General features: G+C 44.6%; 1 protein-coding gene and 1 pseudogene across 1 annotated transcript; both read right to left on the bottom strand.

Annotated features, from left to right (window-relative positions):
- Window positions 1–35,263: 35,263 nt before the first annotated feature.
- Window positions 35,264–35,381, bottom strand: LOC145405438 (5S ribosomal RNA; annotated as a pseudogene).
- Window positions 35,382–39,430: 4,049 nt separating this feature from the next.
- Window positions 39,431–63,546, bottom strand: LOC145405317 (uncharacterized). Its single transcript, XM_080276737.1, has 2 exons — window positions 62,247–63,546; window positions 39,431–39,705 (listed from the first exon to the last, which is right to left on the bottom strand). The coding sequence occupies exons 1-2, from the start codon at window positions 63,544–63,546 to the stop codon at window positions 39,431–39,433; spliced, it is 1,575 nt and encodes a 524-aa protein (XP_080132863.1).
- Window positions 63,547–72,089: the final 8,543 nt, after the last annotated feature.

The raw sequence follows: 72,089 nt of genomic DNA, 5'->3' as shown, positions 1-72,089 counted from the left end.
TGCGCGTAGGCAGGTAGGGCAATGGCTACGTCGGCCAGGGGCGCAAGATCGTAGTGCAAAGAGGCGATGTCGTCGATAAGCATTACCTCACCTCCCGAGCCGGGACGTACTCCACCATCGTCCTGACCTGACCCAAACCCCAGGAGGGTCAGCACTGCCAGCAGGGAGATCGCTAACATCGTACTTAGAAAATCAGGGTAGAGTTAATGGGGAAGGTCGTGAAGAGGTTGATGGGCAGAGCGCAGTTTGGACCGATATTGATTGGTTGATGAATGAGCAGGTGGAGATGGAGATGAAGGAGACTGAGGGATAGGTGGAGACAAGGTAGACTGAAGAATGGGAGGAGGGGAAGAGGGGGCAGGAGGTTGTGTAAGTGACTCGTCCAACACGAGGCCACGGGGTGCTCGCTTTAAGTCATCGACGTGGACCCATCTGGTGTCCCTAGTGGACAGGTCCTGGAGGTGAAATTTGTTGCCTTGTTGAGTGAGGAAGCGGTGGGGCCCTGTAAATTTGTCATCCAACTTAGAGGAACGCATATGGGAATGAGCAAAGACAAGATCGCCTACATTGATAGTGATAGGAGAGGCGGACTTATGTTGGCGCTGCAGCATGTCCTCCTGAGAGGAAGCCAAAGTGGATTGGACACTGGTGGATAGTCTGGAAGTTGGCCAATTTTAGTTTAACATAATCATCCATGTTGTAGATGGGGTCTGGCTTTGAGGATAAGAGAGAGTATGGGAGGTCCTTGTCAAAATCAAAGAGGACGAAGAAGGGAGATTCAGCAATGGATGCATTGATGGAACTATTGATGGAGGATGCCACTTGGGGAATCCAGTCATCCCAGGACGAACTATGGGAGCCTAGATGTCTGAGGCACTCTAAGATTTTCCGGTTGTGGCGTTCTACAAGGCCATTGGAAGCCGGATGGTTAGGAATGACATTGCACTTACTGATATGAAAGTGGCGACAGATCTCATCGAGAAGGCTATTGTTGAACTCTGTACCGTTGTCAGTAAGAATGGTATGAGGGGTACTGAACGGGCAAATTACGTGATCTACAAGGGCACGTGCAACGCTCTTCGCGGTCTTGTCGGAGAGGGGTACGAGGACACAGTAGCGGGAAAAGTGGTCGACCGCTACGAACAAGTACTCAGCGCCAGATTCTGTGAGAGGTAGTTTTAAGAGATCGATTGAGACAGTTTCCCATGGTCGTGATGGGATTGGGTATTGTAAGAGAGGTGCTGGTAAGCCGGTTGATCCTTTGTGGCGGTGGCAGGAGAGGCAAGAGTCACAGTGGTCATTGATATCGCGGCGCATGGTTGGCCAATAGTATTTGAGACGTGCTTGGTGCAAGCATCGGTCTTTACCTGGATGGGAAGCTTGAGGAGTATTATGAATAATATGAAGACTCTTTGGTATCAGGGCAGTGGGGACAACAAGTTGGCGTACTTCGCGATTGGGCATATCTTTGCCTGTTAGCAGTGTTTTCCTGTACAAAAGATCATCATCTAGCATGAACTCATCTAGTGATACTGGCAGAGTAGGTAAGGTTGAGGCATCGCCAGATTCTAGGAAATAAATGACTTTGGACCACATGGGGTCTTGGCGTTGAAAGTTTCGAACAACTTCTGACGTTAGTGTAGTATGTTCAGTTACTTCAGGCTGCAGTGATGTTATAGCTGCTGCTACGTGACGTGAGAGTGCGTCTGCGACTACATTCAACTTGCCTGGTACATATTGAAAAGTGGGATTAAAGTCCTGGATGATGATAGACCATCGAGCTAGCCTACCTGTTAGGTTGCGATTCTTGAACAAATCACATAGTGGAAGGTGGTCTGTTTGGATATGCACTGGATAACCATAGACTATATCTCTGAAATGTTTCAAGGACCAGATTACCGCTAGCGCTTCGAGATCTGTGACACTGTAGTTGCGTTCAGCGGTTGTAAGGGTGCGACTAGCATACGCTATTACGCGCTTCCTTGACGCTTCATCGAGTTGCATCAAAACGGCACCAAGTCCAGTGCCTGAGGTGTCTGTGCAGAGAAGGAAGGGTGTGGTATAATCAGGGAACGCTAGAATAGGGGCATTTACAAGAGCTGTCTTTAGCTTTTGGAAAGCCTGTGACTGGTCGTTAGTCCAAACAAAGGGCACATTCTGCTTGAGTAAGTGGGTCAGAGGAGCGGCGATCTTCGCGTAATCCCTGATAAAGCGACGATAATAGCCACTGAGGCCCAGGAAACTTCGTACAGCGTCGGTAGTGGTAGGTTCTGGGAAGTTAATGATCGCCTTAGTTTTATCCTCATTAGTATGAATGCCTTGTGCATCTACGACATGGCCTAGGAATTTGATTTTCTTTCGCAGGAAGTCACATTTACTGAGATTGATTTTCAGGCCTGCGAGCTGGAGGCGTTCAAAGACTTGCTGGAGTTTGGTAAAATGATCAGGGATGGATTTACTCACAACAATGATATCATCTAGGTAAGCAAAAAGAGAGTGTCCCATCATACCGCTGAAGACTGAATGGATAAGTCGCATGAACACGGAAGGAGCATTTCTCAGACGAAAAGGGAGTCTCTTAAACTGAAAATGTCCAGAAGGGGTGCTAAAGGCTGTAACTGGGCGAGAGGACTCTTCCATTTGGACCTGCCAGTACCCGCTGAGGAGGTCTAAAGATGAAAAGACTACGTTATTTTCACCAAGGGATTCTAGCAAATCAGTGAGGACAGGTAGCGGGAAACGGTCTGGAACGGTGACAGAATTGACCTTACGATAGTCGACTACTGGTCTAAGGTTGCCGTCCTTCTTTGGTACTAAGAAAAGTGGGCTATTCCATGGACTGACGGAGGGTTTAATAATGTCCTGGTCTAACATGTTCTGTACCATTTGATCTGTTTGCTTTCTCTGGCTGTGAGGCAATCGATACGCTGGTATGTAAATCGGCTGAGTTCCTGGTAGTAGTTCAATCGTATGTTTGACAAGGTCTGTTCTACCCATCGGTTCACCGGGTAAGGCAACCACGTTTCTGTACGAGGTCAGAAGGTCGAGGAGTTGAGGCGTATGTTCTGGGAAATCTGTGCAAGTGAGATGTGAGAGCATATCGGGTGAATGCGTCGGCGCAGATCCCGTAGAGTTAATAGTACATACACCGATTGGCGTATCATCAGTCTGAATAGTAGGAATTGAGGAATCCTGGCACACCTTTACGGCCGCTGGGTATACTAGGAAGTCTCCAATCTTTACACCACTTTTAAGTTTTAGTGGAGCATTTGTGACATTGAGCAAGTACAGGTAGCATAAACTGTCCTCTAAGACTGTACACCACGCTGACTCATAAGTCAAGCCATTCACACAACACGTCTCAGGTAGGGTTAGTACATCCACTCCTTCTTTCGCACCAGCAACACAAACAGAGACTTTGGTGAACTCATGCGGTAACAAAATTGTGCACATATTCGTTACTGCACGTTTCGTCTCTGCGTGTTGGAGAAGATCATTCAGACTGTGTGAGGTAGGTAACTGAGACATGTCTGAGTCAGCGATAGTGTTGTCGGGAGAGGATGTAAGAGCCATGGTCGAGGGCTGAGATGATGTATCAGGAGACATTGAGGAATTTATGTCCTTGCTCGCAGTCAGTAAAGGAATGATCTCTGTATTCTCAGATGATGAGAGGGGTGGTTTGGGCTGGGTTGGACTTTTTGGTAGTGACAGGGACAGAGGTAACTGAAGGACTGATTTGATCGTAAGAACAGGACGGGGACATTCCATAGTGTAAACCGGGAATCCAGAAATGTCTATACTACCACAAGCAGGTAATAATGCAATGGAATGTTGTGCCATGGTGGAGAAACCAATAAGGGCATCTGCGGGATACTGCAAGTCATTAGTGACATGAAATTCAATGAGGATAGGGGGCAAAGATCTGTGGAGTTTGACTTCAAGGGTGACTCTTCCCTTAACCTTAAACTCTGAGCCGTTAACACCACATAGGCGAATGTCTGGTGGTTCTAGGAAACTGACGTGGCTGTGATGGCGATGAATAATTTGTAAGGAATTTTTGGAGATGTGATTTACTATAGATCCTGTGTCCAAGAAGAATGACGTTGGTATGTCATGACTGCTGCCAAGAATGACTAAACCCGAGGATGTTATGGGACCTACATGGCGGATGGGGAGATGGGTTTCTGGTTCTACGTGATATTGGTCCGATACGGGCGCGGCGCTTCCCCCGACTGTGGGCGGTTGAGGTAACGACATTCCTCAGTGGTGTGAGTCGTGCTTGATTTGTGGTATTTGCAGTGTGGACGACGTGAGCGGGAAGGCGTATGAAGATTGTCTTTTTCGTCGGGCGCTAGATTGATCACGACCTGCGGTAGGAGAGCAATGTGTGGCAGGTCTGCCGCGTGTGGTGGGACGGGAGCGAGATTGGTCTGGGGTAGTGGAGGTGTGACAGACTGAGGAGGCCAAGGGTTGGGTGGTGCCCTGACGCATGTAGTTCGAACCTGTTCTTTCATGAATGGCTTTAGTGACCTGAATAATTTTATCTCCTGGATTGAAACCGATTTCCAAGGCTAGCTCTCGCTGTTTAGGAGTAAGCCAGTGAAGGAATCTGAGGTAACCAATTAAGTCAGCAAAGTTGGTGAGTGAAAGCATTGGAACGCCATTCTTGTCTTCTAACCATTTCGTGCCTACCAGTAATTGGAGCATCTCGCTACTAGTTGCTTTCATGGCGGCGGCAGCTTCGCGGAGCTTGGCATATTGCGCTGGGACGCGCAAGTCCTCATCTAGTTGGTTTAGGAGATTAATGAATCCCATGAGAGACGCGGTATTTGAATGCTGGCAACAAAGGCTAATGAGTTCCGTACGAAAATCAGCAAAGGTACGAATGCTATTGAAATGTCCTGCACGGATCGCGGATCCGATGTCTGATTTACCGTGATGCAAGCGACCGAGGAGGTAAGCTACTTTGAGCGATTCCTCGGTAATTTGTCTATTATTTATTTCGATTTCGACTTCTCTGAGGAAATCATAGACAGACCAAGTTGGGTCCTGGCCGGTAAATTTGGGACGATTGGCATTGTCGAGATAGATAGACTGTGGAGGGTTGGCCATGGCTGGAAGTGCAGAAGTGGCGGCAGGAGAGGTGTGGGAGAGAGAGAAGGTAGTGGCAGTTAATGGCGAGCAAGACGGGGTATGAAGGGAGGCAGGAGAGGGAACGACAGGGGAAGGAGTAGAGGAAGAAGAAGGGAGTGTAGAGGCAGGAGTAGAGGAGGAGGTATCTGGATTTACGAGGGTAGGACGGGTAGTAAGTGATTCTGCGGGAAGTGAAACGGGAGTCTCAGGGACAGGGCGGTGGTACTCTTTGCCACTTCGTAAATGAGTGATTGTGTTAGAGTCGGCAGACGGGGTATGAGCAGGTGATGTTTCCGGGTCGAGAGGGCTGGTGGTAAGCGGTTGACGTGGAAAGTATGACATTTAATGCGGCAATGGAAGATGAAAGGATGAAGATGGATACGTAGGTGGAAATGTATTGTTACGGAACAGAGAAAGATAATGTACATTTTAAGTGAGAATACTAAAAATCACTACTGTCCCGTAAAGTTCCAGGTTCAAAACAAAAGAGTTAGGTAAAATTACAAGTTAAAGTTTAATGCTCAAACTAACAACAAAACATTCAGGACTCATAAGGATAATGTAATGGCAAAAACAGGTTAAATATATGGTTAACTGCAATAGCCTCTATTAACACGAAATTAGCAAGAGTAAATTTATCTAAGTCAGCCCTGATAAAATGAGATACCAGATAATACTCGGTGAATGCCAGATAAATTATTACAGATACAAACTATTATCAAAAATGACTGACATAAAACCCAACATTAATCAAAAACCTCACTAGGCCCAAGAATCAACCTTATGCTACACAGTACAAGTAAAAATGCAATAACAGTTATACTCAAATTACACACAGCTGCTAGATGTTTGGAGATTTCTTGAGCACTCACAATAATAATAACTGTACAGGGGAGGACAGAGATGTGAACAAAATGAGGAGCAGATCTAAGTGGCAATGATGCAGAGACTGAGCTCATTATATAGGGGCCAGGAGAGCTTGATACAACTTGTAAGAAGGACGCGCAAATGAAGCCATGAGGACAAAGAGCTGAAAATCCCGCTCTAAATAACAGAGAGAACGACTTACTCTACTATAACGGTAGAAGGGGGGGACTGAGGCAGAACACGCTCGTGATCAAACATGCAGCAACTGTGCGTTAAAATTACACAAAGGATGATGAAATCATAGGCTATGTAACACCTCCCCACAAAGAAAAAAGAAATTTACAAAGGAAATTTCTTATTACTCTAAAACAATCTGTCTAAAGTCTAGATAAGCAATCTGCAATAACATTTTCTTTCCCCTTGACATGTTGTATGTCTAATGAATACTCCTGAAGAAGTAGACTCCATCTTGTCAATCTCTGATTTTTATCTTTAAACTTACTAAGGAATTTCAGTGGGTTATGATCGGTATAAATGACTATCGGGTCAAAACCAGAACACAAATAAAATGAAAAATGCTGTAAACCCAAAATCAAGGCCAAAAGCTCTTTCTCAATAGTTGAGTAGTTCTTTTGAGGTGGAGTGAACTTCTTATTGTAATAAGATACAGGATGTTCAATACCCTGATCATCCTCTTGCAGCAAAACAGCCCCAGCTCCTGTATCACTTGCATCAACAGCCATCTTAAAAGGCTTAGCAAAATTTGGAGTAGCGAGCACTGGCTGACTTAATAGAATAGCTTTAAGTTTGTTGAAAGAGGATTCACAGTTATCGGTCCAGACAAATTTAACTCTCTTTTTCAGTAGGTCTGTAAGTGGTGATACAAGAATTGAAAAGTTAAGAACAAATCTCCTGTAATAACCTACCATTCCCAAAAATCTTTGTAGCTCTTTCCTACTTTTAGGTCTGGGAAGATCACTTATAACCTGAACCTTAGCTCCTGGTGGTGCAACATGTCCATCACCAATTACATACCCAAGGTACTGAACTTTAGCTTGACCATACTCACACTTTGATAAATTAGCTACAAGATTAGCATGAACTAAACGGTCAAGAAATTTACTGACATGGCATAGGTGATCTTTCCACTTGTCACTGAAGATTAATACATCATCAATATAAACAACACACCCTGCCAAACCCTCTGTTACAACATTCATGAGGTTCTGAAATGTGGCTGGTGCATTCTTCATACCATACGGCATTACAGAACATGCAAAAGCCTTTCCTAGTGTTACAAAACATGAGATCTCCCTAGCACGTTCAGTCATAGGTACTTGCCAGTATCCCTTTAACAAATCAAACTTACTTATGTACCTAGCCTTTCCGATCTTGTCTATGCAATCTTCCACACGAGGGAGAGGGTAAGTGTCTGTTTTGGTTATCTGATTAACACGTCTGTAGTCAATGCAAAGCCTCTGTGACCCACCTGGCTTAGGGACTAGAGTGGCAGGAGAACTCCACGCGCTCTGACAGGGCTCAATCATCTTGTGGTCCAACAGGTAGCCAAGCTCCTTCTGGATGAGAGGAACTTTCACTGGGTTCACACGGTAAGGAGGCAATTTAATTGGCTTTGCATCTCCAACATCGACATCATGCATCAACACAGTGGTTCTTCCTGGAGTGGCACGGAACACTTGCGGGTACTCCTGCAGTAATGCCGAAAACTCCTGCCTTTCCTTGGGAGGTAGATGAGAAAGCTTAGTCTGGAGATCATTCATGATATCAGGATTCTTCCCCAAACTATCACTCAGGCTCATACTGCATGGGAGAGCTTCACTTGCAGACTCGGGTGGAACAGCTACAGTGCAGACTGGATTATTTTCGTCCCGCCTGTGATATAACTTTAGCATGTTGATGTGACATAGTTGCTTGCTCTTTCTACGATCTGGCGTGGCGATGACATAGTTGACATCACTGAGTTTCTTCTCCACGAAATAAGGGCCACTAAACTTGGCTTGAAGAGGTTGCCCATGAACTGGTAGCAGAATCAAAACCTGATCTCCTGGCTGAAAGTGGCGTAACCTGGACTTCTTATCATACCAAGTCTTCATCTTCTCCTGAGCAGCTCCTAAATTCTCTCTTGCCAGCTGTAAAGCAGTGGACAGCCGTTCTTTGAACTTCATCACATACTCCAGCAGGTTGACGTCATCTTCCTCCGACAGCCAGCATTCCTTGAGTAACTTAAGGGGTCCTCTTACTTCATGGCCAAACAGTAATTCAAAAGGTGAGAAGCCCAGTGATTCATTTGGAGATTCTCTTGCAGCAAACACAACGAATGGAAGACCTTTATCCCAGTCTTTCTGATGTTCCAAACAGTATTTCTTGAGCATCGATTTGAGTGTTTGATGATATCTCTCCAACGCTCCTTGGGTCTGGGGATGGTAAGCTGAAGACGTGATCTGGGTGATGCCCAACTCTTTCAGAGACTGCTTGAAAACGTTTGACATGAAATTACTTCCCCGGTCTGACTGTACCTCCTTGGGCAGACCAAACTGTGAAGAACCCTAGCATTTCCTTAACCACGTTCTTTGCTGAGATGTTTCTAAGTGGAATGGCTTCAGGATAACGAGTAGCCATATCAATCATGGTCAACACATAAGAAAATCCTGAAGAAGTCTTAGGAAGAGGGCCCACAATATCCACCAACACACGGGTGAAAGGCGCCTCAAAAGGAGGAATGGGAACTAGAGGTGCAACCTTTTCGGTCTGATTACACTTCCCCACAACTTGACAGGTGTGACAAGACTTACAATACCAGGAAACATCCCTGAAGATACCTGGCCAGTAGAAGTGTTTCAAAATGCGTGCCACAGTCTTCCTCACTCCAAGGTGTCCTGCCAAACTGGTATCATGAGCCACTCGAATGATATCCTGCCTACAAACACGAGGGATGACAACTTGATGTACAACCTCCTATTCACAGTCGGCTGATGCTGTTGGGGGTCTCCACTTCCTCATAAGTACTCCTGACTTTACATAATAACAAGTAGAAGCACCGGCTGACTCTTCTTCACTGTAAGCAGAGTTAGCTAGACCTTTCAACTCAGGGTCAGCAACCTGCAACTCAACCAACTCTTGACGAGACAAATTATCAACACTACGGGGTACTGCCTCATCTGGTGAGTGGTCCAAATTAGCAAGAAAAGTGTCAGCTAGGATAACATCATCATCATCATTATCCTCTAAATCACCAGTAACTTTAGACTTAGCCCTAGTGACAGCACATGCAGGGAACACATCAGGGACATCACAATCCTGGGCCGCAGCCACTGGCTCACTAGACAACTGAGGAGCTGGACACACTTGACTTCCACCAATATCATTTCCAAGTAAGAAAGTTGCACCTGACATTGGGAGTGTCTCAACCAACCCAACAATAACGGAACCATTAACAAAACCAGACTCTAAATTCACTCTGCACAGAGGGACAGAGAAGTAATTATTCCCTACACCTTGTAAGATTACAGTTTCATCAGAGGAATTAACATTAGAGCCTAGAACACTGGTCAGCATAAGGGATCGGCAAGCACCTGTATCACGATATATTTGAACTGATTTCCTGTCATTACTGTCCAGAGGACTGACAAAACCATCAGACAGGAAATTAGCACATGAACTCTTGAGAGTGTCACCCACGTTACTGCTCAAAAGAGGAGCTCCATCATGAGAATTTAAGTTACCCATCAAAGCAGGTTCAGTTAACTCAGTTAAAGAATTCTGGGAACTCTCAAGAGTGGACACTAGACCAATTGACTGAATATTTAAAGACTCCTTTTTGTTCACATCACGCTGTCTCCTGAAACATCTCTCCGTAGTATGACCAAGCTTACTACAATAAGTACATTTACTTTTCTGAAATCTAGAGGTGAAGCTGGTATTTACTTCCTGAGAAACATCATCTTTATTCTCTTTCCTGTTACCTGTACTCTGAGTAGAGGCAACGTACTTACTCTCAGCTTTCCTTCTTTCTCTAGAATATCTTTTGTGAGTGAGAACATACTCATCAGCTAAAACTGCAGCATCAGACAAATTATCTATTCTTTTCTCATCAAGATATAGGCTTACATCTTTACTAATGCACCTTTTGAAGTCCTCCAGCAAAATCATCTGCTTAAATTTGTCAAAATCAGAATCCACATTCTTAGAATTTAACCACTGCTCTAACAGATCTTCTTTGATTTTTGCATACTCAACATGGGATTGCTTATCTTGCTTGTAAGTTGTCCTAAATTTTACTCTATAGGCTTCAGGAACAAGCTCATAGGCCTTAAGAATCAAGCTCTTAACTACATCATAATTATCAGATTGATCCTGAGGCAAAGATGCATAAGTTACTTGAGCTTTACCGGTGAGAACAGTTTGAAGGAGTACTGGCCAATACTTTTTAGGCCAATTAAAACCAGTAGTTACCCTCTCAAACAACTGAAAATACTTTGTTAAAAGGTGGGACAAGTTTAACATTTTTAGCCACATCAAAATCATCAGAGCTAGATGATCCAGTTCCACCTTGTTTCATGCGATACTCATGGTCTGCCTGAATCCTGGCAAGTTCAATTTGTGCCTGAGCCTGTACCTGTGCCTCTTGAATACGAGCATTTGCCTCATTAACACGAGCCTCCGCCTCCTTAGCCTTAGCCTCCTGCAGGGCTAGCTGTAACTTAGCTAATTCAATCTGCGTTTGCTCATTTGGAGGAGTTACATTAAACAAGCTTTCATTAATCATGTCAACAATTTGATCTTTAGAATGATGAGAGCGAACAGCAATTCCCAATTGTTGAGCAACAAGCTTAAGTTCATTCTTTGTTCTGTTTTCTACATCACACACTGTTTGCACATTTGACAAAAAATCTTTGGCTTCATCAAGTGTAGTAATAGTAGCCATCATGAATAAATCACAGTCACAAAATATCAAACAATATCCTTATGATAATATCCTGAATATCCTGATAAGAGGTCGCCAAATTTATGTTACGGAACAGAGAAAGATAATGTACATTTTAAGTGAGAATACTAAAAATCACTACTGTCCCGTAAAGTTCCAGGTTCAAAACAAAAGAGTTAGGTAAAATTACAAGTTAAAGTTTAATGCTCAAACTAACAACAAAACATTCAGGACTCATAAGGATAATGTAATGGCAAAAACAGGTTAAATATATGGTTAACTGCAATAGCCTCTATTAACACGAAAGAGTAAATTTATCTAAGTCAGCCCTGATAAAATGAGATACCAGATAATACTCAGTGAATGCCAGATAAATTATTACAGATACAAACTATTATCAAAAATGACTGACATAAAACCCAACATTAATCAAAAACCTCACTAGGCCCAAGAATCAACCTTATGCTACACAGTACAAGAAAAAATGCAATAACAGTTATACTCAAATTACACACAGCTGCTAGATGTTTGGAGATTTCTTGAGCACTCACAATAATAATAACTGTACAGGGGAGGACAGAGATGTGAACAAAATGAGGAGCAGATCTAAGTGGCAATGATGCAGAGACTGAGCTCATTATATAGGGGCCAGGAGAGCTTGATACAACTTGTAAGAAGGACGCGCAAATGAAGCCATGGGGACAAAGAGCTGAAAATCCCGCTATGAATAACAGAGGGAACGACTTACTCTACTATAACGGTAGAAGGGGGGGACTGAGGCAGAACACGCTCGTGATCAAACATGCAGCAACTGTGCGTTAAAATTACACAAAGGATGATGAAATCATAGGCTATGTAACAATATAAATAACAATGAGAGAATGGAATACACTAGGCGTGAAAATATGAATGAAGGTGCGGGGATGAATGGTTTGAATAAAATGCGAAGGATGAGATGGAGTATAAATAACGGAGGTGAAGATGAAAACGGGGTAATGGAAATGAGATGGAATATTTACAATAACCAATCTGTAGAGAAAATCGAGGATAATCTCTATAGAAAGGAAAGATATACTATAGTTACACAGTAGAAACGGGAGTGTCGAGATGTATGACGTGCAGGGTGGCTGGGCGTAGCTGGGCTGGGGCGGGGCGGGGCTGGGCGGGGCTGGGCCGCGGGGTAGAGACAGCTGGGCGGAGAGGAGAAGAGACGCCGCGATGAATCACCGGCAGGGAGTGGCGGTCTTAGGAGGCTCCGTAATGCAGACCAGATGCGGGCGACGGCGGAGGCCGGTGGTGGGTGGTGAGGCAGATGTAGAGCTGGTGAGTTGCAAATGCAGAGAATGGTGGTGGGCAGGCAGCGGGCAGACAGTGATAAGTGGCACCGTGGGGGCAGGAGCTATGATGAGTCCGGAACAGGTGCTGGGAACAGGTGCAACAGGTGCGTAGGTCGGCGACGGCGACACATGCGGTCAGGAACAAGGTGTATGGGTGCGGTGGATTGAGAGGTGAGCACTGGTGAGAAAAATGGTACACTCGAAAAGCACAGCCAAGGTATGACACCACTAGAGGCACGGAGGAGGGGCGAGGCTGGCAGATGCGAGACGTCGTGTATCTTGTTGTATCACTAAAAATCCAAGGAGGCGGGCAGAATGTGATGGTTCGAAACACCGCTGCTACCAAATGTAACTTGCAATACTTTGGTGATAGAAACTCCGTGTACAAACAGCTAGATAAGGAGTTTATTACAAGCTCACAGTAAAACAGTCTACCCGACCAGGCTGCCTGATATCAACTGATGCAATAACGCCGTCTTCAGGCGTGGGAAAGCATGCTGACCTAGCAAATTTAGTGGGGGCATGTATGCATTGGGGGGGGACATATATACATCGGGGGTAGACATATTGTGGAGGGGGTACAGGCCTACATATAGACAGTTGCCAAATAGATTAAAAGATAACATTTTTCCTCTTTACCTGTCTGTCTACCATCCTATCTAACTGTCTAGCTGTTATGCAGCGTATTCTGAGGCCCGACTTCTCGGGTTCAGGTACAGTGCGACCTTGGGTTCTTTGTTCTCGACTGAGTCAGTCACAGGCAAGGAAGGAAAATCCAAACACAACTGGTCAAAGGCACACTTATATATTAACAATAGACAATTACATACACACCCATGATCAAAACCATGGGACATTTAATAACCAGATAATCTCAGAAGACTAACCCTTACAATAAATATTTCCACCTAGTTCAGCGAGTTTGACCTTTACACAGTATTCTACCTTTCCTTACATATGATGATTTCCACACAGTGTCGTACATATGGCTCATACAATACACCAGGTGCACTTGGTCTCAGATATATAACGGAGACAACCAAGTATATCTCAATATACCTAAACGCGTGACATCGACGACAGTATATACTCAAGTCCTTTATATTATATATATATATATATTCGTGTAACACAAACGGCTCCCTATGCTAGTTATATGCATCCGCGTGACACAAACGATACCCTAGCTATCCTTATGCTACGTGTCCGTTACATAGGACGAGAGAATATAGCATCCACGATCTATCCGCACGTGGGGCAGAGGGGAGGAAAGGGGGAGGAAATGATGATACAGACTTCCTTACGAGACAGGAGGTTGGGAGTATACTTCATATGTCACTTTCTATTCACTTCATATGGTCAAAGCAGAAAGGGGGAGGAAGGGGTGCGGCATTGATGCTGTCTGTCCGTATGTAGCACTGGGGGAGGGTAGTCACACTTGAGGGTGGCCCGTGGCCTAGCACCACATACTCTGCATGTGAGCGTATTGGTGGGGAGTTCGCTATTCCACGTGGGGAGGCAACACGGGGGTGGAGACACTGGGGTGAGGGGGGCGGGTCCACTGGGGTAGAGGCTTCCCAGACACTAGGGGACAAACAACCTCAGGGTCTTTTACTCACGGAACAGCAGGAGGGGAGTGCTAGGGCCACGGACGGCAGGAGGCCCTGCACCGGGCGCCTGTCGGGCATGCAACGACCAAGTACTTGCCGCCCACCTAAACACCGTTGCTCCTGACGTCATCCACCTCTTCCTCACACGGCCCCTTCAGACCGAGGCCTGGGTCGAGTGGGAGTAGAAGGGGAGAGGAGGAAGGCGGAGAAAGGAGGAGTGAAGGAGAAGACGGATGTGAGGCAGGCAAATATGGAGCAGGGGACAATAGGACAATGAATCGCCAGCATCAGAAGTTCCTGAAGGCAGTGTTTAAAACACTCCGACGTAAGCATGGTGCTGAGGTTTTGGCACGTGCCCAGCAGGAGTGGGAAAGAGCACAGGGAGCTAGGAGACAGCGAGGGCTGGAGAGAATTGCAGAGGAAAGGGAAGATGAAACACAGGAATAAATGAATAAGGGAGTGATGGGAGAAGGAGGGTGACTATGTAAGGGGCAAAAAACACCCAGGACGTAGATTAATAATAGCTCTTGAGGGGCCGGGATGCAGAGGCTAATGTACTCGGAGTGCCCTGGGGTCTCGGGGGTGGCTGTCATCTGTGAAATCTCCACCCATAATGGTGTGCCAGTGAATGAGAGCAGAGGGTGTATACTGGGATGGAGTATGGTGTATTAGTGACTCAATATCCGTATGGAGGTGTATATAAGCACGCTCATGAGAGAGATGGGGCTAGAGAGGGTTTGGCATTCAGATAGAATTGTCTTGTGTCCAGCTGGGACAGACGGGAAGAACAGCCACGACCATGGGCTTTGCGGTACTGGTGAGTAGAAGCATTTGAAGAATAGTCTTGTGGGAGAGTAACACAAGGTGAATAAGTGCCGTTAAAGTAAAGTACCGGCAGTCACTACTCGGAAAAACCAGCAATATTATTTGACGCGTATGTTCCAGGTCGTGGCGAATATTAATTAAGTGGTAGAATTAACTTAGAGTAAGACTTATAACATTTAAGTGAACCTTTATCACTCATGGATGGTTGTCTAGTCTTTTGGATAAGTAGACTGAAGTCATATATGGGTATCAAGTTAAGTACTTAGTTGCTGTCAAGTCGTAAGTAAGCGATTGAGACTTCCCTTGTGTCGAGATGAGACTCAGGAGATTAATGTTATAAGCTGTGTAACTTGTTTCCAAAGTAGTGCAAATACTGTGTATCAGATTGTTAAAAATTAAAGTAAAAATTGTTTTTGTGTTTTGTAACCTTAGTGTGGAACTGTTAATTTTTGGAAGTCCGGGAGGGAGTCTGGGGCAGAAAGGGGTATTTAATATCTTGTTGTCCTAACCTACGAGGTTGTAGGCCCCCTCTGGGCTTGTCTCCACACTCTGCTGCTACTGTCACACGCTACCAACTACTCATTAGTGGCAGCCGTTCACCGTACTTGGCGAGACTGAGTGCGAAGCATACCAAGGTTTATGTAGAGAGTGTAAGATACGACAATGGTGGCAGCTTAATGGGATATTGAAGGCTTAATTAAACCTTTAATTTTAAGCGGTTCCACACCTAGGTTCTCAAACTCGTTGTATGGAATTCAGTAGCGACTCTAGTTCAGATGACGAGAATATCCTTTTTGGCTTAACTGATACAGCAATTGAAATGGCTGAAGCAAATATGACTGAGGGCATCACTGTCCTTTCTGACCGACTTTCAGAGGTGATCTCGGAAAATCAAAAAGATCCTGTATTTAGAGTCAAGGGACTTAGTCACTTCATTGCCAGTAAACACACTAAATTAGCTGAGTACCCAGGCTGACCTTTGAACCAATTGTTAGTACATGGATTAGAGAAATCGAAAACAAAACAACAGGACCCAGATGGACCCTGCAGGGCAGGTTTGAAGTGGCAAGGGAGTTTTCACTGGGTGGCCCTCACTGTAGGGGTGAAAGATTCATTAATGAATCACATGGTAATTGGGATCGTTTTAAAACTGCTCTCCTAAACCTGTACTCCCCCGAACAAGCTCTCCAACCTGCTCATTTGGCACTGAAACATGCTCGTCGAAATCAGGGCGAGCACCTCACTGACTACTGGTCGCGGTTAGTAGAGCTAGCGGAGCAAATCACAAGCATTAGGCCTAGCTTCGGAGAGTACACCATGTACACTGCCATTAATACATTCATGGAAATGTTCCCAAGTCAGTACAGGGTTACGATTGAGGCTGGCGAGTATGACAACCCCGATAAACTCGTAAAATAAAGCAATCACGTGGGCGGAGCAGTGCAACTCTCCACTGGCCGAGGATAATGTGACAAAGGAAAAGAGACGTGACGTGATCGCTCATGTGACATTAGGTCCCTCCGAAAGTAAGAGCTTCATTAAGATGGAAAAAGAGAGTACTGTAAAGTCCTCCACTGGACAAGGAAACTGTGGTAGATGTGGTGAGACAGGTCATCGAGCACGCCGTTGCCTCGCCCCGAGACCAGTCTCGCGAGACCAGTATAACGCTATGTCAGTGAAAGACAGACAGAAGTTCAGGTGTTACCGCTGCGGATGAACGGGGCAAGTGAAAAATATTTATAGGTTCTGGTAAACAAATCGGGGCCCTCTTTCTGGGCACCAACATGTGAAAAATATTTAATATATACAAGTCGGTATCCCTGTCGGGCACCGCTATGTATGAAATTTCTGGTAAACAACTCGTAGGTCGTTACTCTTCCATAAAATTGTCTTTAAGTAAATCAAACAAGTCTCATAGAGTTAGGTGAAATGCAACTCAACTTCAACTCACCTACAATAACTATTTCTCTCCTATCTCATAGCTAATCCCCCCTTGAATTGGCCAATTCGTAAAGGTTACTTAGCTATTGAAGAGGGAGTGATCGTTAACCGATGACGATGGGCTGGTTAGTGTAATTGCTTGAGCAAGCAAGCGTCCTTAAGGTGTGTATGTACAACCGTGCTAGCTTGAGTACCGGTATGACTAGGAACAGAGTGCGGTGTGTGGCAGGATCTACCTCCCTCATAGAATGGTAGGTTGCCAACTATTAATTAATTACAGTACTAAATACAGTTAGATTACATCATGATATGTACAGGACGAATCTAACAAATTAATCTTAGTTTTAATTAAACTAAAGTTAAACCAAATATTCCCTTAAACTGTGTAAATATCTTAATTCCACATCTGCTTAACACGAAGATCCTTTTTCATCCTCGCCACGTCATCTAACACTCAGATGCAGTTTAGGTCAGTGGAAAATTCCATATAATTACATGTATTTACAATGTATAGTTGTCCAACAAGGTTAAATGCAGTAGCATTTAATTTATCAATAACAAGAATTATTAAAAAGAACGTAATTTCTGGGTTATAAAAACCACTTGAACAATTAACAACGGTCCCAAGGTTTCCTCTGCCTTTAACCAGGGATAACTATGATAAAAGTAGAGAGCGCAACTGCTCTGGGGGAAAATATTTCCTACAGGGCACTTTGCCATATATTACTTTGCTAAAGTGGATAACCCTGGTCAAGGACCGTGGTGTGATCACTGTAAGAGTGTGACTCATCGCACCGAATAGTGCATGGCAAATGCTAGTGAAAAAAAAAAAAAAAGACTAATTGCAGTGATGTACGGAACGGACCTGGTGATAGTTAAGGGAGCGTTTGGTGAAATGAGGGATTGTCCCATGCTCTTGGATACCGGAGCATGTCGATCGCTCATTAACCAAGGAACCTATGAGAATTTGAGTGAGACTAAGCCTGAGCTCAGACCATATCAAGGATGGAGGTTAGTATCCGCAAGTGGTGATGAGCTTGAGGTGGTAGGAGTGATTAACCTGCCTATAGGGCTGGCTGGCCGCACCTACGAGAGTGAATTAATAGTGGTAAGGAACTTACAATGTACTATTCAGTGTTTCTAGGTTCCGATTTTATTTTCGCTAGGAATATATATATTACACCAGATCCGTTGTGTATAGAGATCGATGGGGAGAAGGTAGAATTACAGCCAGGAGAGGAGAATCTTCGCATAGATGACACTTCCTCCTTGACTGTAGTCGAAACCGGCTTATCTGACGACCAGGAGTATATCTCTGGACGTTGTATGATGAGTGAGACAATCGTGATCGATCCGTTCACGAGTGGTATGATCCCGTTAGAGACTGAAATTTCAGGGTGGTCCTTTGGGTTATTCTCACCTAGTCCTGGTAGTACTTTTGCCGCTATGCTGTGGCCAGGGATTGTACAGATAGTCCCGAGCGAGGCGGGAGGAAAATCCAGGGTTTATATTTCCTACAATAACGCCACCCCCGACCGGGTCAGTATATCTGGCAGGTACAGGATGGGGACAATAGAACCGTTTGAGGAGATAATGTGGGACGAGAATCAGGAGGAGCAAGGGCAAATAACTAGTGTGACACGGAGAAGAAAGATTAATTAAACTTTTTCTATAAGTAGATGAGTTGTGTCCACCAGATAGCAAAGAGAACGATGCTCTTAAACGTCTAGTGCGAAAGCATCCTCAGGTGTTTGCCTTGCCTGATGAGCCACTGAATACTACACCTTATTTCCTCCATCATATCTGTGCTACAGGACCGACTGTAAACCGCCGTCCTTATAAAATACCGGTTAAGTATCATGAAACTCTCAGGTAACAGTTGAATGAATTAAGGGAGCAAAACATAATACGTCCCTCTAGATCACCAAATTGTTCACCCTTGGTCCCGGTGGCCAAGAAGGATGGTGGACTGAGAATTTGTCTCGATTTTCGCCACTTGAATAAGCAGATAATATCAGACCCCTTTCCATTGCCAAACATTGCACAAATTCTTTTCCAGTTAGGAGAAAATACTGTATTCAGTAGCTTGGATCTGAGGCAGGGATACCATCAGATCCCTCTGGATGAGGCGTCACGACCGCTGACCGCATTTTCCTCACCAGACGGTCATTGGGAATATAATAGTCTACCGTTTGGCTTAAAAGATGCCCTTGCTGCATTCCAAAGGATCGTTAACGAAGTCCTGAAAGGACTGACAGGGAGTATCAGTCATACTTACCTGGATAACATAACTGTCTATGGTAAGGATTTTGATTCACATTTACAGAACCTAGGTGAGGTCCTTGCCAGACTTAAGGGAGCTCAACTTACTCTTAAGTTGGAGAAGTGCAGTTTTTTTTAAAGATGAAGTGTCTTACCTATAGGACACATAATTTCTGCAGAAGGATTGCGGCCACAGCCGGATAAAGTCCGAGCCATAAGGGAAATTGCCGTTCCTAAGACACTGAGGAACTCCAATCTTTCTTAGGGCTAATTAATTACTACCGTAGATTCATGAGTGATTATGCTAAGATTGCTCTGCCTCTCACAAAGTTGACTCGTGGAAAGAAGGAAGTAAAAAACAGTAAACAAAAAATCGAGTGGAACGATGAGGCGGATCAAGCTTTTAATAGTCTGAAAAGTAATCTTACTGATGACGTTGTACTGAAGTTTCCCTCTTTGGATAAGCCATTCTATCTGACAACTGATGCGAGCGGTACTGCTATAGGTGGGGCATTACAACAGAAAGATGAGGATGGACACCTTAGACTGCTGACATATTTTAGTAGAGCACTAAATAAAGCTGAGCTTAATTACGCCACTATCGAGTAAGAAGCCTTAAGTATTGTGTACGGACTGCAGATAAATCTGCCTCTTGTCTTGGGATACAAAGTGATTGTGCAGACGGATCACCGACCCCTCACGTGGCTTTTTAATGTGAAGGAGTCTTCCGGCAGGATAGCTAGATGGCAGATACAGGTTGCCAAATACGACTTAGAGGTGTCCTACCTGCCAGGACACCAGAACCGAGTGGCTGATGCCTTGTCACATTTTCGCAGAGAGCAAGACGAAGATGCAGAACTTATAACTGTTACGAGGGGCGTGACCGATACCGACACTGTTAGCTGGAATCTTGACGAACTGCGGAAGCAGCAAGATGCGCATCTGGTTTGGGTATCATTGAAGCGGTATCTTCGCGGAGATGCCCTTCAGGCCCCCAAACTGGCTGCCCCAGTAGAACAGTTCTCTCTCCTCCAGGATGGTCTGTTGTATAGGACCAAGTCTCGTGCGTACGAGGACAATGATGTATTACAGGTGGTTGTACCTGAAGAAAGTGTGCCAGCAGCATTACACTTAGCCCATCATTTGCCACTGTCAGGACATGGTGGTGCCAAGGTAACTATCGCACGTGCCAAAAGATTTGCATATTGGCCAACTATGGTCAAGGATATCACTAACTTGTGTCGGCACTGCACACAGAGCATTACCTCTAAGAGGTCGAGGGATGCCCTGGCTCCATTTATGAGGTACCCAGGTGTGCCAGCGCCATGGTAGCGGGTCCATATGGATATTATAGGACCGTTAAATATGTCTGAGGCTGGCCATAAATATGTTCTTACGGTAATGGATACACTAACTGGATTTCTTGTTGCTGACCCACTGAAAACAAAGACGGCGGAAGAGTTAGCTCATGTGTTTGTGGAGCGAGTTGTTTGCGTTCACGGAACTCCCCAACAATTGGTCACAGACCATGGAACGGAATTCGTGAATGCTACCTTACGCGGCATTGCGGAAATATTGAAGTTGAAGCACGTCACTACGACCCTGTATCACCCTTCTACGACTGGACTAGTAGAACGAGTGAACGGAACTGTCATTCAAATCTTGCGTACGATGATCGAAAGTAATGCAAACCATTGGCACCGGATGATACATGTGGCATGCATGGCTTACAATTCAGGATATAACAGGTTGATCAGGGACTCGCCCTATTTCCTGTTGTACCTGAGGGACCCACAGGTGCCCTATGAGACAATACATGAGACTCAACCTCATTACAATGTAGATGATGCGAAATACATGTTAGCAGCCATGGCCACTAAGGTATTTCAAAGATGTCAATTGTACTTTGACCGAGCTAGTACCGAGAATGAGAATTATAGGGCTAAAAAAGCTGTAGTGAAACCAATCAAGGTAGGAGACAGAGTGTATGTATGCACGATTCCTAAACGGGGAGTTGCTAGGAAGTTACAGCCTCTCTACGCGGGACCGTACAGTCACAGAGAGTGTTAGCGATGTTGTAATTAAAGTACGACGTGTGAAGGATGGAGCCGTCTCCACCCTTCATGTTGATCGTGTGCGAATAGTCCCCGAATCTTGCCTCACCACTAAGCATAATAAGAACGTGCGTCAGGCATACCCAGTACATGAGAATGATGATGCTGATGGCGATGGTGAGGACGGCTCAGATGATTTAACAACCATTCCGTTTTCTAGCCGCGGTGCAAGACAATCATCCAACATGCCAATAAATCAAAGTTCCATGGGTGGTGCCAACCCAGTTCAGCAGAGTGGGAACGAAAGTGATAATGAAAGTAGAAACGAAAGTGAATGTGAGGGTAGAAGTGAAGATGAGAGCGAGGATAGAGGTGAGATAGAAAACGGAGCGAGCAGTCACGAGGCGAGTTGAGACGGGGAGTCCCCGAGTAAAGTGGTCAGCCCGGCGCCAGATCGTTTCTCCCCAGCTAGCAGCCTCAGCCCTGCGTCGGCCCCCAGATACAGCCTGAAATCACACACAACAGTAAAAGACTTACCTCTAGTTATGGACAGGCCAATAGAACACACTGACAGGAAAGCAAGTAGAGAATAAGTTATACTAGTCATGTTATTCTATTTTTGTTCCAGTTTATGCTGCTTGCAGTCGTAGTGTCAGGAAAGACTAGGCACCTTGACCCCCACGTTGAAAAACCTGCTCCAACAGGCCTCATCTACTCTCCAGTCTCCAAACTTATTTCAACAGGAAATCACTATGTTGTCCCTGTCTTGTTAATACAGGATGAGTTATACCGACCTCTTACTGAGGCACAGGATCTGGTTGACTCTGTCCAGTGGAAGATAGATCACATGGACAACTCATCCACCCTTGTGTCGTCATTAAGAGAGACTGATTTCATTTCAACGTGAATTCAATATTAGATTTAATGACTTAAAGACTTCTGTTAATTACTTGTTATCGGATAAACCACTGTCAGGTCATAGAACTAGAGGCGCAATTGATCTTGTTGGCAATGTTGCTAATGCTTTATTTGGAACTGCTACCAAGAATCAGGTGGACAAAATCCACACTAGACTGGGTCAGCTTGAACAGATGTCCGAGAATAAGAGTCGAGTGTTAAATGTTCACTCCCAAACACTAAATACGACTATAAGAGACATGTCACACATTCATGCTGCAATTACTAAATTGCAGCGGGCAGCTAATGTTTCACATGTGGTAATTAGGCTCTTCTCCATAAAAACCTTGGAGTTAGAAGGCAAAGCTCGCATATTTGAAGCTTTTCTTAATCTTCAGTTAGCTTTGTCGGATATCATTGCCGATCATGTGAGGATTAAGTTAGGCCTTCAGAATATGATGCAAGCTCGTCTGAGTGCGGACATCGTGCCAAATACATTATTGCTGGAAGTTTTAAATAATATTTCTTTAATGAGACCAGGACTGCTTTTCCCTGCTCGTCCTGAATACCATGCGTTATATAGGGATCTCGTTAAGGTAGTGCCTCGCAAGACTCCCGCTTCAGTGCGCTTCTACTTACCAAGTCCGGTTCAGGGTGACCCGGCAGACACTTTTGATGTCTTTCGGATCACTTCTCTGCCTTCTAAAGTCCCTGATACAGATTTTTATGTACAAACTGTCCCCTCTGCCAAATTCATTGCGCTGAGTGAAAATCGCTTACATTATATGCTTATGGACGATTTCACTCAGTGCCGCACTCATCAGCAATTGCCGGTGTGCGAGCCGCAGAGTCCAGTGTTGAGATCAAGCACTAGCACATGTGAGAGAGCTACATTCCTCAACAAGGACTTTGTGCCTCAACTTTGCAGGAAAAGGGTCATTAAAAACTTTGTTCCTGTGTTTAAGAATAATGATAAGTGGTGTTTTTCTACAAATACTACAAAAACTTTGTTCCTGTGTTTGTTAAGAATAATGATAAGTGGTGTTTTTTAAAATACCCGCCGCCGCCAGACCACTCACCCCACCACCCCCCACCCCACCACCAAGCCACCACCACACCACCACCCCAGGAAGACACCACGGCGTGGTTAGTGACCCAGGACAAGAGGGTCACCAGGACACCTCTGTCCAGAGCCCCTCTTCCCCGCAACTGTCACAACACCAGGTGAGCGGGAAGAGACAACGACCCTGCAGGCGGGCCAGCCTGCAGCAGGTTTGGGGTGGGACTGATCCAGAGTCAGTCCCAGGCAACACCGTGGTACGGCCACTGTATGTACTGGGGAAGGAGCAGTCACTGTATGCCCTTCAATTGTTTCCCCCTGTGACACCGCCATCACGGCCACCGTACGTGAAGGGGGAGGGAGTGGCCACCGTACGCCCCTCAGTCACAGCCACCTCTGGGGACGGCCTCGGGGCGTTAGTTATTGAACGCGCCCCGACTGGCAGAGAGAGGAATAGTGGAACCGCGATCACGGCCACCGTACGTGACGGGGAGGGAGTGGCCACCGTACTCCCCTCATACACTATTACCTCCTACTACAGGACTAACGCCTCAGTTACTTCCCGAAGGGCAGGCAGGCCCATGGCTACGGCCTTAGTGTGTCCAAGGGTAAGTAGACCCTCGGCTACAGCCTCAGCACGTACCAGAGAGGGCACTGGCCCTGTGCACTCCTCTCCTGCCTTTTCCTACTGTGGGAGTAACACCACATTCATGGCCACCGTACGTTACGAGGAAGGAGCGGCCACCATACGCCCTTCAGTTACTTCCCAGCAGGTGGGCAGGCACACGGCTACGGCCTTAGTGCGTGAAAGGGTAAGTAAATCCTCGGCTACGGCCTCAGCACACACCGGAGAGGGCACTGCCCCTGTGCACCACTCTCCTGCCTTTTCCTCCTTCGGGAGCAGCCACTGCGTTCACGGCCACCGTACATGACGGGGAAGGAGCAGCCACTGTATGCCCTTCAGCTGCAAGCCCTAGGAGTCACAAAACCGCGTTCACGACCACCGTACGTGCAGGGAGGGAGTGGCCACCGTACGCCCCTCATTCGTGACTCCGAAGGCTCTCCCGGAGCAGTAGGTCCCTTGCGCGGCCGACCCCTTTCCTCTCGGCTGTGTGGGATGCCCTTTGTCTCCCCACAGGAGCAATTCCCCGGAGGTGCTGGCGGAGTGGTTGCTGGCCCAGTCCAAGCCCTACCACTTACCTCTGGGAGGTCCCTGTCCCTGACGGACACCCGACAGAGGCGACGCCGCAGTTCACCCCTGACGGCGCTTCTTCCTGTAGGCGGCCAGAGTCCCCAGACTCCCGGGTCTGGCCAGCAGTCCCCAGGCCCAGGCAACCCAGGGTCTCTCCTCGGAGCCAGAGGAGCCAGGCCCGCCTCCTGCAGCTGTTCAGCCCCAGTTCCGAGGGCCACCCAACAGGTCAAAGCCCCCAGACTGGAGGGCCTCCCTGCACACCATCGGCGCAGCCCCAGTGCGAGGGCCGCCTCTCAGGTTGAGGCCCCCAGATCGGAGGGCCTCCCTGCACCCCAACGACGACTACCACCTGGGCAGTGATGCCCCTACGGACAGTGCGCTGCCCCCTTCAGGAAGGCTCCCCGTGGGGCCCACCTCTCATGCCCAGGAAGTGCAGCGGTTGATACCCAAAGAAAATACGGCTATGTAGTAACATTAATAATGCTAACATAGTGAACAATCTACACAGTAGTGTACAGTGAGAAAGAACAGAATAAGGCCCGAATGATATATAAGTGACCATAGACATATTCAGTGCACAGTGACACGATACCTGCAGAACAGAAAAGACCATAATCAGGAGGGCATAAAGAAAACGTGGGTTAGAGCAGGTGCGTGTGGGGTTCATCAGAAACTTGACCCAGTGCTACTGTGCCTAAGTAACTCCCGCAAGTGACGCGACCCACATTCTACCCACTTATGGTAATACAGTATTCATTCCCCCCACTCCTGGTCACGTCCTCCCCTAGTGAAACGAACTTAGTAAATAAAACGCCATCTCTGCCAAAGCATATTATTCGGGTACTGTAATATTAGTACTAAATATTCCTGTACAAGTGAAGAGTGACTTACTGTGTGTGTAATCTTACCCATTGTATTAAAGGCTAATCCTGTGTTTCCTGTCTTTACACATATCCAATATCTCTTTTTGTATATTGTCACGGTGTCAGAGTTAATAGATGTGTTAAAGTGTACTGCCTGGTTTTTACGTCCTGTTCCTTTGTGGGAGCTTTACTTCCGGTCCGGAAAGAGGACCCCGCTCAGTAGCTGGTGTTCTTAGGACAAGAGGTCGGACTAAAAAGACCCAGCATAACACTGGTGGCCATCGGTGGTTCTGGATCCAAATAAAGCACGGAGTAACAATAAAAGGAAACTTGCACAACGGCAGCCAAACCTCACATCCAATTGCCAAAATTCAACCCGGAGCAATAAGACATTGATGTATATTTGGATATGGTCAAACCCCTCCTAGATATCGGGTTCGACTCTGACAGAGAAAAGATAACCGTCACTCTACCTAACCTGGGCAAAATAATCGCCACTGTTGCACCAAAAGTCGTCCCAGAATTAACATGGGATCAATTCGCCCACATTGTGAAACAGGCAGTGACGCCATCTCTGGGCACAGTTGTAGCCTTATCGCAACTGGATGCCCTCACATATGACGGAAGTCTCGATGACACATTCATCCAGGCTAGGCGGCTCATCACCGCTGCATACCCGGGCACAGACGCAAAAACCCTGGAACAACTTATATTCCACAAACTCCTCAGGATCCTCCCTGGTTTCATTAAAGAACACTATAATACATGAACCAACGGGAGACCTGAGTAAAGAAATCAATTTAGTAAGGCGCCTTCTAGCTGTCCACTCCTCCCCCCAATGCATCGGCCAAATCAAGCAATTCCCCACGGATCTCATCGCCATAAATCCGTGGGAATTTTCTCCTTGCTGCCCCAAGTGCCCAATTCACGACATCCGTGAGCAGCTAAAAGCTGCCCGGCGCAGCAAAACAACACAAGAGCGCCTACAAGCCTCCCCACCATACGCCTATTGCCCCAAGCCTCAAAGAATGAATATAAGACGAGGAAGGCACAGAAGGCACCCCCCCACTGCCCCCGCATCCCACCGTAATGACGCGGGCCACCTCACATCTCCCCGTCTACGACAGGGGGAAAAGTCATGTTTCCTTCTCCTCCCTTCTCACTATCTCTTCTATTTTGCCTTCTCCTATTCCTAACCTTCCCACCTTACACACCACTTTCTCCACCACTATCGCCCCCCCACTTCCTATTCCTCCCCAACACAAAGCCTGCCTCCCCAATCACAGGCCTCCTAGAACCCTTACCTCATCTTCCCCTAACCTACTTCCCAAAACCACCTCCTCCTATCTACTTCCTTCCACCGACCACCCCGCACCACCCACCACCATCACTTCCCCACCACTCATCTTCCCCGCCAACACGGCCAACTCATTCGCCTTCCCTATCACACCCTCCTCCTCCTCACTCTCACCCGCCTCTCTTTCCTTGCTCACCTCCCCCACCCCACCCTCAACCTCACCATACTCATGAACCCCCTCCCCCACTTCACCTTCACCTGACCCTCCACCACCTTCCTCCGATTCTGATCCTTCACCAACCTCACCTCCGCCTACATCTCCTATGGCTACCCCACCTCCTGCAACCCACCACTCCCAATCACCGCCCACTACACCCACCACCAACACCGCACCACACCACCCATCACCAACTCCCACCTTCACCGCTGCGGAAACAACCACCACCACCATACCACCACAACTCCCACCACACCCCACCCGCACCCCACCACGCACCGCCCCACGTAACACATCACCCACCAACTCCCCACGTGCACCAACCCCACCTGCCACCCACTCCACCCATTCATTCACTCCTGGCCACCTATTACCCACCGACCATGCCCACTACACAAGCCACCCCACACCACCACCAACAACTGCCCACAACCATGACGGGAAGCCCATGCCACCACGTGCCCAACCACCATCACCACCTATGCCCACCCTCACCACCACGACCACCAGATCAAGATGACTCTCCTGCCCACCATCTAGATACACCCCCACACCTTCATCTCCTGCCCATCCTGCTCCCCATTCCCCAACACATGCCACCCACACCCCAAACACCACCCCCATCACCCTCCCCCTCCATCAAGCAACATGGAAACTCCCCAATTCACCACCAGAGATGAAGATTGAGAGGGTACTATGGCAACCTCACAACCGCCTCCATGTCAGGATCAGGGCAACATACCAGCTTCTCCATCTCCTACGCCAAATCAACCACCCATCCTATCTCCGGCTCACTCTCAACCACCACCAAGAGCCAAACCCCACCACCCTCCACTGGACCAACCTCCTACGACACCTCAACCTGGCCCACCAGACATCCACCACCACAACATACCACCTCCAGTCACGGGGACGTGACTTTTTTGACACGGAGGATGGTAAAATACCCACCGCCGCCAGACCACTCACCCTGCCACCCCCCACCCCACCATCAAGCCACCACCACACCTCCACCCCACCACCACCCCAGGAAGACCCCATGGTGGGGTTAGTGACCCAGGACAAGAGGGTCACCAGGACACCCCTGTCCAGAGCCCGTCTTCCCCGCAACTGTCACAACACCAGGTGAGCGAGAAGAGACAACGACCCTGCAGGCGGGCCAGCCTGCAGCAGGTTCGGCGTGGGACTGATCTAGAGTCAGTCCCAGGCAACACCGTGGTACGGCCACTGTACGTACCGGGGAAGGAGCGGTCACTGTACGCCCTTCAGGTGTTTCCCCGTGACACTGCCATCACGGCCACCGTACGTGAAGGGGGAGGGAGTGGCCACCGTACGCCCCTCAGTCACAGCCACCTCTGGGGACGGCCTCGGGGCGTTAGTTATTGAACGCGCCCCAACTGGCAGAGAGAGGAATAGTGGAATTGCGATCAAGGCCACCGTATGTGACGGGGAGGGAGTGGCCACCGTACGCCCCTCATCCACTATTACCTCCTACTACGGGAGTAACGCCTCAGTTACTTCCCGAAGGGCAGGCAGGCCCACAGCAACGGCCTTAGTGCGTGCAAGGGTAAGTAGACCCTCAGCTACGGCCTCACCACGTACCGGAGAGGGCACTGGCCCTGTGCACTCCTCTCCTACTTTTTCCTCATGTGGGAGTAACACCACGTTCACAGACACCGTACGAGACGGGGAAGGAGCAGCCACCGTATGCCCTTCAGTTACTTCCCAGCAGGTGGGCAGGCACACTGTTACGGCCTTAGTGCGTGAAAGGGTAAGTAGACCCTCAGCTATGGCCTTAGTGTGTGAAACGGTAAGTAGACCCTCGGCTACGGCCTCAGCATGCACCGGAAAAAAAAATGGAGTTCCCCCGAGCTAAGCCCTGGATTGGACTATATAGCCCCGCTAGGGTTACAGGAGCGAGCTACCACTCCCGGCACGGCAGCCCGGGCGAGGCTTGAACTCGCAATCCCTCGATTACGAGTCCGGCGCGCTACCACTGTGCTACCGCGCCCCCCTCAGCATGCACCGGAGAGGGCATTGCCCCTGTGCACCCCTCTCCTGCCTTTTCCTCCTTCAGGAGCAGCACTCGCGTTCATGGCCACCGTACGTGATGGGGAAGAAGCGGCCACTGTACGTGACGGGGAGGGAGTGGCCACCGTACGCCCCTCATTCGTGACTCCAAAGGCTCTCCCGGAGCAGGAGGTCCCTTGCGCAGCCGACCCCTTTCCTCTCGGCTGCGTGGGACGCCCTTTGTCTCCCCACAGGAGCAATTCCCCGGAGGTGCTGGCGGAGTGGTGGCGTGGCCCAGTCCAAGCCCTACCACTTACCCCTGGGAGGCCTCTGTCCCTGACGGACACCTGACGGAGGCGACGCTTCTTCCTGTAGGTGGCCACAATCCCCGGACTCCCAGGTCTGGCCAGCAGTCCTCAGGCCCAGACAACCCAGGCTCTTTCTCTCCTTGGAGCCAAAGGCACCAGGCCTGCCTCCTGCAGCTGTTCGGCCCCAGTCCCGAGGACCACCCCACAGGTCGAGTCCCCCAGACCGGAGGGCCTCCCTGCACCCCATCGGCACAGCCCCAGTGCGAGGGCTGCCTCTCAGGTGGAGGCCCCCAGATTGGAGGGCCTCCCTGCACCCCAACGACGACTACCACGCAGGCAGTGACGCCCCTACGGACAGTGCGCTGCCCCCTTCAGGAGGGCTCCCCGTGGGGCCCACCTCTCATGCCCAGGAAGCGCAGCGGTTGATACCCAAAGAAAATACGGCTATGTAGTGACATTAATAATGCTAACATAGTGAACAATCTACACAGTAGTGTACAGTGAGAAAGAACAGAATAAGGCCCGAATGATATATAAGTGACCATAGACATATTCAGTGCACAGTGACACGATACCTGCAGAACAGAAAAGACCATAATCAGGAGGGCATAAAGAAAACGTGGGTTAGAGCAGGTGCGTGTGGGGTTCATCAGAAACTTGTGACCCAGTGCTACTGTGCCTAAGTAACTCCCGCGAATGACGCGACCCACATTCTACCCACGTATGGTAATATTCATTCCCCCCACTCCTGGTCACATCCTCCCCTAGTGAAACGAACTCAGTAAATAAAACGCCATCTCTGCCAAAGCATATACTCAAAAACGCCATCTCTGCCAAAGCATATTATTCGGGTACTGTAATATTAGTACTAAATATTCCTGTACAAGTGAAGAGTGACTTACTGTGTGTGTAATCTTACCCATTGTATTAAAGGCTAATCCTGTGTTTCCTGTCTTTACACATATCCAATATCTCTTTGTGTATATTGTCACGGTGTCAGAGTTAAGGTAATAGATGTGTTAAGGTGTACTGCCTGGTTTTTATGTCCTGTTCCTTTGTGGATGCTTTACTTCCGGTCCGGAAAGAGGACCCCACTCACTAGCTGGTGTTCTTAGGACGAGAGGTCAGACTTAAAACACCCAGCATAACATTTTTCTACAAATAAGCCTATGCAATTTAATCTTAACTGTGCTATTAATGAGATAAGCAAGACATTCAGATTGTTAAAGGTATAGGACATTTGGTCCTGGGTGACAGTTGCAGTGCTCACAGTGAAACACATTTCCAGCTTATGCCACCCTCACCAAGGATATTAAACTGTCTCTAAGCCCCCACACATTACATTTCAATATGTCTCTCTCTAGTGTTGAACTAGATGCCATACGAGCAATCCCTGAGATTTTTCCCCAGAATAACTCCTTCACATCTGTGTACCTAGACGAGTTGTTACGCTTCCTATCTGAACTCCTGCTCAAACCCCTACTGAAACCAACCCAGCCAGTATTTATGTTTATGCTCTGTCAGGTGTTATTGCTATGTTCCTTGCTTCCTATCTAGGGTATAAGTGTTGGATTAACAGAAGCTGTTGTCGCTGCATTGGACCGTCATTCGAGCATTCCAGATCTTGGATCGACCTCTCTTCTAGCCACCCGGGGATGCTTACCCCCAGAACTCCCCTGATGTCCCAGTGGAGTATATGGCGAGAACAAGGGGGGAGGGGGGGAGCGCTTGAAACGACCAAGTACTTGCCGCCCACCTAAATACCGCTGCTCCTGACGTCATCTCCAACTCTTACTCACACGGCCCCTTCAGACCGAGGCCTGGGTTGAGTGGGAGTAGAAGGGGAGAGGAGGAAGGCGGAGAAAGGAGTGAAGGAGAAGTCGGATGTGGGGCAGGCAAATATGGAGCAGGGGACGATAGGACAATGGATCGCCAGCGTCGGAAGTTCCTGAAGGCAGCATTTAAAACACTCCGACGTAAGCATGGTGCTGAGGTTTTGACACGTGCCCAGCAGGAGTGGGAAAAAGCACAGGGAGCTAGGAGACAGCGAGGGCTGGAAAGAATTGCAGAGGAAAGGGAAGATGAAACACAGGAATAAATGAAATGAATAAGGGAGTGATGGGAGAAGGAGGGTGACTATGTAAGGGGCAAAAAACACCCAGGACGTAGATTAATAATAGCTCTTGAGGGGCCGGGGTGCAGAGGCTAATGTACTCGGAGTGCCCTGGGGTCCCGGGGGTGGCTGTCATCTGTGAAATCTCCACCCATAATGGTGTGCCAGTGAATGAGAGCAGAGGGTGTATACTGGGATGGAGTATGGTGTATTAGTGACTCAATATCCGTATGGAGGTGTATATAAGCATGCTCATGAGAGAGATGGGGCTAGAGAGGGTTTGACAGTCAGGCAGAATTGTCTTGTGTCCAGCTGGGACAGACGGGGAGAACAGCCACGACCATGGGCTTCGCAGTACTGGTGAGTAGAAGTATTTGAAGAATAGTCTTGTGGGAGAGTAAAGTACCGGCAGTCACTACTCAGAAAAATCAGCAGTATTATTTGACGCGTATGTTCCAGGTTGTGGCGAATATTAATTAAGTGGTAGAATTAACTTAGAGTAAGACTTATAACATTTAAGTGAACCTTTATCACTCACGGATGGTTGTCTAGTCTTTTGGATAAGTAGACTGAAGTCATATATGGCTATCAAGTTACGTACTTAGTTGCTGTCAAGTCGTAATTAAGCGATTGGAACTTCCCTTGTGTCGAGATGAGACTCGGGAGATTAATGTTATAAGCTGTGTAACTTGTTTCCAAAGTAGTGTAAATACTGTGTATCAGATTATTAAAAATTGTTTCTGTGTTTTGTAACCTTAGTGTGGAACTGTTAATTTTTGGAAGTCCGGGAGGGAGTCTGGGGCAGAAAGGGGTATTTAATATCTTGTTGTCCTAACCTACGAGGTTGTAGGCCCCCTCTGGGCTTGTCTCAGCACTCTCCGCTGCTACTGTCACATGCTACCAACTACTCATTAGTGGCAGCCGTTCACCGTACTTGGCGAGACTGAGTGCGAAGCATACCAAGGGTTATGTAGAGTGTAGGATACGACACACCGCAGGTGGGAATCGGGCGTTGGGGTGGGCCGTCCGGGATGTATTCCAGGGGTAGGTCGCCTGTGAGGTCACCACGAGTCCAGTAGGAGTTGGTGGGTGGCGTGGTGGGCAGATCTCTTTCTGTAGTGGCCCTGTGTGATGTGGGGCTCTCTGGACTAGGGCCAAAGAGGTCCAGGAGGCGCGCCACATGGCCTTGGCCCTTAGTCATTGTTGGGGTTCTGAGAGAGGACCTGGGGAGGCCCAGGGCTGGGTCGGGCATGGAGAGGGCGGCGCCCAGGGTGGGCTGCTGCTTCGTTCTGCAGAGGCGGCCGTCAGGGAGAGTCTGCAGCCGCCATCACTGAGGGAGCCTCAGTGACTGCAACAGGCACCGGGGGAGACCTGCTGACTTTGGGGGCTGCGGTCTTGCCATCGGGAGGAGGCCGGCAGGGGTTAGCTGCGGCCTCTCGTCCTAAAGGAGTCTGACAACACCTGGGGCTGCAGGAACAGGACACCAGGCCTCGGGGATGTCACGTCCCTTCTGGTCTCTGGTGGGGTCCCTGGAAAGGAGAAGAAACCGCCCTCCTGTGTAGAGGGGAGGGGACAGGGGCACCTAACTCTGCCACTGGAGTGGTGGACGGGGCAAGAGGTACCTTCCTCTACAGAAGCCTGGGGATGGGCAGAGGGAGAGCAGCCGAGGGCTGACTCTCCTACTCGGCAGGGCGGGGAGGTCCCGCCAGAACTCTGGTCCAGGCTAGACAGGGGAGGTCCTGGGGACTTTCCCTCCGTCAGGCACTGCCTGGGCTCCTAAAGGGGACAGGAGGGCCAGAGGAGTCGGGGGAGGCTCCTCTGAGCACTACAGACCCTGGTGGCAGGGAGAAGGCGCCCAGTGGATATGCCTGGCTACTCCCACAGCTCAGACAGAGGCTGCTCTCTGGCCTAGTTCCTGACGATGGGGAGAAGGCGTCCAATGGATACGCCCAGCTATTGCCACAGTGCCGACAGAGACTGCTCTCCAACCATCATTTCAAGGGCAAGAAGGCGCCCGATGGATATACCCGGCTATTGGCACAACGCCGACGGAGATTGCTCTCCGGCTCTTGTTTTGGAGGCAGGGAGAAGACGCCCAATGAATACGCCCAGCTATTGCCACAGTGCCAACGAGGACTGCTCTCCTGCCTTTGGGTCTGGGGCTCCTGCCCTGGAGACAGCTTTGGTGGATGGCGATGGCATGTCCGCTGCCCATCCTGGGGGATAGCAGCCCTTGAGGCTCCTCCTGAATCCTCTGCCAAAAAGGAGACTGGTCCAGGGGACTTGGTGTCCGAGGGTCTGCTTGGGAGCTTGTCTTTGCAAGTCACACCCTGATTCTCGTGAGTGTTCCCTCCGCTAAAGTGTAGTGTACTTTTACTGGACACTGCCCGGTGGTCTGGCTGCGGGGATGAGGGTCGGAGGGTCATGGGAGAGATATGCTGTTTCTGTCCAGAAGGCTCAGCAGGTGAAAAGAACCTCTCCGTCATCTCCTTGTGGGGTGGGGGTCACCTCTCTGTACCCTCCTCCTAGGGTGGTAGTGTCTGGCTTGCTCCGTTGAGCCAATATTTCACTAGCAAGTATTATCCATCCAACTGATGTAGTGATAGTTATTAGACAGATACATATATAGTTGCAAAAATTGATCAAAATTTGAGTAAAAGGCATCAAAATTTATTTCTTCATCTGTCAAAGAACCCATCTATCTTTCTAGTTGGTACCATCCACTCATCCAATGAAGCAACATACTTATTAGATAGCTACATACTGGTATAAATAGTTGCAAAAAAATATTAAAAGATGATTAAAAGGCATCAATATTTATTTAAATGCAATGGAGGAATTGAAGAACGGAAAGACAGAAGGAAGTAGTTCATACAAGGAGGGTGGAAAGGTTTCAAGATGATGGGAAAAAGGCAGAATATAAGAGAGAAGTGGAGAAGCGACTGGGTAAATATGATTTGGTGCAGACGGAGGATGTGGAAGGTGTGTGCAAGATACTCACTGAAGAAATCTGGGCAGCATGTGAGGTGGTGTGTGGGATGAAGAGAACACAAAAGGGGGTGCAAGGAACAGCATGGTGAAATGAAGAGGTGAGACAGGCTGTGGCACAAAAGAAGAAAGCATATAGTGAGTGGATGAGAAATGGGCGTGGAAGAAGTTAACAGTCAGAAGAGAGTTATATGTAGAGAGGAAGAAAGAAGTGAAAAGATTAGTAAGCGAGAATAAGAAGAGTGTGGATGAAGAATTTGGAAGGAATTTGAGTGTAAAGTGGAAAGAATGTAAGAAAATGTTCTAGTAAGAGGTAAAGAGAGTTAGACAGGGTGGCAAAAGAAGTTAGTCGGGTAGTGAAAGATAAAAATGGCAGATTACTGGTGGAGAAGGGAGAAAAAGTGAGCAGATGGTGAGATCACATTAACCCGTCACGTCCTGAGCTATTTCGCACCTCTGACACCCCCCAATCCCGAGGTATTTTCGATTTTTGTTTTTTTGTTTTTTGTTTTTTGGCTAAAACCTCCGCTTTTGGTGAGAAACATCGAAATTTCATAGAGAAATCGCTCACCTGAGGTTTAAAATACTTGATCCAGGTAGCAGTACCTCCTTACTTGACTGGGTTTTCTAACAGGCTGGCAACAAAGAAAACGAGTTCTATGGGAGGGTAACTATTTCACACCACTCATAAACGGTATTTATTTATTTATTTGGTACAAATTTATATGTAGTACAAGAGTATATTGGTTTTCAAACAGTAATATAGGCATTATAAGCATTGTTTCATTCACTAACTCATCACCATACCTGACCTTCTTTTGCCACATTACCTGATCATCATTTCTGACTGTTTCTTCCTCTAATGCTATGTAAACTTTGTCCTCCACATTGTCATCGATTGGCGAATCACTCTGGCCCTGAATGTCTTTATTGGCCAGGTCACTGGTAACTGGTGAATTGCCAAGACAATGGCGTGCGGGGGGAGGGGGGGAGGTTATGTGGTGTAAGGCATTGTCCCTGCTTGGCATCTTGTAGAGGAATAGAGGGTGTCCCGTGTATACGTACAAAAAAAATCACGCGCGAAAACTGAAAATTGTGCAAATTAGGGACCTTGCAATTGCACGACGTACCAGTACGTCATCGGGACTGGCAAATGCAAAATGTTGCAATGTACCCATACGTCGTCGGGACATCTCGGGTTAAGGAATCGTTGAACATAGAGAATGAAAGTTTCATTCATTGCCAGACGCCATGTACCCCACACGGGGTGGCCAAGGGCTTAGAGTTAATTGTTTTTCAGGGAGGGGCACTAATCCTCCACCAACCCCACTTGACACGTAGGGATGCCAACAGCATCTGGTGTTCCCAGGCGGTCACCCATCCAAGTACTAACCAGACCCAACGTTGCTTAACTTTGCTGATCGGACGGGAAGCGGTGTACTCAACGTGGTTGCGAGTATACAGTAAGTGGCTGGGGAGTGGCTGGGAGATGGAGGGATGTGAGAAGAGAGGAAGAAATCAGTAGGATGGAAGTTGTTAAAGCAATGAAGAAAGTCAAAATGGGGAAAGCCCCAGGAAATGATGGAGTGTGAGTGAAATTCTGAAACATGGGGAGAGATAGTAGTAGAATGGATGTGGAAGATGTGCAGACTGGCCTGGGAGGAAGGTAGAGTCCCAGAGGATTGGAAGTCAGGTATAATTATTCCCTTGTGCAATGGAAAAGGGGAAAAAGAAGTGTGTGGTAATCACAGGGGCATTTGTCTTCATAGTGTAAAAGGAAAAGTATATGGTATGATAGTTACTGCCAGAGTTAGGGATATAACAGAGGAATTAGTTGGAGAAGTGCAGGGAGGTTTTAGGAAGGGAAGAGGTTGTGTAGATCAGATATTCATTCTTTGATCTTTAGTGGAAAAGTTTCTAGAGAAGGGAAAGAAATTGTATCCAGCCTTCATGGATTTGGAGAAAGCATATGACAGGGTGGATAGACAAAGAATGTGGAAAGTATTAAAAATATATGGAGTAAATGGAAAGTTGCTGAATGTCATGAAGAGTATGCATGAAGGTGCTAAGGCAGCAGTGCGTGTGAATAGTAAATTGAGTGAATTTTTCTATTTTAAGGATTGAAAAAGGGATGTGTCATGTCTGCATGCTTGTTCAATCTTTATATGGATGGGGTTATAAAAAAGATCCAAAGTAGGGCAGTGGATGTGGGAGCGGCCCTAGTGAGAGAGGGCAGTGTGTGGAGGCTCCGTGTATTGTTGTTTGCTGATGATAATGTGTTGTTAAGTGAAGACGAAGGGGAGCTACAAGGCTTGGTGGATCAGACTGGGGGAATGTGTAAGAAATCTAAAGGTGAATGCAGGGAAGAGTAAAGTTATGGTCTTCAAGAGAAATGAAGTCAGTGAATGTACAGTGAGGTTGGATACGGAGGAAATGGAAAATGTGAATGCATTTGAGTACTTGGTGGTGTGATGAGTACTTACTTGTTTACTTGTAGGTGTTGCAAGGAGATTCCTCAGAGCAATGGTGTTCCAACACTCACTCCGAACCCGGTGTCCATGCGTTGCAGATCCACTTGGTCTGGTAATGAATTTGTAGTCGCTCTGCAGAATGATGTGTAACCAGGTACTGGCGGCTCATCAGGTACCGTCCTCAGGAATTCGTCCAGTTGGGCTTTGAAGTGCTTTACATAGCAGTTAGTTAGGTCCCGAATTCTTCGTGGCAGGCAGTTGAAGATTCTGGGACCATTGTAGGGCAGACTGGATGAGAGGAGAGTCTTGATCCTCGCTGGTGCTTGTGATGGTGGGATTTTTCTTACACACCTTCGACCTGCCCTCTGGTTTAAATGTGGTTCCACCTCACTGATGTTGGAAGGGTTAGGTACCAATTTTTCAAGGACCTTTCATGTGTAGATGATGATGTATCTTTCTCTCCGTCGCTGCTGAGAATATAGCCCCAGTTTTTTAAGTCTGTCCCAGTAGGAGAGTTCTTTCATGCCCTTTATTTGCCTGGTGTATGCTCTCTGTATGGACTCAAGGGCCTGAATGTCCATAATCCTGTGGGGGGACCATAGCTGACAGCAGTAGTCCAGGATAGGTTGGACAAGTGCCCTCCACAGAGTCAGCATGCACTCCTTCTCCCGGGAATAGAAGGTTCTAAGAGCCCACCCAGCGATTCTTCTGGCCTTCTTGATGGTTTGCTCTGTGTGGTGCTTGAAAGTGGCATCATCACTTAGGTATACCCCAAGGCATTTTGCATGGCAGCTTGTGTCAATTGCCTCATTTTCACTTGTGAGCAAAGAGGTGTTGTCGAGGATCTCTTGGTTGGTACCACTTCTGAGCAGTTGGTACTTGCCATCGTTGAATGTCATGTTGTTTTTCCCCACCCAACGGTAGACTTTGTCGAGGTCCTCTTGGAGAAGATCTACGTCTTCTCTAGCTCTGATGTTCTTGCATATGTTGGTGTCGTCAGCAAAAGAGGCAAGTGTGGAGTGCGCAACTTCTTTGTCAATGTCCCCTATCATTATTAGGAACAGTAGGGGACCCAGAACAGAACGTTGTGGGACACCACTCACAACTCTGTGTTCTGCTGATATGCCTCCATTTGCTACAAGAGTCTGGAATCTTCCTGTGAGGAAGTTGTGAATCCACACTCCTATTTTTCCAGTTATGCCTAGGTCTCGTAGTTTGTGCAGAAGGATACCATGGTCGACCTTGTCAAATGCTTTAGCGAAATTGAGGAAGGCAGTGTCAACATTGTCACCCTCTGCTAAGTGGTGGAGGAGTTTGTCGTGGTGGGCGAGGAGTTGTGACAAGCAGGATCTTCCTTTACAGAAACCATGGTGGCCAGCATTGAAGAGAGATCTTCTGTTGAGGAAGGCATAAATTTTATTTCTCATAACCTTTTCAAAGATTTTTACTGTATGCGAGGTTAGGGCAACTGGTCTATAATTTTTTGCTAATCCCTTGGTTCTGCCTTCAATGAGTTATCATGACTTTCCTTGCTTCTGCAGGTACTATGCCTGTGTCTAGGGAATGGTGCCACAGTAGATACACCTGATTAGAAGATTGGTTGGTATGCCATCAGGGCCAGGTGCTGAGTTTGGTTTGAGCTCTTCAATTGCCATGGTGATGTCCTGTTCTGCGAATTCAATGTTGTGTAATATGCTGATGTCTTCAGGCGTCTGTGGTGGGCTGTAGAAAAAGGTCCTTGGATCTAATATCTTCTTTGTTTCTTCTGGTTCGCTGAACACTGACTGGTATTGTTCGGCTAAAAGTCCACATATTTCTTTGGGATCTTCTTTCATTTCTCCAGCTGTTACCAAGGGTCTGACTGGGCTGCACGACTTCAGGAACCGCTTGGTGTAATTGAAAAAGTAGCTGGGGTTCTGTTTGATGTTCATGCTTGCTTTGTTTTCTTCTCTAATTCGTTGCTCTTCATGGGAGTTTTGGAGACTTGTTTCTATTTCCATCAACTGGGTCATTATTACTTGTTTTTTCCTCTTGCTTTTGGTTTTTTGTATTTGCTTGTTTAATTTAATCCTCTTCCTCATGAGTATTCTTCTGTCCCTGGGTATGGTCGTTCTTCTAAGTCCCTGCTTCGTCTTTTGTGGAATATGATTTTTGCAGATGTGGAATATTGTTGTAATTATGGTTTCCATCATACTGTCTGGATCTTGGTTTTGTAATGTTTGCTTCCATTTCACTGTGGCCAAAGAGGATTTCAGTCCCTCCCAATCAGCTTTGTTGTTATTAAAGTTGAGGGTTCTAAATCTTTCTTCATTAGTGTCATGTATCTGAGTCTCCCTGGCTGTTTTCTTTCTATTCAGTGTGATTGTAATGAGGTTGTGATGTGAAGTATTTGTTTTCTCGGCTCTGTACCCATGTATTAGTTCTTGGTTGTTTGTTAAAAGGAGGTCCAGGATGTTGTTTCCTCTGGTTGGTATAGTAATTTCTTGACTTAAGAAGAGTTGTTCTATGAGGTGTTGCAGTGCTCTAGCCTGATCTTGGTCCTCATGACTTCCTCCCCCAATAGTTCCTGCTGGCCATTTGATAATGGGAAGATTAAAGTCTCCCATGATAATAAGGTCATTTAAGGGGGGAGGTAGGTCTTCGATGGTGGAATTCAACTTTGTTAGGACCTCACTAAAGCTTTGTTTGCTGCAGAGTGGGGGACGGTATATGTTCACCACAATCATTGCTAGTTTTTTGATGTGTAGTATTATTAGTTCTGCTTCACCATTTGAGTAAGAGAGTAAGATATGGGTGTTCGTTGCTAGGTCGTTTCTAACATATATTGTGATACCCTCGTGCGACCTATTTTTTCTGTCTGCTCTAAACACTGTGTAATTTTGTAGTTGTATTTCAGCGTTACTGATGTCCTCACTGAGGTGGGATTCTGTGAGAGCGAGGAAGGCAAAGTCTTCCAGGTATGATAGGTCAGCTAGGAAAGGGACTTTGTTTATGTTTGATTTTGGGTACAGGCCTCGGATATTTCCCATAAGTAAGCATTCTAGTGGCCCTTCACTGCACTGAGCCAGGGGAACATTTGAGGTGACATTGGGGTTTGCAGTTGTGGCAGATTTATTTGTTTCTCTATCTGATTTTGAATCAGGTGTCCCTGAGCATCTAACACTTTGCCTAGGTTGGCTATTGTATGTTTGATCTCCATAATCATTTCTAAAAAATTGCTGTGGCTGGTCTCTGTGGTAGTTTGCTCCAGGCACTGCTGTGATCTGGGTGCAAGGTGTTGTGGTCTATGGGGGGCCTGTTGGGGCAGCGAGTCATCTTGGGGTAAGGATGGAAGTTTGGAGAATGAAGTGCTGAAAGAGTACAACAAGGAAGAAAGGTTGCTGGTTCTTTGACAGCGGTGATAAGGAACAGGGAAGTGATCATGGAAGTAAAAAATGTCACTGGATTATAGTATTGTGATACCAACTCTAACATATGAAAGTAAAGCTTGGACCTTGTTGGAAGGACGCAAGTCAAGAATGAGAGCAGTGGAAATGAGTTATTTGAGAGGAGCATGTGGAGTTTCATGGAGAGACAGTCTGACAAATGAGGAAGGGAAGGGGCAGTGTAGTTCTTACCTAATTGTTCTTACCTAATTGTATCTTTACAGGAATGAGTCAAGCTCGTACTGTCCCATGTCTTAAACCATATTTATCGTACATATCCTTAAATTTGTGAATTGTTTTGGCACACACTATTTCATTCGGTAGTGCATTCCATTGATCAATTGCTCTGTTTGGGAAACTGAATTTCCTTACGTCTTTATCACCTCTCTTCTTATGCAGTTTTTTGCAGTGTCCTCTTGCTGATGCTTCTCCATATGTTAAGTAATCATTTATGTCTATTTTCTCCTTTCCTGATATGCATTTATATAGCATTATCATGTCACCTCTTTTCCTTCTCTCCTGTAGTGTTGGTAGATTCAGTTTATTTAGTCTTTCTTCGTAGCTTAGGTCCCTTAAGCTTGGTATCCATCTTGTAGCGGCCCTTTGAACTTTTTCAATCTTGTCTATGTGCTTTTTGAGATGAGGACTCCAGACTACTGATGCATATTCCAGGGTTGGTCTAATTAATGATATTATTATCCTTCTTAGCATGTCTTCATTTATGTATGTGAATGCTATTCTCATATTTGCAAGCAGTGTATACATGTTCCGTACCTTCTCGCTGATGTGGTCAGCCGGAGATAGTCTGTTATTGATAATCACACCTAGGTCTTTCTCTCTTTCTGATGTGTATAGGGTTTTATTTCCTAACTTATAATCCCAATCAGGTCTTTTTCCACTTTTACCAAACTTGATTACATGACACTTGTCCACATTGAATTCCATTTGCCATGTACTACTCCATTCATGAAGTTTATTTAATTCTTCTTGTAGGTCTTTACAAGAATCTGTGTTAGTAATTCTCCTTTGTATATTTGCATCATTTGCAAACATATTCAGATAGCTTTCATTTCCAGTGTTACTGTTTATATCATTTATATACACTAAAAACATGATTGGTGCCAGCACTGAACCCTGTGGTACTCCACTAGTCACTTCTTTCCATGATGAGTAGTTTCCTCTTAGTACTGTCCTCATTTCTCTTTTTATGATGTGGATGTGGATGTGATAGAAAGCTTTAGGAGAAAATTTACACTGAAGTGGTTTGGCCATGTGGAGAGGATGGAGAGCAAGAGAGTAATGAAGAAAGTGTATGTCAGTGAGGTGGAGGGGGAGGCTAAGGATGAGATGTAGGGATGGAGTGGAGAGGTATATGAGAAAAGGGAGTGTGAGTTGGGGGGAGGGCAGTGGAATGGCAAGGATAGAACAACATGGAGGCGGTTTGGTTGGGGCCACCCCTCACGGGATTAAGGTGTCTGGCAATACCGTAGATATTGTAGAATAGACAGATAGTGTTGTCCCATATGACTGTCTGAAGATTGTGACTGTAAATGTGTACATATGTAAATATGCCATGAAAACAGGAAATTATAGAGGCATAAAATTTTTGGACCAGATAATGAAGGTAATGGAGAGAATTCAAGAAGGTATAATTAGAGCAAGTGTGAATACTGATGAGATCCAGTTTGGGTTTATGCTAGGCAAAGGGACCACCGATGCCATATTCATTGTTCGACAGCTTCAGGAAAAGTATATAGGAAAGAAAAGGGAACTGTACTTTGTTTTTGTTGATTTGGAGAAGGCTTTTGACAGAGTCCCTAGAGAGGTGGTGAAGTGGGCAATGAGAAAGCTTGGGGTTGAGGAGTGGCTGGTTAGGATCGTTAATGGCCATGTAAGTGGGTGCTCTCACCCAGGTGAGTGAATGGAAATTTAAGCGATGGGCTTTCCATGAAAGTTGGTGTGTATCAGGGGTCAGCTTGAAGCCCTTACTGTTTATCACGGTGCTTGAAGCCCTCTCATGTGACTTCAGACTGGACTCCCGTTGGAGATGTTGTGTACCGATGATTTGGTGTTGATTGCTGAGAATGAAAGGGAGGCAAAAGAATGATATAAGAAGTGGAGAGATGGTATGGTGCAGAAGGGCTTAAGAGTAAATGCAGATAAAACAATAGTGATGGTATCTAGGGCTAGGGGTGGTACTGTCAAAAAGGGAGAGCGGCCAAGTGCGATTTGTTACAAGGGCGTGGGAAGCACTTCCATCTTGAGCGGTGTTTGTGATAAGCAGGTGCATAAGAGATGTAGTAGTATCAAAGGCAGACTGCGAGAGCTGATTTTGTGTGTGCGGCGTGTCGAGGAGCGCACGTGGAGATTGTCAAGTGTGAAAGGACTGCTGGCGAGTCTCTCGTGTGTAAGAGTTTTGTTATTTGGGAGACATGTTATGTGCTGGAGGTGAAGTTGGTGCTAGGTCTGTAGCAGTGGTGGGCACAGCTAACAGAAAAGTTAGTTCAATAACCGCTAAGCCGCTAACTCAAAAGATAACTTTGATAATGCTAAAACGATAAACTGCTAAAAAATTCAGTGGAAGCTAATAAAAACCACTAACTTTTATTTTATGAATTTTAGCTTCGGTTTGTTTTTTGGCTGTATAACCATTAAAGAGCTGAACTTTTAATATGCAGTTTAAACAGAGCTTTCCAAAAAGGTATAGCATGCAAGGATCAGATGATGATCAAGATATACATAAATAATTAAATGAACAAATGAAATTAAATGTTAATTTAGATTCAACATGCAGTATACAGTAAAAGTCCTATTATTTGGCAGCTGATTATTTGGTAGGCCCGACATTTCGGCAGTTTTAAGAAATAGTCCCATTTACCAAAATCTTTGATTGTTTGGCAGATGTCCGGAATCATCTCGGCAGTCCAGGAAGTGTTATCTGTGACTTGTAGGCCTGTTTCATTACACTTCTGTATGTTCATCAATTTCTATATTTTTTCAGATTCAGGTATAGTACTGTAGTGATTACAACATTGTACAGTATCATACAGTACAGTAAACACCCCCTCCAAATTAGCGAGGGTTACGTTCCAAGCCCCCTCACTACTTCTTGAAATTCATTCATTCTTGATGCCTTCCTGAAAGTGACATTTACCGGTAATTGCACAGCCCATGAACCACTGATACTGTAATGCATTACCCATAAATAAATGGTGCTTGTTAAATCAGTTTCCCCATTGTTTTTAGCTGTACGGCTGTGACAGCTCTAGTATTTTTATTCCTCAGCATAATGGTGGAAGGGACTGTCCTGTTTAAACCTAACCTAACCGAGTTTAACTACCTAATAATTTAACCAAACCTAACCTAACCTAAAGTCAGAAAAATACTTAAAAATAAACTGGAGGAATATGAATTGCTAAGGTCTCTCTGATGTAAGTTAAATGTACATTTAGCGCTCATTCTTTTGTTCGTTTTTGTGTTTAATGTGAAAGAGAGAGTATTGATGCAAACAGTAATGTATCCCATTAACCCCTAAATAACCTTCGACACTGAACAACCCTTTACAGGACTGATGTCAGTGATGTCAAGTTAGTGTGAGCTATAAAGAAAACTGAACAATTATTGGGAGGGAACGAAGGTCACTGGTATGTTTACACGACTCTACGCTACGATTCCAAGCAGCCAGGCGGTCGGTTAATCTCAGATGTTTTCGCCCATTTGGTAAATGCACCGTAACTTTATCAATTTTTCCCTGACTCATAGCGAATCATAGCATGGGTTTAGGAAGCTAAATAACACATTGCTAGGTGAGCCAGACGATTATCTTCACATCTTTAAGAAAAACAAATTGATTTCAGAAGAATGCACGAAACTTACTCTACATACTCAGAGAGGGATTAAATTTCTTCCATTTTCTTAAAGATGTGAAGATAATCGTCTGGCGCACCTAACAATGTGTTATTTAGCTTCTTAAACCCATGCCATGATTCACGGGAGGTTACAAAGTTTCGGTGCATTTACCAAATGGGCGAAAACATCTGAGATTAACCGACCCTCTGACTGCTTGGAATGGTATCGTAGAATCGTGTAAACATACCAGTGACCTTCGTTCCCTTCCAATAATTGTTCACAGTTTTTTCATAGCTCACTAATTCGACATCACTGACATCGGTACTGTAAAGGGTTGTTCAATGCCGGAGGTTTTTAAGGGGTTAATGGAATACATTACTGTTTCCATCAATACTCTCCCTTTCACATGTAAGCAAAAAAAAAACAAAAAACAAATGAATGAACACTAAATGTACGTTTAACTTTCATCAGAAAGACCTTACCAATTCATATTCATTCACTTTATTTTATGCAATTTTCCGACTATTTTATTTTGTTTGGAAAAAGTACTGTATACAGCACTCACTCCAAACATATTTGTAATAATATAAGTAGTGATGAGTTCACCAATACAAGTTGTGTACTGAGGTGGTAGGTAATATTCCGCATCATTTCGGTCATCCAGGAAGTGTTAGCTGATGTGTATGCCTACTGTGTCATTACACTTGTATATGTTCACTAATTTATATATATATATATATATATATATATATATATATATATATATATATATTTCAGATTCAGGTATAGTACTGTATTGATTGCAGTCTTGTACAGTATACAGTACTCTCTCCAAACACAGTTGTAATACCATAAGTGGTGATGACAGTGTTCACCAATATATTTAAGGTACTGAGTGGGTAGGTTTTTGATTATTCGGCAAATCCAACATCTTGGCATCATCCCGGTCCCATAGATGCCGAATAATGGGACTTTTACTGTATTTACAGAACAAAAACTAGCTATTAACAAATCAAAAATATTAAAACGGAGAAATGGAGTTCCCCCGAGCTAAGCCCTGTATTGGACTATATAGCCCCGCTAGGGTTACAGGAGCGAGCTACCACTCCCAGCACGGCAGCCAGGGCGAGGCTCAAACTCACAATCCCCCGATTACGAGTCCAGCGCGCTACCACTGTGCTACTGCGCCCCCCCTCAAAAATATTAAGAAATGAAAATATACATGAAAAATAACTTTAATAATCTAACTAATGCCTTTAAGGATTTGAATTTCATAAAAGCAGACTTTACTGATCTACCAAAAGACCTCCTGACATGTCGTAAAAATACCCTCGCTAATACCATTATTACACCAGTCCTGTATAAGACAGCCTTAGCATGTATTCAATATGGACGGTGTGTGTTAGCACCGAAGTGGTGACATGTGGAGGTGTATGGTATGTAGAAGGACTACTGGGCCTTGGGAGCAGGCTGCAAAACCTATGCCCACAGTTGGACACATAAAAAAAAAAAAGAGTCTAGCTTGGCCTCCTCCTCCTTCTCCATTGCCTCGATGTGATGCTGGTTGCCCTTTGTAAACATCAGCCTTTCAAATGCTGATCAGCTACTGCTGCATCGACCAATCTCATCTTGTGTTACACATAGCCACCCAATAGGGTGCCAACCTGACTGTTGCAGACATGCTCACAACAGACAGGAACAAACATATGACTTTAGGGTTAGCAGATTTAAAGTTAGTGGAACTAAATATAGCAGAAGCTAGTTGGTCTGCTAACAGTTTTCAAAGTTAATGGAAACGCTAATCTGCTAATGAAAAAGTCAGCTTTGCTAATTAGCAGTTAGCGGATTTGCGGGACCGGGATTGAAATCAGGGGCGCACCCAGGGGAAGGGGGGCCTTAGGTCTCTGGGTCCTTTAAAAATTTATATATATTTATTTTGATAACAGCAAAACATGAAAAATTGGCAAGTACAAGCAAAGAGTAACACATGAGCCAGCAGCTCTCTGACTCTAAACCTGCATATGACCTCCCAGTAATTATCGTATTACCTGACCTCACCTCACTACGGGCTCCCCCTCCTTAGAAAATTCCTGGGTGCGCCCCTCATTGAGATGGTTTGGGCATGTGGAGGGAATGGGATGCAGAAAGTGTGAACTGTTAATGTTTGAGGGCAGGGTTGTGACAGGCAGACCGAAAAGACCTGGGATGTCTTAGAATGTGACCTTAGAGATAAGGGACTGAATAGGGAGGCTGTCAGAGATTAAGCAGCATGGACAGCCACCATTAGATGACCAAGACTGACACATGCAAGCATGCTGGAGCTTTTCTAAATGAAACAAAATGATCTACAGCCAGACATCGTGATCCTGTAAGGGGTGGCCGTTTGCCTTTCAGTTGTTTTACAGGAAGGAGCATTAACCCTTCACCATCCACTTGTTAACATGTAGGGAACACATATGGGTTGGTCATACAGTTACCACCCAGCATTGTAAATGCTCTCTGGCTTGCAGGAAACCATTAGGTTTGTCACTCAGTGTAAAGCCACCTGAAAAGGAAAGAAAAATAATAAAACGTCACAGGAATGATGGGAGACATAGGAAGAGAGAAGGGCAGACACAGAAAAAGAATGATAAAGGTGAAGGAAGAAGTAAGCAGCACCACATCAAGTGAATGGATAATGGTCATCTACACCTACCACCAAGAAATATGAAGAATGGAAAAAATAAAATTAAAAATATCAAAAAACACAGCAAATAGAAGAAAAGAAGTTAGAATAGAAGAAATATCTGGAAGCACAGCAAGATGAACAAAGGAAATACAGTAATCCCTCTAATATCCGAACGCCCAATATCCGAACATCCCCACTAACCGGACATAATCCTCCTGGGATCCAATATTCCCAAAATGGGCCAAAAACTGCAAAAAATTCGAAAAAAATCTGACTTTTTTCCCTCCCATAATTTGAAATTCCCGCCTGGCGCCAAACAGCTGTTACACCATGGTCCCTTCACCCCTTCCTTCCTCCCCCTCCCCCCTCCCCTGTCAGGTTGCCATTTGGTATTTTTCATTACCAAGTGTGGGCCAATTTGGTAATGAAAAATTCGTTTGGTAATGCATTAGAATAATGCATTACCAAATGGATTTTTCACATGTATGAGGATACACAGGATGGAGATGGTGGATTGTTTGCTCTCTCTGATTAATCTGCTACCCTATATAGTGTGAAAATAATCAACATGGTGTTAGTTATAAGGAGAGTGATTACATGTATTTCCACTTGTATATATAATTAGTGAAGAATATATGCTAGCTTTACGAATTTGGTAATGAAAAGTTATATTTGACAATGAAAGTTGAGGAGATTGGTAATGTGGCTGTTGCGATCTGGCAACTCTGTTACCCCACCAACATCAACAGTCACAGCTTAACTCCGATGGAGAGCAGATACTCATAACAGTGCAAGCCACAGGTGCTTGTTTTTTGTGAATAAACAGTGAATAAACTGCAATACCTTGCCACTAGAACACACAGGAATTTACAGTGTTGTGCAGTGTTAAGAAATTAGAATTTAGAGTGCAGAGGATTAACTGTGGACTGCAAACTGGCGGTTCAAACCAGTCCAAGACCAAGGGACTTGTAAGTACCCAGAATGTTTAATATTGTATAAACTCACCTCTAAAACCTCATTTTATGGTTCTTTTGCAATTATTTCAGTCTTTTATGTCCCTTATTGGTGTGATTTGGGTGTTAAATAGGTGCTATGCATGTCCAGAGGGAGTTGTGTAGGTGTTTTTCAGAGTTAGGGTCCGTAAGTACTAGTCCATAAGCTGGGGCCCAATATCCGGACAGGACCACTATCCGGACCTGCCTATGGCTCTATTGATCCGGATATTGGAGGGGTTACTGTATCTAGAACAAAAGAAATGGTCAAGAACAAAAGAAATATCAAGAAGCTCAAGCACAACACTATGCAAAACTAGAAGAACTGGTAAGTGGGCAGCAGGACCTTCACCAGATATGTCAGGAGATGAGAGGGCAGACAGGACCTTCACCAGCTGTGTGAGGAGATGAGTGGGCAGACAGGACCTTCACCAGCTGTGTGAGGAGATAGTGGGCAGACAGGACCTTCACCAACTGTGTGAGGAATGGGCAGACGGGACCTTCACCAGCTGTGTGAGGAGATGAGTGGGCAGACAGCACCTTCACCAGCTGTGTAAGGAGATCAGTGGGCAAACAGCACCTTCACCAGCTGTGTAAGGAAATGAGTGGGCAGACAGGAGCTTCACCAGTTGTGTGAGATGAGGAAACTGAAGCAACAAGAGGTGGCAAACAATAAGGTAGAGAGAATAAGTGACCAGCTAAGAGAGGTGAGGGAAGAGGTGTCCTGTATAGTGGAGGATAAAATCAGGAACTGCGTAACAGGGTTGAAGTGCTTTGTTCTTCATAATGTGCTCCTAACACTGAAAGTATATCTTTCTTTTGTTCTTCTTATTGAGCTCTTGATACTGCAAGTATATCTTTCTTTTGTTCTTCTTGCTGTGTTCCTAACACTGCAAGTATATCTTTCTTTAGTTCTTCTTGCTGTGCTCCTGACACTGCAAGTATATCTTTCTTTTGTTCTTCTTGCTGTGCTCCTGACACTGCAAGTATATCTTTCTTTTGTTCTTCTTGCTGTACTCCTGACACTGCAAGAATGTTTGCCAGAGATACGTCCGTCGTTCTGGCAACTTGTCCATGCGTCTGTCGCTAAAAATATATCCCACTCCTGACACCAATTTGCTGCATTGCAGAGTTTGTTGATATGTTGAGAACAATGAGTACAAAAGCCAGGACATTAATCAAAGGCCACTAAACATTTCTGATTTTTATTTCTTCCAGGCACTGCTGAGGTACACTTGTACAGCACAGTGGCTTTTCTCTCTCTCTCATGCTACCTTCATTATTACTCCCTAATAATCAATGTCCATTCATTTACTGACTACTCTGTCTTTTGCTGATTAACACTCATTGTCTGACTGACTACTTTCCACTCGGTACTGCTCTCTGTTGGCTGCCACACACAAACTAAACTAGGAGGTGCAAATCGCAATGGTCCCTTTTTATACCCCCCTCCCCCCAGCTGACTCCATCTCCAAAACAACACAGGATATTCTAGAGCCTGGGAGGGAACTCACATTGTACCACATAATAATCCACTTAAATCCACAATACACAATAACAATAATAACAAGAAGAAATTCCTAAGGTAAGACATGTCCATGTTTCTAAAATGTTCCTCACATCTCCAGACAAAACTTTAGCCTAATCGTATGGCATAACACTTAATTTCTGGAATGTTCCTCACAACTCCAGACATAAAATATTAATCTAATCCTATGGCATTACACTTAATTTCTAGAATGTTCCTCATAACTCCACATATAAACCACTCAGGTACTCCCAAGGTACAACACAATTTTGAGGATGTTCCTTATCTCCAGATTTAAACCATTACCTTAATCCTATGGCTTAACACTTAATTTAGAGAATGTTCCTCACAACTCCACATATAAACCACTCAGCTAATCCCAAGACTCAACACATAATTTCTAGAATGTTCCTCATCTCCAGATATAAACCATCATCCTAATCCTACAGCATAATGCTTGAAATCTAGAGGGTTCCTCACATCTGGATATATAAACTACTAAGCTAATCCCACTGACACAACAGGGGGATAAATGGATGAGTCTCCTGTGCTGCATTACGATGGCATCACAATTATATAAATGCCAAAACCAGTAGGTTAGAATTATTCACATTAGGTTAGGGAAAATTGTTAGGATAGGATAAATGTTGTACAGTTCAGCTGAGGTTAGGTTAGGTAGCATTAGGCAAAATTAGGTTAGGTCTGGTCAAGGATAGGCTAAAAACAGGTTAGGTTTGGTAGCATTAGGCAAAACTAGGTTAGATATGATCAGGGTTAGGTTAGGTAACATTAGGCAAAATTAGGTTAGGCATGGTCAGGGAGGTGTTAAAATAAGTTTGGTCTGGATAAATTAGGTTAGGTTACAAAAACTTAGGTTAGTTAGGGTATGGGCAGGCTAAAATTAACGAGGCTATGTTACAATCACTGGCCTGAGTTTGGGCAAATCACCACTGATGAGGGAAAATATGTAAAAAAATCATATTCTAAGATGGTGTCCATCTGTATCGTGCACAAGATGGTGTCTGTCGAAACTTAAAATTGCACTCAGAAAAAAAAAAAAAAAATCAACATAATACAAAGAAAAGGGGGAGGCAAAATAAGGTGATTTTGTGTCTATTTGATGATTACCTCTCTGAGCTTCCACACAGACATACGTACTATACATGGGATTTACCTTATATCTGTCATAAAACTGTACATGGCAAAAATATTAATCTATCTATCTATTCCCAGACACCTCAATCCCGTTTGGGGTGGCCACAAACAAATCGCCTCCACGTCGCCCTGTCCCACGCCATTTTACTGCCCTACTCCCAACTCACACACCCCTCTCATATACCTCTACACCCCATCCCTCCATCTCATCCTCGGCCTCCCCCTCCCTCTTCCCCCCTCCACCTCACTCACATACACTCTCTTCGTCAGTCTTTCATCCTCCATCCTCTCCACATGGCCAAACCACCTCAGTTTAATTCATCATCATCATCATTAGCCATGGCAAGTAAAGCCATGCAGTGCTATGGAAAACCGTCACAGGTAAAATCAGCCTGAAACCAGCTACTGTTCTTTTATCACAAACTAGAGGAGCAAATTCTGGATTCAAATCCAAACTAGATTAGGATATGTCCCATGATCTATATATAAGTACAAGCAGAAGAGGCCTTAATTAGAGTCAAAAGCCCCATGATCTATCAATGAGTACAAACAGAAGAGGCCTTAACCCCTTAACCGCAGGGCGTCACTTTCGTGACGCTTGGGAGCAAGGGATCATACCGCGGGGCGTCACTTTTGTGATTCTGTGTTATTTTGAATTCGCCCAGGCTTTCAAGTGGTGGCTTGTATCATCTATCAGTACTGCCAATGTCCAACACTAGTCAGCACTCCTAATCTCACTTGTACTCCCATCCATTGTTGACAATTTAGCCATTTCTCCCCATTCTTGACTCCCCTCCCAACCTCCCCTCCATTACCCTCTCCTCTCGCCTGCCCAGCCGTGCTACACTATAATCTTCCCCAGAATTTTCCACTGATTTCATCCATTGAAATAAGCCCTATGCCCTATTCTTATACCAAATAATATATACAAAAAAGAAATAAGGTAAGTGATAATGCCATACACCTGTAATTGGCTAATTATCACCTGACAACACCTCACGTGCACTCGTTCGCTAATTTTCGCTCTTTATTTCCCTTTGAAATATGCTGTATAATCTATTCTCGTAATAAAAATATATATAAGAAAGGAAGGGAGAAGCCTAAGTGATATTTACAATCACCTGGAACTACCTAATTTATTATGTATTGTCTAGATTTCCTGCCAATCATTTCATAGCGTTTATATTAGCAGCCGTCACCAGGCTGACATTGGCAGCATTGCACTCCCCCGAGGCAGGCCACCACACTGTATTCAGTTTACTGTTGTCTTTCAAGGCGAAAGCACATCGGATTCGCGCCTGTCCAATTCTGCTGCTTTTTAGCCCCATGCGAAGGGCCCTGTGACCTCTACCCCCTACTAAACCTCATGTGGAAAGGGGTAAAGGGCTAAGTGACTGCTGTGGAATGTGAGCTGGCTAATTTGTCAATGAAAATGATAGACAGTGACTACGATCTTTCTGGTGAGTAAAACAGTGCAAGTGGAAATGTAAATAATGTGTAAACAGCAACTGAAAGCAATGAAAGTAAATTTAAGTGAACAGTGGAAAATAGTTTTATAAGTCACTGCAAGTGACAGTGCATAACACAGTGTAAATAAAATAGAAATGTAAATAATGTAAATAAAATAGAGAATGTAAATAGAAATGTAAATGAGTAGTAATATAAGAATACGAGCATATATACTAGGAGTAATGAAAGTGAAAATTTCACTCTAGCATGTATGAATACTATGAGTTATGAAAGTGAAAGTGACAGATTCATTCTCAATGCTAGTATAAAGGACGAGAAAGTGAATGCTACGTATTTTACTGAAAGAGAAATTGAATGCATACACTGACAATAAACTACTGTTACTGAAGGAAACTTATGGATAAAGACTGTAGATATATATAAGTGTTATATAGTAATAGAAATATAAAGTGTGAGTGTTTTATGAATAATAAATGACAGAACACAAGTGGCGAACGATTGCAGGTGGGAAGGTCATACAATCTCGTAATTTTCATTGCTTTCACAGTGTTTTATTTTGGAATATGGATTCTAAACTATTTGAGAATCACAGAATAGTGTTTCTAGTGATAATATCAGGCTGTGGTAATCACATTACTGGTTGTCGGGAAGTGTAAAGTGGAGACCGTTACCCAACTTCAGAGGTCTCCACAAGTCCTACGGTACTCAACAAAGGCTCAACAAACATCCCAGGAGAAAGCTGAAGGTATGTGCCAGAAGCATATGTAATTTTAATATTCTAGGACTAATAAGTGATTTTTGGCAAATATTTTTAGAGAGTCTGTCGGAGCACGAATATGCCCGTGGGACACGCAAGTCAAAGCAAAACAAGCCTGCGGTTTAAGGGTTAATTAGAGTCAAATGCCCCATGATCTATCAATGAGTACAAACAGACGAGGCCTTAATGTCAAATGCTCCATGATCAATCTGTAAGTACAAACAGAAGATGCCTTAATTAGAGTCAAATGCCCCATGATCTATCTATGAGTACAAACAGAAGATGCATTAATAAGTCCAATGCCCCATGATCTATCTTTGAATACAAACAGAAGAGGCCTTAATTAGAGTCAAATATGCTAATTTGCTAATGTTCTAGTCATTACACAAATTGTATTGCTCATTTCTTTGCTGAATCTGCACATAATATACCATTATTATTATGAATGAAATACACAAATAATTTGAAAAGCATGAAGGGAGTACACACTGGATACTGGTTTCAGCTACTGCTTACATCCCAGCCTGCTGGCCACTCATGGACACAGACTTCCCCACTTTGGCACCCTACTTGTTAATAATACAAGAAACAAGACAACAGATCAAGCTGTTCAGTTTTACTGAGTCATATCCACAGCCTCATGGTTTCTGGGTCACCCAGATTAAGAACTCTGACGATTTTATATCAAATGCTCTCACTTTTCTTTCTGGTATGCTACTTACACATCCACAAATATTTTCTAGTCATATTCCACTTCTTTAATCACAAACATAGGCAGATTTGCAACATCCTGGTTGGCATTCATAACTTCTTTTTTTCTTTTTTCCACACTCATGCCTGCATCAGTAAAACTTAAGAGAGAAAACGGCCATCATTCGTCTAGCACTCACCGGGAATTTTTTTTTTTTCCTTGCTTGGACAGAACTACTCATGTGTCCATCTTCTGGAATTTCATTCTCTTGCTATTGCTCCTGTAATTGTTATTAACTGAATATATCTCCATGTGACCATGGCTTAATCACAGGGTGGATAGCACCATCATATGGCTTAACCACAGGGTGGATAGCACCATCATGTGGCTTAACCACAGTCTGGATAGCACCATCATGTGGCTTGACCGCAGGCTAAATAGCACCATCATGTGGCTTAACCCTTACCCGCAGGGATGGCTGGACCATGCCATGCCCCTCCCGCGGGGATAGCAGTGCTCTAAATATACGATGAATTAGCTACTTCCAGGACAATGGAAGTATCATTTATCCTTTTCCCTTTTATATATATATATACAGTGCTCAACAAAAATATTGCGCGCCCTGCACCCCTCCTACGAAATAAACCTTTCAACTATGGAAAAAACATGTAAATAATGCATTATAATTACTTTTAATACTTGGTAGGGTTTCCTTTGTGCTTCTTCACGGACCTGAGATGTCGTGGAAGTGAAAGGGCAAGGTTCCTCAGGTGCTGGGATGATATACTTGCTCAGGACTCATGAATGGCTGCTTCCAGGTTAGGCAGAGATCTCACATCCTTCTCTTGGATATTCTTCTTTGCGAGGTACCAGAGGTTTTCTATCGGGTTGATGTCTGGGCTATTGCCTGGCCAGTCTTCCATGAAGGAGACCTCGCAGTCACGAAGCCAGTTGGTGACAGATTTGGCTTTATGAGCAGGTGCACCGTCCTGCTGAAACACTCATGCACCTGTAAGCTTGAAGGACTCAGGTAAATGATCACAAAGCAGCTCCAGGTAAACGTCCTGATTCACTCTGCAGTTCCTGGGAAGCACAACAAGCTTCCCCAAACCCTTACCAGAGAAAAAAACCCATATCATTAGTGAATCAGGGTGTTTAACTGTGCTCTCCACATAACGGAGGTCAAGCAGGTCACTACCTCTGCGCCAGTACATGTGCGCTCCTCAATTACAGGTAATGGTAAACGTTGCCTCATCAGACCACAACACTGACAACCATTGGTCCTCACCCCAGTTAAGGTACTTGTTAGCAAACGCAACCCTACGAAGTCGCTGGTTACGTGTAAGAAGAGACCTTCTCACAGGCCTGTGGCTTGTGTAACCAAGTTCATAAACTCTTCGAGTAACCGTGCGCACTGAAACCTCGCCAAACACTTCCGGGTTGCTCTCCTTAATTCTCTTTGCAGTCAAATGAGGATTAGACTCCACTGCACGTTTTAGCGCATTAACAGACCTAGGGGAAGTTTTCCTGGGCCTACCAGACCGTGGTGTCTTTGTAGGAACGTCACCCACTATTTTCCACTCGGTAACGGGCACACCACCTCCGCACTGTCGACCGAGCCACACCAACCAAATCACTAATTTCCTTCGTGGGGTGGTCTGCCTCCTTTAGAGCAATGATCTGTGATATTATTTCACTCGACAATTCACGGGTAGGGGCCATAGTAGAGTAGCACAAGTAAAAAAACTGCAGGTCACTAGGTAAAAAATGGCGTAACAAGAGGGAGGAGCGGCAGGGTTCCCCACTCTCATGCAGCCCGCAGGCAACTGAGGCGCCAACCAACCTGTGCGCAGTAAGGCCTCAGGCTGCCATGACGTCATGTTAGCGGCCAAAACTTCTGGCTAAATTTTTTCTCCCAAAAAGGGTGATTCTTTTTTCATGAAAAGTATTGCGCACCTTGACATACGTGCGCAACACTTTTATTGGGCACTGTATATCTATCTATCTATCTATCATCTATCTATCTATATATATATATTATATATATATATATATCTATATATAGATATACATATATATGTATATATATATATATATATATATATATATATATATATATTATAAAAATATATATATATATATATATATATATATATATATATATATATATATGTATATAAATACATACATATATATATATATATATATATATATATATAAATACATACATATATATATATATATATATATATATATATATAGTAATCACTCTAATATCCGGACGCCCAATAACCGAACATCCCCACTACCCGGACCTTATCGTCCTGGGATCCAACATTCCCAAAATGGTCCGAAAACCCCAAAAAATTAGAAAAAAAAAAAAAATCGATTTTTTGCCGTCCGTAATTTGAACTTGCCGCGCGCGCCGCGGGAGAGCATTGTTTTGGTTCGTCATTCCTCCGACATCCGATAGAGCGCCGCTGCATCCTCCCCACTTCCCGCCTGTCTCTCACCGTGACTGGACCTACGCTCTTCGTAATGGCTGCCCACGTGCTCGCTTTTGTGGTGGTGCCGTACTTGCTGCAAGGCCTCCTGCTGCTCTCGGCCCTCCTCTTAGTGTGTGTGATGATGGCCCTGCCACCTGAGAAAAGGAAGAGAGTGGTGTTGACTCTGGAAAAGAAGAGGGAGATATTGGAGAAAGTTGATGCGGGTTGGTCTTCTTCACGCATTCTCCGCGAGTTTAACCTGGCCCGGTCGACTTTGTTCGATATCAAACATTCCCGAGACAAACTCATGCAGTACACAGCTGACTTCTCGTCGAGAAGCAAACGCAACGTGGAAAGGAAGGTTATGTTTACCCCCAAGTTTGCAGAAATCAACCGATCCACGTTGATTTGGTACCGACAGCAACGTGCAGTTGGTTTGATGGTACGTGGAACGGAGCTGAAGGCTGCTGCTGAGAAGTTTGCAAGGTTTCACGACGCCCTAGACTTCAAGGCATCCGAGGGTTGGCTCTTCGCGTTCAAGTTGCGACATGGCCTTACTAACCGTAAAGCACATGGCGAAGCATTGGACGCTAACGAGGATGGAGTTGACGAGTTTCGGCACAAGGTGAAAGGCTTGATCGACAGGAAGGGCCTCACTCTTGGTCAAGTCTATAACGCAGACGAAACTGGCCTATTCTATCGCTCGCTGCCAACGAACACTCTAGCCAATGAGACGGAGAAGCGTGTACCTGGTCGCAAGCTTTCTAAGGAACGGATATTTGCTTTGTGTTGTGCCAGTGTTAACAGCATGCACCGGCTTAAGCCCGTTGTTGGCCATGCAAAGCAGCCTCGGTGCCTTCGTGGGGTGATGGATGTCCTTCCTGTCGTATGGTACCATTCTTTGAAAGCATGGTTCACAGCTGTGATTTTCAAAGACTGGTTTCACCATCACTTCGTCAAGGAGGTCATCCAGCACCAGACGAAGACACTGGGAATCCCTCGCGACCAGGTAAAGGCTCTCCTTCTGCTCGACAATGCACCTGCCCACCCGTGCGACAAGGACTTGGTTGCTGAGAATGGCCGTATTAGGTGCATGTTTCTGCCACCTAATACGACTGCTCTCATTCAACCCGTGGACCAAGGAGTGATCGTGGCAACAAAGCGCCTGTACCGTCGGAAGTTCCTGGACGAGGTGATGGTTATTCTCGAGGACGAGGACGAGCGCAGGGAAGGACGTGACACTCGAGGCAAGCGGACTTTGGAAAACCTTCGCTGCTACAACATCAAGTCTGCGCTGTACAACTGGGCTAGTGCATGGAAGTAAGTCCCTGTGAAAACTCTTGAAAATGGTTGGTCTCGTCTGCTTCTCGGAACAGATGTGGAGTACAATTTTCTGGGCTTTGACGTGGATGACTTCCATGCACGGCTACATACGCACGGCGACGTTGTTGATGTGGACGATGTACGTGAGTGGTTGGACGACGACGAGGGCGATCCTGGGTATCAGACGTTGTCTGATATCGAGATCGCATCTTTGGTTGCTGGTGTCAGTCCCAAACTTGAAGATTCCGACGACGAAGGCGACGATGATCCGGACTCCTCTCAGCAGGACACTACTCCAGCCATCCCCAAGCTGAGCGCACTCCGGGAACATCTAAAGTTCGTCCTAGACTACCTGGAACACCCGGACTGCGACAGGGAGATGAGGCCCTTGGGACTCGTGGAGGAAGTGCGTGCTTTCCGGCAGCGCATCATCAATCGCCAGAATCGTCGGTCCTTGCGTCAGTCAACGATTGACAGTTTTTTCAGGCCCGTGACCCCCGCTGTGCCAAGCCCTGGCTCCACTCCGTTGCCTCCCCAAGACAGGCCCTCATGCTCTGAGCCACAGCCCAGCACATCAGCTACAGTGGAGTCACCGCTCGATGTGAGTTTGCGGCTTTCCTCAGAGTCTTCTGTAGTCGGTACGCCATCACCACGACCCAGCGATGCACCCCTTGGTCGCCTGCCAGTGATACTCTCGGACTCTGACAGTGAATAAACAGCAAGAACTTCTCCACAAGACCACACGGGAATTTTGAGTGTTGTGCAGTGAAAAAAACGGTGTGTTGTGTTAAGGTTTTCGAAATGAGAGAAAAGACTCAGTGGAAACAAAATTTAACGTAACTAATCTTCTTTGTTTTGGCTTTGGAAAATAAAAAAAAATTGGGAAAAGTTAATGTGCAACACGAAATTAAAATGGAACATTATTTGGACTAAAGTGAACACTGTGAAGAGAACGGACTTCTGTGTGTTACTGACTAAGTTCAGTGCAAGACTTCAGGAAGAGTGTACTGCAAGTGCTTCAGGAAATCGTTCTTACTGTCAGAGTCCGAGAGGAGGCGGTTATTCATCGAGGTGGCCAGGGACTTGCTGTAAGTAGCCAGAATGTTTCATATTGTACTTTTTTCCATACTATACTTACCAGAATGTTTCATACTGTACTTTTTTCCATACTATACTTACCTCATGCATGTGCAGTAGGAATGTGTTTTTCAGAGTTAGGCTAGGTTAGGGTCCATAAGTACCAGAATGTTTATTAATGTATGAACATACTTCTAAATCCTCATTTTATGTTTCTTTTGCATTTATTTCAGTCATTTATGTGCCTTATTGGCGTGATTTGGGTCTTAAATAGGTGCTATGCATGTCCAGAGGGAGTTGTATAGGTGTTTCTCTGAGTTAGGGTCCATAAGTACAAGTCCATAAGCTGGGGCCCAATATCCGGACGAAACCAATAACTGAACCTACCGGTGGCTCTATTGATCCGGATATTGGAGGGATTACTTATATATATATATATATATATATATATATATATATATATATATATATATATATATATATATATATATATATATATATATATATATATATATATGTATATATATATATATATATATATATATCTATATAATTCTATTGGAGCCCAGTGTCCAGAGTAATGGACAGAACTGGGATTTTTCAAGTCTTTGTAAAATAGGGAACCCCCGGGTAGGGACCTATGAGCTTCGCAACTATGGGCCAATAGGCAGAAGGCGGTACGCTTAGTGCCCTTCCAGTGGAATGTCTCGCCCAGCACCCCGGGGATCCAATGGGATATATATATATATATATATATATATATATATATATATATATATACTTTAGTATGAGATTAGGTCATAAGGGACATTTCAATGTGTAATGAACATGGAAAATTAGCGACCAGTGCACGTGTGTTACCAGGTGATAAATTAGCTACTTCATGGGGTTTTCAATAATACTCCCCCAGTATCCCTGCTTGTCGTAAAAGGCGACTAAAAGGGTTGGCGGAGGGTTAGTGCCACTGCCCGGAAAACAACTAACTAAAAATAGAAACTATAAGCCTCGGACAAGGACTGACCAAACAATGTCGACCAAGGACCGGACAAAGGACATGGTTATTGGAACGTGGAATGTAAGGGGAGCGAATGATGAGGTGAAAGACAGAGAGATTGTCCAGGTGCTTGAGGGTGCGAAAGTGGATGTATGTGGAATAACTGAAACAAAATGGAGAGGAGAAACTGTGAGAGAATGGGAGTATGGATGGGGTATATGTGCAGGAGTAGGTGAGAATGAGAGGGCAAAGGAAGGAGTATGTATAGTTGTGAGTAAAAGATGGAAGAAAAGCATAAGACAGTATGGATCAGTTGGGTCAAGGATTGTGTGGGTAAAGTTGAAAGTTGGAATACAAATGTGGGCGATTGTGTGTGTGTATGCGCCAACGCAAGATCATGCTAGAAGAGTGAGAGAAGAGTTCTGGACAAATGTAGAAGTGTGCATAGAAAAGTTTGGAAGGAATGAGAGAGTGTTTTTGATCAGTGATATGAATGGTAAAGTTGGGAATGTGAAGGTGGATGGAACAGTTGGTGAGTGGGGTGTGCCTGCTGAGATAGATGAGAATGAGAGTGTGATAGTGGACATTTGTGGTGGGAGGGGGTTGGTGACAGCCAATACCCTCTTCAGGCATAAAATGATCCACAGGTATACATGGCGAGTGATGAGAAGGGTGGGTGGTGAACTGAATGAAAGGAAGGCAATGATTGATTATGTGTGTGTGGATGAAAGGATGCGAAGATGTGTAATGGATGCAAGAGTTTATAGAGGTTGGGGGAGTGTACTTTCTGACCACTACTTGGTGGTGGCCAGAATTAGAATTCAAGTAAGAAGGAGGAATAGAAGAAGGGAAAGACAAGAGGATGGAGTAGTTGCACGGAGAGTGGAAAGGTTACAAGAGGATGAGAAAAAGGCAGAGTATAAGAGAAAAGTGGAGGAACGATTGGGCAAATATGAATTGGAGCAGATGGGAGACGTGGAAGGTGTGTGTAGGATATTTACAGAAGAAATATGTGCAGCGTGTGATGTGGTGTGTGGAAGGAAGAGAAGACGGAGGGGGGTGCAAGGAACAGCGTGGTGGACTGAAGAGGTGAGACAGGCTGTGGCACAAAAGAAGAAAGCATACAATGAATGGATGAGAAATAGGGACGTGGAAGAAGTTGAGAGGCTGAAGAGAGATTTATATGTAGAAAGAAAGCGAGAGGTGAAAAGATTAGTAAGAGACAGTAAAAAGAGAGTGGATGAGGAATTTGAAAGGAATTTGAGTGTAAAGTGGAGGGACTGTAAGAAAATGTTCTGGAAAGAGGTGAAAAGAGTAAGACAGGGTGGAAGTGAAGTTAGCAGGGGAGTGAAAGATAAAAATGGTAGATTACTAGTGGACAAGAGAGAAAAAGTGAGCAGATGGAGAGAACACTTTAAGGAATTGTTGAACGAAGAGGATGGAAGTAATGCGAGTATAAGTGGCTGGGGAATGGCTGGGAGAAGGAGGGAGGTGAGAAGACAGGAAGAAATCAGTAGGATAGAAGTCGTGGAAGCAATGAAGAAAGTTAAATCGGGGAAAGCCCCAGGAATTGATGGAGTGTGTGGTGAAATGCTGAAGCATGGAGGAGACATAGTAGTAGAATCGATGTGGAAGATGTGCAGATTGGCCTGGGAGGAAGGTAGAGTCCCGGAGGATTGGAAGTCAGGTATAATTATTCCCTTGTACAAAGGAAAAGGGGAAAAAGAAGTGTGTGGTAATCATAGGGGCATTTGTCTTCTTTAGTATAATAGGAAAAGTGTATGGTAGGATACTTATTGACAGAGTTAGAGAAAGAACAGAGAAAGAAGTTGGAGAAGAACAGGGAGGCTTTAGGAAGGGAAAAGGTTGTGTAGATCAGATATTCATTCTTAGATCTTTAGCGGAAAAGTTTCTAGAGAAGGGAAAGAAGTTGTATGCGGCTTTCATGGATTTGGAGAAAGCACATGACAGGGTGGATAGACAAGGATTGTGGAAAGTGTTAAGAATATATGGAGTAGATGGGAAGTTGTTGAATGCTGTGAAGAGTATGTACGATGGTGCGAAGGCTGCAGTGCGTGTGGATGGTGAACTAAGTGAATTTTTCTCTTTGAAAGTTGGGTTGAAACAGGGATGTGTCACGATCCATGGTTGTTCAATCTGTACATGGATGGGGTAATAAAAGAGGTACAAGGTAGGGTAGTGGATGCTGGAATGGCCCTGGTGAGAGAGGATAGTGTTTGGAAACTCCCTGTACTGTTGTTTGCAGATGATACTGTGTTGTTGAGTGAAGACGAAGGGGAGCTGCAAGGCTTTGTGGATGAGTTTGGGAGAGTAAGAAACGGAATCTAAAGGTGAATGTAGGGAAAAGTAAAGTGATGGTCTTTGAGAGAGGTGAAGTCAGTGAATGTACAGCGAGGTTGGATGGTGAGGAATTGGAAAATGTGAGTACGTTTAAGTACTTGGGTAGTGTGATGAGTAAGGATGGAGGTTTGGAGGGTGAAGTGCTTGAAAGGGTACAGCAGGGAAGAAAGGTTGCTGGTTCTTTGAAGGCAGTGATAAGAAACAGGGAAGCGAGGATGGAAGTGAAAAAGTTACTACATGACAGTATTGTCATGGAAATGAAGCTTGGACGTTGTTGGAAGGACACAAGTCAAGAGTGAGAGCAGTGGAAATGAGTTATTTAAGAGGAGCCTGTCGAGTCACAGGGAGAGACACGCTGACGAATGAGGATATAAAAGAGCGTTGTGGTGTGGATTTGGATGTGATAGGAAGCGTTATGAGGAACACACTGAGGTGGCTTGGCCATGTGGAGAGGATGGAGGGTGAAAGACTGACGAAGAGAGTGTATGTGAGTGAGGTGGAGGGGGGAAGTGGGAGGGCGAGGCTGAGGATGAGATGGAGGGATGGGGTGGAGAGGTATATGAGAAAGGGGGGTGTGAGTTGGGAGCAGGGCAGTGAAATGGCGGGGGACAGGGCGACTTGGAGGCGATTTGTTTGTGGCCACCCCAAACGGGATTGAGGCGTCTGGCAATAGATAGATAGATAGATATAATTGTCTTCACACGCAAATGAACTGATACTGGAGAGGACTTATAATAAAACCGTTTACCTCACTCATCACACTTGAATTTCTTCACTCCTGAATGAATTAAACAGTGTTGGATGACATCAACTGAGTTAACCATTTACCACATTAAGCAGACTAGAAACTCTCCCCTCCACAATGGTTTAAAGGGTGTCTGGTGAGATGACTTTTCAGAACAAACTGCTTACAATATTCATCACACCTGATATTCTACACTCCTGAATGAATTAATAGGTGTCTGGTGAGTTTACTCTTATGTGCAAAAAGTTTACCACATTCACCACACTTGAAATTCTTCACTCCTGAATGAATTAACAGATGTTGGGTCAGACCTTTCTTCATTGCAAATAGTTTACCACATTTATCACACTTGAAATTCTTCACTCCTGAATGAATTAATAGGTGTTGGGTGAGACTTTCCTTCTGTGCAAATTGTTTACCACATTCATCACACATGAAATTCTTCATTTCTGAATGAATTAATAGGTGTCTGGTGAGAGTAGCCATTTGTGCAAATAGTTTACCACATTCATCACACTTGAAATTCTTCACTCCTGAATGAGTTAATTGGTGCTGAATGAGATTATGCTTGTGTGCAAACAGTTTACCACATTCATCACACTTGAAATTCTTCACTCCTGAATGAGTTAATAGGTGTCTGGTAAGATTTGCCTTCGATGTAAATTGTTTACCACATTCATCACACTTGAAATTCTTCACTCCTGAATGAGTTAATAGGTGTGTGATGAGATATGCCTTCCCTGTAAATCGTTTACCACATTCATCACACTTGAAATTCTTCACTCCTGAATGAATTAATAGGTGCTGAATGAGGTGATGCTTGTGTGCAAACAGTTTACCACATTCATCACACTTGAAATGCTTCACTCCTGAATGAATTAATAGGTGTTTGGTGAGATTAGCCATCTGTGCAAATAGTTTACCACATTCATCACACTTGAAATTCTTCACTCCTGAATGAATTAACAGGTGCTGAATGAGATTATGCTTCTTTGCAAATATTTTACCACATTCATCACACTTGAAATGCTTCACTCCTGAATGAATTAATAGGTGTTGGGTGAGACATTCCCTCTGTGTAAATAGTCTATCACATTCATCACACTTGAAATTCTTCACTCCTGAATGAATTAATAGGTGTCTGGTGAGATCTGCCTTCAATGTAAATTGTTTACCACATTCATCACACTTGAAATTCTTCACTTCTGAATGAATTAATAGGTGCTGAGTGAGACCAACTTTCTGTGCAAATCGTTTACCACATTCATCACACTTGAAATTCTTTACTCCCGAATGAACAACTGCATGTCGGATAAGACTTTCCTTAAAAGGAAATGTTTTACCACACTCTAAACATTTGAACTGCTTAACTTCAGCTGAAGACATTGTGTCCAGGACAATCTCATTATCACTGAGGAACATTTTGTCACCCTCCTCACACTCTAACTTTACATCTGTTTCTTCCTTTACCACTTCCATTAATTTGTCATCCACCTCACATTCTAAATAAACATCTAGTTCTTCCTTTACCACTTCCACTATCTTTACATCTACTTCTTCCTTTGCTACCTCCATCATTTTGTCACCCATCTCACATTCTGACAATACATCTGGTTCTTCCTTTATGATCTCCATTATTTTGTTACCCACCTCACCCTCTGACTGCACATCTGGTTCTTCCTTTACCACCTCCATTATTTTATCACTCACCTCACACTCTAACTTTATATTTGGTTCTTCCTTTACCACCTCCATTATATCATTCCTTCCACCTCTCTCAACTTCCACCTTCCACTATACTTCAGTTACTCTACCTTAGTGTTAACCTTACTGTCTACCACCAATAGGATGACTTACCTTTATTGTGCCAATACTCAGTCATAAGATGCTTCCATTACAACTGAACAGTAACTGTCAAAAATTCATCACTATTACTGGATAATAATTGTACTTACATAAAAAGGATAACATTTCAACACAGACTATTATTCCTATAACCCTTTGGCCATGACCTATCATTTCTCGGTCATTCCCCTGGATGTGGCCCAAGTCCCTACAAAATGAATGTGCTAATTATAACTTTGTTGTTACTTTTCCAATAGGAAATGACTGTGAAGTTTCCATTTTTTGTGTGTGATAATGGTAAAATAAAAATTGTGATTTTGAAATTATGACGAAATTATTTACTTCAAGCAAGGTTTTTCACTTGCATCTCTACACTAGACACATGTACACTTACCGTGCACATGTACTTACCGTATTTGTACGTGAATGTTGTAATTTTCTGAGAAAAAAATGAGAAAATAATTAAGTTGTGCTACTCCCTAATTTTGCTATAACGACGACATTATTTACTTCAAGCAAGGTTTCTCACTTGTATATATACACTAGACACATGTACAATGTTTGTTGTCACACACAAAAAATCAAAACTTACTGTATTTATACAAAAACAACAGACGTGTGGAGAGAAATGTGTATTTTTCGGCTGTGGACCGTAGTCGTCTAATTTATCTTGAAGAATAATTAGTAGGGTGACCACAGTCGCCTAACATGGCCAAAGGATAAAATACTGCTAACACACACAAAAGCTGCTGAATTGTAACTTTAAACGTACAGGTCATCACTGCCGAGTCTTGCTGTCAATTCTGAATGAAATTACCACCGTCTTCCTTATTTCAACAGCTGTTACCTACTGTCTCTGTACCAGCAGATACTGCAACGGATATCACACCACGTAAATCATCCAAGATCAGCTCCTGTGTGAGAAAAAAAATCTTCCACAGGACACTACATGGACAATAATCCATAAGCAGTTGGCTGAGGTATCTCTTGTTGGATATGTTAGCTAGCACAACATAACATGTGCCCTCAGTCCTGTATTATACTTATTACCCATTACTCAGGCAGCATCCTGATGACGACATCAGGGTGCTTTACTGCTCTGACTCCCGCTGCCAACCTGAAACAACAGCTGCCATTAGACCAGCATCTCCATGAAGTTAATATCACTGCCCAGTGAACCCTAATTTTGCATGGAGCCCATTTACACTACAACAAGAAAAAAAAAGAAGTTCAGATTCATTTATATGGTTATTCAATTTGCACAGCAATAAAATACATATGGAAATATATGAGGGGCTGCACGGCAAAACCTGCCAACGTGCCACCCTTGGCAAAACCCAGATTATGTGGTATGTATCTATTTTAATCCTTCCTCTATCATGTAGGCTTGGATGAAAGTCAATTACAGCACTGTATGTATGGTCAAAATCCCTTTGAAAAGAAACTGTCGGATCAGTCTTATTGACACAGGCTCTGCAAGCCGAGCTGAAGTTGGCAAGTCAGTACATATCAACATCTCGTACGGCCTGTCGCTCGGGGTGGGGGGGGGGAAAGTAAGGGGTGAAGAAGACATTCTTTTCTGCATGTTGCTGGCCAGCTGGGCCGTCGCTCGGGGTGGGGGAGGAAAGTAAGGGGTGAAGAAAACATTCTTTTCTGCATGTTGCTGGCCAGCTGGGCAGAGCATCATCCAACATGAACATGAGAGGAGGTAAAAAATGCATTCTGATTGGCTGTCCGTGTTGGTGTGTGGAGAAAAGGTGGCAAATTATAGAAAATGGGACCCTCATTAATGTTCCCCACTCCTCAGCTGCTGCTGCACTAGCCAATAAGAATGCGGGGTGAAGTTTACAGTGTTTTCTGACTGGGAGACAGACAGACAGGCAGAGGGACACAGAGAAACTTATGATTACTCAGAGTTTCCTTTTAACCCCTTCGTGCAATATGATGCAATGTGAGTCATACTCCTTGTAATCTGAAGAGTAAACCGATGACACAACATGACGCAACTTCCCTATTTTTCCTGTGGAGGGATTTGCGTCAAATTTGGTTCAGTCAAAGCTGAGGGTAGCCACATCTAGGGGAAATATATGGCAACATCCAGAAGCTTACCAGAGAGCCAAGCAGCCTATATTTAGCTCAGTATTCTCCCAGCAGTCAGGCTCGAAGTGTGTGTGAGTGCGCGGCCGGGCATTTAAACCCACATTTCCTACTACTGCACTGTCCACATCTTACGTGTGTATAGTGATATTGTGCTATATATAGTGCAGTGTGCCTGCGAAGGTGTATAAGCATTTTTTATATATTTTCAGAGGAAGCCAGATTTGAACATTCCTAACCGATTTTTACTGTTCCCCTCCTATTTTACACTAAACCTACAATGTCTAGCAAGGGCTTATCAGAGAAAGAGTACATGACAACTGACACCACTGCCATCACTCCTATGACAACTGACACCACTGTCATCACTCCTATGACAACTGACACCACTGTCATCACTCCTATGACCACTGACACCACTGCCATCACTCCTATGACAACTGACACCACTGCCATCACTCCTATGACAACTGACACCACTGCCATCACTCCTATGACAACTGACACCACTGCCATCACTCCTATGAAAACTGACACCACTGCCATCACTCCTATGACAACTGACACCACTGCCATCACTCCTATGACAACTGACACCACTGCCATCACTCCTATGACAAATGACACCATTGCCATCACTCCTATGACAACTGACACCACTGTCATCACTCCACACACACACACAAACACACACACACACACACACACACAGGTCGCCAACAGAGACGGACCTCTTCCAGGATCGTGGGAAAATAATCGTGAATCTGCGATGAAACAAAGCTCAGCCTATTTGTGAGTGTGTTAATGAGTGCATGTGTGGTGGTCCCCTCGGACAGTAGTAAAATAAAAACGCGGTTTCGGTCATAAAAGGGACAAGATAGAGTGAAAACAGAAAGTCTCCATATGGTTGAATCATGGTGGAAACGGACGGTGCATTGTTGACAATCAGTGAGAAAGAGTTCGAGAGCTTCTGTGAAGAGGATGTGGGAAATGGAAGTATTAACCTTTTCCCGCACGGTAAGTTTCAGTAAGTTTTCTGGTGCAGGAATTTTCACTATGAAGCTGCCCGGCCGGGGAGCGCGCGCGGGGCAAATTTGAGCAAATTTGAGCGAATGAAACACATTCTTGCCTTATTTTCGCCACCCAAAAATCCATGTATTCCCATGGAACCTATCTCCAGGTATGCATGGATGTTTGTTCTATCTGATAAACATGACCAAAACACAGGAAAACACCAGCAAAAAAAAGTTATTAGCCCTGGAAGCATGGTCGAGTAAACTTTTTTCACTTCCCAACATCGCCGTTTGAAGGTTTTCCATCATACAGGAAAATGATCTAATAAGTTTTTATAGAGAATTTCATCAGCTTTCTAACGAAACCAATCCGGTTGAGATACGATGTATACTTTTCGAGAAAATGACCAAAAACTGAGAGCCATTTTTGGAAAAATTTCACTGACCTCTGAGAGCAAAGTTTTCCCAGGCACCTTATGTTTTTATTACATAGTAATATGCCCCAATTATCCAGCTTTCCCACTTTGACGGGAAAACCCCATACGCCTCATAGTTCTCGAGTAAATCGAAAAAAAGTACTAGGCACTCCGTGCGTGATTGACTTTCGTGATGCGCGCAAGGCGTACGCAATGTTCCCATCTACGTAACAACGAATTCTTATCAGAAATATTACATATTTATGTATTGTACATATGTAGAATTTCCTGCTCTTCATCATGGTTCAAACGTGAAATCGATACGTCCAATAGTTTCCGAGTAATTGGCAGAGAAACAGAGAGTATTACTACGAGCATTTTTCAATGGTAACAGCCGGGAAGAGACACTCATTTCCACCGCCTTTTCTCGCACAAAACGTAACATAATGCTTACATTTTGGTATTGATCATACGTAGAATTTAGTGGTATAGATCATGGTTGTTACAGAAAATCGATGTCTAATAGTTTTCGAGTAATTGGCCGACAAAGTGAGGTTAGTACTCCGAGCGCTTGTCACTGATAACAAACGCGAGGAAAAAGAAAAAAACCCTCACCTTTTACCCCCCAAAACGCTACCAAAGGCTTACATTCGGGTATTGATTATACGTAGAATTTAGTGGTATTGATGATGGTTGTAACAGAAAATCGATGTCTAATAGTTTTCGAGTAATTGGCTGACAAAGTGAGGTTATTACTCAGAGCGAATGTCACTGATAACAAATGCGAGGAAAAACATTTCCCTCGCCTTTTACCCCCCAAAACGCTACCAAAGGCTTACATTCTGGTATTGATTACACGTAGAATTTAGTGGTATTGATGATGGTTGTAACAGAAAATCGATAAGTCTAATAGTTTTGGAGTAATTGGCCGACAAAGTGAGGTTATTACTCCGAGCGAATGTCACTGATAACAAACGCGAGGGAAAAAAACATTTCCTTCGCCTTTTATCCCCCAAAATGCTACCAAAGGCTTACATTCTGGTATTGATTACACGTAGAATTTAGTGGTATTGATGATGGTTGTAACAGAAAATCGATAAGTCTAATAGTTTTCGAGTAACTAGCCGACAAAATGATGTTATTACTCCAAGCGCTTGTCACACAACAACCGCTAGGAACACAAACATTTCTCTCGCCTTTTACCCCCCAAAACGCTACCAAAGGCTTACATTCTGGTATTGATCTTACGTAGAATTTAGTGGTATTGATGATGGTTGTAACAGGAAATCGATAAGTCTAATAGTTTTCGAGTAATTGGCCGACAAAGTGAGGTTACTCTTCCGATTGCTACCAACTTTTACACACTGTTTTTTCCTTGCACACCTGCCTGAAGACTATGCTACTAACTTTTTTTTCCCCCTATCTATACAGACTGTTACATCTTCCATGGATGTTTTTCTATTGTTATAACCTACTATACATAAACATAACTCTTCTATAGTTACTGCTGTGGAGATTTACTTTCTTTCATATGTGTAATCTGTAGGAGAAAATGGTTATTTGTCTGAAAGTGTGAGAGGTAATGGTAATAGATTATTACATATATCAACAAAATTTGCAAAACTCACTTCCTCCAGGGGTGTTGATCCAGTTAGACCAGGAATTTGAAGATGAGGAGTTATGTAGTGTGTGTGTGTGAGTCAGCTTCTCCCTGAGAGTATGAGGCAACGCTATTTTTAGCACACACCACACTCGTTCACGGAAACTCGCAGCTTGTTTGACGTATATTTCATACAATTCCATACGCATTTACACTATCAGAATCACAATAATTCCAGCCCTAAAACACCGGTAATTCTCCCCTCCCAACTTCAGGTTTGCCCCTTCACAACACCCTGTTTCATGCCACACGTAACGCTTGCTGGCTCCATAATTTCACCAAGCCATCCACAGTATGATTCACACAATATATATTTATGCCTTGGCTTCATTTATATACGTATTTCCACTCACGCCATACGGCCTACGGGGAGGCAGAGTGGCGAAACCCTGCTACACTGACCATGCGTCTGGCTCCAAGGCCCAACGATTGCTAACGGCCAGAATTGCTTTTCAATACATATATATATGTTCCATCGACAATATCACGTCACTATATGTTCACATACAATGTATTATCTCACTGAGTCAATAGGGCCTTTGCCTTGGGTGAGAGGGGGAGAATTATGGACGATTTAAAGGGAACCACGAGCTGTCAAACACCACTGCCTGACTGCTCAACAAACACTGAGGTTGGAGGGAGCGGGCTGAGGTAGATAAGGCAAAGCAGTGTTGCCAATGACTTACCTCTAGAGAGCTTTGGCGACCCTATGACGCGCCCAAAAATCACGCAAATCGGCCTATATGTTTTTTTCTGACAAATATTTTTGTGCCTAAACCACGCGATTCGCGTGACTGTGCAAGACCTAGTGCAAGGCGATGTCACACGAATCGCGTGACTGTGTCTGGGAGGGTTAAGCTGAACCAGACAAGAATAGCAGGTGTAGAGAAAACAGCAGAGAGGAATGTCCAGGAGTTAAAAATGGTATGGGCAGTAATTAAAGAGTTACAAGAATGGACCATAGAGCAGGAAAACGAGATCAAAAGTTTACGGAATACACTGGAAAAAATTTGTACACGCAGTGAAAAACAAGAAAGAGAAGTTACTGAATTAAAAGTGAACAATGAATCAGCCTCGAATGAAATAAAACAGCTTAAGAGGGAGAATAAGAGGTTGGGAAAGGGACAGGATGAAAAGCAATCTAGATGAGTATGAATCCAAATCAAGAATACAGGACGAGCACATTAAAGAAATCAAGGAGCAACATAAAGGGTGGAAGAAAATTCAGGAAGAGGGAGATGTAAATTAGAGAGAGATTATAGAACAACAAAGCAAGGAAAATGTGGAAAGGGAAGTGGTTAGGGTGCTAAGAAGTAGACAATCTTTAGTTAGGGATGTAGCAGATAAGAAAAAATGTATAATAATATCAGGAGTTACAAGAAAAACGTATGACAATAAGATCAGGAAGAGAAAGAGAAGCACTGAGTAAGGTTAAAGAAATATCAATAGTCATGGAGGAAAACAACGACGCTCAAGAAGAGATTGAAGAGATGTTTAGGTTAGGAAAGTACGAGGAAGGAGGGGCAAGGCCATTGAATGTAAAGTTCAAGTCCCTGGCAACAGTTAACAAAATTATCAGTAGAACATGGAAATTATCGGACAAGGAAGGGTTAAAAGATGTTTGGATAAGGAGAGATGCAAATGATGAAGAAAGAGCTAAAATAAACGACTTAGTAAAGGAAGCAAAGGTAAAAAACGAACAGAGAACAGAGGAAGAGAAGACAGTGTTTTATTGGAGAGTCATAGATCAGAAATTAAGGAAGTGGTACCAGCGAAGAGAAGGAGAAAAGAGGGTATAGAAAACATCAAAAATAATTGGAAAGTGGCATATACTAATGTTGTTGGTTTAATATCGGCAAAGCTAGAAATCAATGATTTTTTGAGGATACATGAACCTGATGTTATGTGCTTTGTAGAGACCAAGTTAAGAGAAGATATTGATGTTCAAATGGGAGACGGTAAATACAAACTGTGGAGAAGAGACAGAAAAGAAAAAAGGGAGGAGGAGTGATGATGTCAGTGAAGAACAACATAAATGTAGATACCATGGAAATGGGAGAAGGCAGGGCCGAAGTGATAAATATGAAATTAGTAACTGGAGAGAACAACGAGAGATATGGCAGTAGTGTATGTTCGCCCTAGGACAAGAGCATGGAGTGATGATGAATACCAGGAAATACTGTCAGACATGGCAAGTTATTTACAAAAAATGATTGAGAAAAGCAATAATATAATTTTAATGGGTGGCTTCAATTGTAAAGAGGTGAAGTGGGAGGAATGGGACTCAGGAGGCGAAAAGGATTCGTGGGGCACTATATTATTAAATATAACAATGAACAATGTGATGATGCAATGGGTCAAAGAAGAGACACGGTTTCGAGGTGAGGACACACCAGCAAGACTAGACTTACTGTTTACCAAAGAACCCGATGTAATAGAATCCATGAAATATCTGTGCCCTATTGGAAAAAGTGATCATGTACCGGCAGTCATTGAGTTCCAGATGATAACAAGGAACGTGGAGCCAAGAGACGAGCTTTATAGGCAGGGAAGGTACAACTTTGGGAAAGCAAATTTACAGGATTGAGACAATTTTTCGAAAATGCAGATTGGAGAAAATTCATTGAAACGAGAGATACAGAGGAAGTGGGATATTTTTCTAGACCTCTATAATTCAGGAGTGGAAATATTTGTGCCAAGAGTAAAGGGGAAAGAAAACAGGAAAAATGAGTGGTTTAACAGAAGGTGTATGATAGCAAAAAAAGAGAGAGACACGGCATGGAACAATTGGAGAAAAAGAGGTAACAACAGAACAAAAGAAGAATATAAAAGAACTAGAAATGAATACACAAGAATACGCAGAGAAGAAGAAAGGAATTTTGAAAAATGTATAATAGACAAATGCTAGGATGAACCCAAACTGTTTTATAGAGTATTTTGTTAATGGCAAACTGAAACAAAAGGAAGGAATCACCAAACTGAAAGTAGAAGGAGAGGTTTATAAGGATGCGGCAATGCAAGCAGAAATAATGAGCAAACGTTTCCAGTCAGTTTTCACTAACGAAAAGGAGTTTGTGGAAGGGGAGGGAGTGACTAGAAATGTAGTGATAAAAGATATGAAAGTGGAAGTACAGGAAGTATATAAAT

Source organism: Coenobita brevimanus, chromosome 66 (assembly GCF_032717465.1).
Source record: "Coenobita brevimanus isolate Jiangsu-jjx chromosome 66, ASM3271746v2, whole genome shotgun sequence".
Taxonomy (NCBI): Eukaryota; Metazoa; Arthropoda; class Malacostraca; order Decapoda; family Coenobitidae; genus Coenobita; species Coenobita brevimanus.
Note: the sequence above shows the minus strand (reverse complement) of the source record. Positions and strands in the feature narration are given on the sequence as shown.

Bases quoted from the DNA above. Each gene is read 5' to 3' on its own strand.
- LOC145405317 (XM_080276737.1), bottom strand. From the start codon at position 63,546: ATGGAGATCATAAAGGAAGAACCAGATGTATTGTCAGAATGTGAGATG. The intron at 39,706-62,246 runs GTAAACTATTTG...CCTTACCCCAAG, and splicing joins TTTCAAGTGTGATAAATGTG to ATGACTCGCTGCCCCAACAG.